Source organism: Sabethes cyaneus, chromosome 2 (genome assembly GCF_943734655.1).
Source record: "Sabethes cyaneus chromosome 2, idSabCyanKW18_F2, whole genome shotgun sequence".
Classification (NCBI taxonomy): domain Eukaryota; kingdom Metazoa; phylum Arthropoda; class Insecta; order Diptera; family Culicidae; genus Sabethes; species Sabethes cyaneus.
In genome coordinates, this window is record NC_071354.1 from 207,139,475 (window position 1) to 207,202,410 (window position 62,936).

Here is a 62,936-nt window from a genome sequence, read left to right on the forward strand (position 1 = left end):
CACTCTTCTCCTGTACGGCAGTGTTGCTCCTTCTTTCGTTTACGCAAAAGAAGGAGAGCAATAGTTTTGTTTACATTTCGCACATTTTTGCTCTCCTTCTTTGGCGTAAACGAAAGAAAGAGCACGGTAGTGTTGCAAGAGAAGAGTGCCAGATTTGATGTATGCAGAGTTGTCAAAAAGATTGTTCGCATATCACGAACACAATTTATAGCGGCCACCATTATAGCGCGTAAAAAGCTGGATAAAGTGGAAAATATACAAATGTCAGAATTCGGTTCGTGTCGGCTACTGCTCAAGAGTTGGCCGGTTTATAAGGTACCCGTCGGGGCCGGCACGGTTCTTTCCGTCTGGGACTCTTGAACGTAGAGAAGTGCGCGCGTGATCAAGTCTTCGTAATTTCGGAGGCACATGGAATTGAAAGTGGCAGACAGAAGTTAGAAACAGAAAGTGGTTAGTCGAAAGTCAAAGTTAATAGTCAAGTGTTCTAAATTTTAGATATTAACAGAGGAAGTAGCAGAGTGAACCCTTTTAAAAGGGAATATAATTATTTATTAACGTCGGCCAATCTGAAAAAGGTAAATTAGAAATATTGTATGGGGGCAATATAGTTAACTTAATCAATGGGGAGTGGTCTTGCATAACAACAAAATAGTGGTACTAATGCGGTCGGCAGGTCCAGTAGGGCCTTTTTCTTTGTTTCTGGACAAATACCAGAGAATTCTCTTCCGGCAGGCTTTGTTCTCAGCGACACAAAAGGCAGTGGACATGCGTACCCGCCATTGCGATACCCTGGCAGTCCGCCGTTGCATATACCTGGCAGGCCGCCATTGTATATTAGCGGCAAGGACTCGAACGTCGGCTAGTGGACCCACCGGAAGACGTCTATATACCTGGTGGCGTTGGTGTGATATCGGCCGGAGACATATTCACCGGCAACACTGACAACATCGACAGCTAATACAGTCGGTCATCTCAGACGAAAAACCTTCCCAGCCGACAGTTCAACCATCGAACAGTTTACGAGCCGCAGACCCAGTACAGGTTTCTGCCGTTTGGTTTTGTCCTTGCCCAGGGGGCTGGGATCGCTTCGTGTTACCATCGCTATTCGAATTCGTAGCCATCGACATCGTAGTCTCAACATCGCTATATTCGTCGGAGTTCGCCGGAGTTGCCATCGTCATCGTAGCTTTCATTATTGCCATTGTCATCGTAGTATTTATCATCGCCATGCTCATCGTAGTTACCATCGCTGTAATCGTCATCGTTGTGCATCGAAAACCAAAGGTCGCTAAACCGCAAGTACCACCCTCTTCCCCAATACACATTTGTTCATCATTGCTATACCCTTTAGAGTAGAGAATCAAAATGTACAGTTTAGGCAAGATGGTGTTTTGCTAGATAAAACAACCTTTTCCATTGGATGTGTTAAATAAGTATCGGTAAACGGATTCAAAAAGGAATCGCCAGTCTCCGTCGTTCGAAAGTCTACTTTGTTGACCGTTGTCCAATAGTGAGCAGTTTCCCCTATATGAACCAACGCGACAAACTATAAATCTGCGTTATAGCAACATCGTCGGTGCTACCATGCTTTACATTTTCCATGTTCCACGTTCCTACCAAAAGCATTTGAGTGTGCATCCTCAACTGACAGCATAAAACGATTCTAGGAGTGTCCGCGAGCAAGCGCGTGGTTACAAAGTCAAGAAATAAAAACAACGAGGTTGGTCTATTCCATAAAAACGGGGCCTTTCCTCGAACACCCGCGTTGAGAATCGCGGCTGACACGCTGACAGACGAACAGCGTAAGCCGCAAGCGCTTGCATAGTGTCGTCGTCCTGTCAGTAAAACGAATTAGATTAAACTTTTCGATCGGCGATTTCTACAGTAGACGGAGGAAGAGACACAATTTGTGTCTACAAATAACTCAACCTGCCAAGAATTGGACCTTAGATAGAGATGATTTCCGGCGACCGTTTGCTTCGAAACAATTTGCATTGTTGCCGAATTATATGAAAATTTTTCCAAGAACGGTACAGTTAAGGTACAGCATAAGGTGTTATGCATTTCTATCCGGGCTCTTAAAGGAGGGAGGGGTCATAGTTCCTTTGCTTAAGAGGGGATCTCAATTCACCATAGAAAATATTCTTACCTCCAAAAACCCCTACATGCCAAATTTAGTTCCATTTGCTTGATTAGTTTTCTAGTTATGCGGAAATTTGTGCTTCATTTGTATGGGAGCCTCTCCTCCTATTAGGGGGAGGGGTCTCTAACTATCATAAGAACCTTTCCTGACCCCAAAAACCCCTGCATGCAAATTTTCACACCGATCGGTTCAGTAGTTTCCGAGTCTATAAGGAACATATGAACAGACAGATAGACAAACAGACAGAAATCCATTTTTGTAGATATAGATATACACTAAAGTCGCTTTTTACGCGGTTTGTTTTTTACGCGACTACTTTTACGCGAATTTCGGAATTTACACGGTTTTTACGTGATTTTCGGAATTTACGCGGATGTGCTCAATTAGTTTATTTTCTAACGTAGTGTTGAGATCCACGAAGTTTGTTTTTACGCGAAATTTTGGTTTTGCTTACGTGATTTTACGCGAATTTACGCGGCATCTTTCGCGTAAAAAGCGAGTTGAGTGTAATCGAAGAAATAAAATGTTGGTTTTTAACTTCACTTTTTGCACTAACGTAAGAACTGACGACACTATTAACACAAGGCATAACACTTATCGTTCTTACAAACATAAAAAGTATATTTACCTTTTACCGACCGGTTTCGGGCAACTAGCCCATCGACGGGGTAATGCCCAACTGATTGCGTTGAAGAGAGAGTTATATTTTTAAGCATGTTAATTTGAAGAGAGGTGACACGATGGGAGCCTCATCTTCGTTCATCAATTGATCAGCTGTTGTGATGAACATCGACTCCCACGCATTTAGTTGTGAGGCCTTCCTAATTCCCTTAATCACTTTTGCGTTATCCCACTCGATTTCATGCTGAAAGTTTGCTGTATGTACTGCCACACTGGAATCGTTGGTTCGGTTGTTTTCCACTGCCTTTTTGTGCTCTTTTAAGCGTACCTTGAATTTTCGTCGAGTCTGCCCAATATATAGCGCCGGGCAGTCTTTGCATGGTATTTGATAGATTCCGGACATTTCGTTTGCAGGAATCTTATCTTTCGCGTTGCATAGAAGCTCACGTAGTGTGTGGTTGCTTTTGTGCACGATGTGAAAACCATGTCTACTAAGAGCATTTTTGATCGGATTTGTGATTTTGGGGCAGAACGGCATACTGAAAACAACAACCGAACCAATGATTCCAGTGTGGCAGTACATACAGCAAACTTTCAGCATGAAATCGACTGGGATAACGCAAAAGTGATTAAGGGAATCAGGAAGGCCTCACAACTAAATGCGTGGGAGTCGATGTTCATCACAACAGCTGATCAATTGATGAACGAAGATGAGGCTCCCATCGTGTCACCTCTCTTCAAATTAACATGCTTAAAAATATAACTCTTTCTTCAACGCAATCAGTTGGGCATTACCCCGTCGATGGGCTAGTTGCCCGAAACCGGTCGGTAAAAGGTAAATATACTTTTTATGTTTGTAAGAACGATAAGTGTTATGCCTTGTGTTAATAGTAAAATGTTGGTAATGTAATGGAAGCACATGGTGTACTACTTTCAACTTCAAGGTAACGGATATTACCGGTAAGGAGATGGATTTTTTCCCACAGCATCCATAATCGTACCATTATGTATTTCACGGTTAATCTTTAGAACTAGAGTCGGATTGAAAATAAAAGTTTTTCATCCGTTGGTTCGGAACCAGTAAAGCTGTAGTCCACACCCCCTTTCAATTTGAAACTTTTTCGGGCTAGCAAGCCTTAGTAAAATGGACTAGTTTACTTTATAAACAAAAGTCAAACTTCCTCATCGAAACGCTTCAAGCTGATTCATTATCGATGATAGAATTCATACAATCATAATATTGTTCTTCCAAATTTAGTTCATGCTTCATGTTCACCCAAACTAAAAATAATCGAATATTCCAGCACTGCTTCAGTTTCAGTGCTTTTCGCCCACAAACTAGACGGCTCCAGTAGGCTCCCAGGCTTTGGTTCCGATTTGTCTGGATGAGTGCGTATGGTGTTTGCTAGCTTCCGGTAGTTCACAACGGATACGACCATAAATAAAACATGATAATTCTAGTTAGTAAGATTCATTCGATCAGCACGCGCTACATGGCAGAATGGGACTATAAATATTTCCGTACCGTAAGGTACCTACTGGCTATATGGGTGTATGTCCATAGATGTCGATGATGCCCTCGCCATCAAGACGGTGAAAGATTTAGCTTGATACTTCAAGCTCCGGAACCAAATGTGAAGAGATGGCATTCTAGGTCCGAGACAGGACCCGTTCGCCCGTGAACGAGAACCGGGAAGAATAGCGAGAACTAAATTGGATTGTATGAGAGACAGATAAACTATTAGCCTGGCTGCCTGCTGTGATCCAGGTAGCTCCCGTTGTTGGCCTAGCCGTACGGCACTGAACTTCGACCGGAGATGTATGTACCGGAGACGTACAGCGAGTTCTCGGTGGATTTTCGTTCTCGCACATAGTTATCCCATTTCCGGAGCAAGAAAGCATAACTTTTCCCATTTAAGTGAGAGAAATGGATTTGGAGAAGTTAAACTTAAATATTGAATCATGGGATGAGCTGGATCGGAATTCGCTTTGCAGTTAAGACTCGGATAACTATGTATTGCCGTACCGGGAGCGGAAGATAGCGAACTGGACGAGTTTAATATTTTAACTTAATGCACTGTCGAACGGTATATTATGGTTGTCTGTGCAGTTTCGCAATGCGAAACGGAAGTTTGAAACAAATTGACTTGGAATTTCAGTCTTATCTGGCAGTGAAAAGTTGTTTGTTAACCGGTGGAAATTTGCGTGTTTTAACTCAATTGCTATGAGCTTCCCCTATCGCAGGGTAGTTATTTGGGTGATCACTTAATCGGTGAAAATACGGGTAAGATTATCTGCCTGCAACGTTCGAATGCCAGCGCGCTGGTTCAACGCTGGCAGAAAGCAAGCAATTTCGTAGTCAATCCGCAATCCATCAGCTCGTAACCACCCATATCAGTGACATCGTTGGCAGTTCCGTCCGGCTGTCAATCTGGCGGAGCGAACCTAACGACCGCCCATTCATTTATCCTTCTATGAGCTATTTAAATCGTTTTCAAACGCCGCCGGTCCGGTAACTGTGCCCATAAATCACCGCGCGGCTCCATTTAAACTGTCGCTCCGTTATCACGACTCTTGCATACTTTCAGGCATCAGCTAGCTAGTCCGCTGTGCGCAAAGTTCTAGCCTGAGACTTAATTATACCTCCCGAGCAGCTGCATTTGCCGCCTATATTTCACTTTTATCGCGTTCATAATCCTTACCACTATAAGCTGACACATGGGCTTGCGAGTCGAACCGTCGTCGTCGTTGTTTCTAGACTGTGCCCAACATAAAGTAAGTACCATCGCTGACACCATTTGCAATAAAGCAATTTACTAGTACAGGCACTGGAAAACCCTTTCTTTGAAGCTTAGACATGATTTCGTTATCTCCGATGCTGCTGCACTTAAACAACAGACATAACATACCCACTATTACTATTAATTTTATCCGCCCTAGGGGTTTTTGCTTGGAAGCACCCGATTCGAGCTGCCAGAAGATACGATAATTGATCAAACATTGCTTGCCGTCAGCAAGCAAGCCGATGCAAGTGCAATGGAAGCAATCGTTTTCTTTGTTTGTCGACTTTGATTGATTAGACCAGAATTAGGTTATGTTTTCAGCGTCTCTAGACTATACCTGCTTCATTGTTCTTAAACAGCGGTCCTTACATTGTTGAAAGTTAAGCCGGCTTGCAACAACCAGTAGCGACCGGGAAAATATGAGACACTTTTTAGCACCAACTAGAATGAATAATTAATCCCGCAAGGAAAACGCTAATTAATTCATTACTCAACTGAACATGCACTAATTAAATTTATATCACAATTATCATCTCATTAGATCTGAAATATAACTAATTCCTTTCGTCTGGCAAAGCGCGCGCGGCGGGAAAACAGGAAGCATGCAGATAGACCGTTACCATTGTCGGCAGTTCAGCAGTAGTCGAGTCGGGCAGCCAGTCAGTCAGTATCGGCGAGAGGAAAAGTTCCACTGATGATGCTGGGATGAATGCCGTCTACGTGCCACAGATATGGTTACAGCACACACAAATAGAGCGGCTGCCAAATTTAGCTCATATAATTGGAATGTTGCAGTCATTTGTTTCACTTTGCCGCACCGCGCGCACATACACACGCACACACACACACAAACTTACACTCATATTCAATGTGCTGTTCCGCACGTGCTGCACGCCCAACCGAACGGCGAACAGAAGCAGAAGCACAAGCAGAAGCAACGGGGTCCTTTCATATGTAGTCACTTCCGCCGACGTCGTCGTTGCCGTCATCGTGGGTTGACTTGTTGTGGCAGGCAGGACTGGCGCTGGCGCTGGCACGCTGGTTCACTGCGAAGGGAAACTTTCGAAAATGAGTTGCAGCACTCGAAGTTTGACTTTTGGGGGTAACTTTTCAAGTGATATATTGGGGTAAACAAGCTGCTACGGGTGTTACGCGGTTGTCAAAGTGGTTTCCCCTATCGTGGGAATGCTGATCCTGCTGTTGCTGCTGCAGTGCTGTGTGATGATCGTTGTTTGATTGTATAGCAGATAGTAACTAATTGTGGGATAAAAGTTCAATGAAAGCTGTATATATTTGCTTTCCCAGGGTAGATGAGTTTTGTGCTGGTGACAAATACTTCACACGATGTTTAAACACTATTCCGGAACTATGGAAAAGTGACGGGAGATGATTTGGAACGCAACAGTCAGCACGGTAATAAGGCAATTAGCTGCGGTTCTACATGTTACTCTACATTATTACTGCTGTATTTTTGTACAAATTTTGCGTAGGGAGTGTGGCACAGTCGAATCATAAGATATACAATGTTTATCCGAAGAGTAGTTTTAGCGATTGTTTCTGTAGAAAGAGAACGCAGCTGTAGAACAGGCGGTCGCTCAGTTATCTCGGACTATTCGGAGTCCAAGAACAGGTTATTCCGTGAAACTAATTTTCGTCTCCAGAGCATGATGTAATGCACCACTCGAAGCGACACGGTTCCTACCGACTCATGTATGCACCACATCTGATGCTTATGATAAGTGAACGCAGTGTTGGTCTTGTGTACTGGCTCGCTACCTGAAAAAGAAAGAACCCAAACGCGGTGCTTTGGTCTTCGGCTCGGCACCGATGAGCACGGTGTCAGCATACCTTGCATAATTTCGTTTTTCGCTATTTTCTATCTCAAACAATCATATTTTGTGTACGTGTACGTAAGAAATTTCGGATTTAGTACTCAGGCTTCACAATCTTGTTCGGTATCGTACGGTACGCTGGCACGGTGCTCGCTCATAAGCTTGGTGATTGATAGGATGCGGTAAAAATCTCTATATTTATTAACGACAGTGCAAAAATGCAAAAAACGTTTTGACGCTTTCGTCTTTCCAGGGTAGAGTCTCCCCTTAAAAAATCAGGTAGATTATAACGAACAAAGATGGGTTTACTGTCAAATTGACACTGACGGATTCGTTAACGCAGCCTTCTGTTTGGTCCTTAAGTTATATGGATACTAGATAAGATCAACAACGGCCAGTATAGATATCAGAGAAGATCCTCTAGCACCACCATGAATTCAATTTATGACAGCAAAAAGATGGAAGATATTTATTACTGAGATGTAGAAGAAATAGGTACGTCACGTTCTGCGGTAATTTCAACAAACAACAAATCCAATGGGAAATCCGTCATCATCATTCTTTCTTTTTCTTCTTTAACAATTGGAGTAGCTAGTGTCATATCAAGATCTTGTTTCCACTCCCTCTTGGCACCAAGTCGGCTTCTTGCTGAGCAATCCAACACGTTGGTCCCTTCTATTCCTTCTACAGGTGGGGGCCTTGCTGATTTTATTGATTGCACCAGCGCTTCCCATGAACCACCCGTGTGGGCACTACACTGCGGGGTACGTTATAACACTTCGTATGCTAGTTAGCTCTTTAAAATTGTAATAAGCGTTCGGTGTCCTGAAAGCTGGTGCTATGATTTGTTTATATCGATCGACTCCACAGCTGACGACGTAGAAAGACTTTGCATGCCCTCCCAAGTACCCAAAAATTCAGATAAAAGGGGATTTTTTAGCCTAATCAGCCAACGAAATATCATAAATCATGATCATAAATAGAACTCTATTCAGCTTAATTTTTAGGTCATTAACCGTACTTTCAAGTTCATATTTGATGATTAAACTTCGAAGGGAATACAAAGCAAGTTCTAACAGAACTAGAAAGTTCGCAAAAAGTCCACTTAAGTCGATATATAGAATACTGTTCAGCTCAAAAAGAAACTCCAATAAGCTTAAAAATAAAGACTGGGGGAATTTTCCGACTTCTTCCTGTTTTGTAGATTCACGACATTTCCCATTTAAACTACGGCATTTAATTTTGGTTAATAGTGATAATAAACCAATATAAATTATTTTATTTAATGAAAGATCATCAGTGGAATAATCGACTGTTTCTTTATAAATATTAATTAATTGTAACTTACCACACACCACCAACCAAAACCTCGGGGATTTGCACTCGAGTACTCCTTTTCGGTGACTTAGATGCATACCACTGCTCCGTTGCTGGAATATGCGATTTGCGTCGATTTTACTCGATGTGCTAATTTCTCATTTACCTCAGCCCCGAAACGAACTTAACACTCAAGAACAACTCATTGGCAAAATTCATGTCACAAGCGGCGTCAAAGATGGCGCAATGCATCAGGATAGGCCTGCAATGCGGAACGCTCGGGTTCAAATCCAGCAGCGGTAGGTGTTAGTTAGAGTTTTTTATATGGTCTATCTTAATCGCATGAAACGACTTTACAGAAGTTAGAAGGAGAGGTGAAGGTAGAAAATAGAAAAGTATAAAAATAGAACTCAAAGTGCTGTTTTATAAATTTTTCGGTGGATTTCTAAATGGGTGGTTTTATAAATTTTTCGGTGGCAGTTTCGGTGGATCTTGAATCACGTTCTTTTTCTGGAAAAATATAATGTTTTGTTTGTTTTCACCAGTTTTCTTTAGGATAATGAATATACTTCAGTCCTTTGAACTAGGCTGTAGTGATATCATCGCCCTATATTTTTGCCCCACTTTGTAACAGCATCTGCTAGAACTCATCGCCTTTCAGTCACATCAGTCATGGGCAGCGGCAGTAAATATGGTTACCGTATCACTCCAAAAGTAAAAGCTGTTTTACTTTGTGTCGCATTGACGAAATGCTTCTTCAATGGACAAGCTGGATTCCCAACCTCGTTCCCAATCTCAATCCCAATTCCAATCCCAATCCCAATCCCAATCCCAATCCCAATCTTAATCCCTATCGCTATCCCAATCCGAATCCGAATCCCAATCCCAATCCCAATCCCAATCCCAATCCCAATCCTAATCCCAATCCCAATCCCAATCCCAATCCCAATCCCAATCCCAATCCCAATCCCAATCCCAATCCCAATCCCAATCCCAATCCCAATCCCAATCCCAATCCCAATCCCAATCCCAATCCCAATCCCAATCCCAATCCCAATCCCAATCCCAATCCCAATCCCAATATCAATCCCAATCCCAACCCCAACCCCAATCCCAATCCCAATCCCAATCCCAATCCCAATCCCAATCCCAATCCCAATCCCAATCCCAATCCCAATCCCAATCCCAATCCCAATCCCAATCCCAATCCCAATCCCAATCCCAATCCCAATCCCAATCCCAATCCCAATCCCAATCCCAATCCCAATCCCAATCCCAATCCCAATCCCAATCCCAATCCCAATCCCAATCCCAATCCCAATCCCAATCCCAATCCCAATCCCAATCCCAATCCCAATCCCAATCCCAATCCCAATCCCAATCCCAATCCCAATCCCAATCCCAATCCCAATCCCAATCCCAATCCCAATCCCAATCCCAATCCCAATCCCAATCCCAATCCCAATCCCAATCCCAATCCCAATCCCAATCCCAATCCCAATCCCAATCCCAATCCCAATCCCAATCCCAATCCCAATCCCAATCCCAATCCCAATCCCAATCCCAATCCCAATCCCAATCCCAATCCCAATCCCAATCCCAATCCCAATCCCAATCCCAATCCCAATCCCAATCCCAATCCCAATCCCAATCCCAATCCCAATCCCAATCCCAATCCCAATCCCAATCCCAATCCCAATCCCAATCCCAATCCCAATCCCAATCCCAATCCCAATCCCAATCCCAATCCCAATCCCAATCCAAATCCAAATCCCAATCCCAATCGAAATCCTCATTCCATTCATTATCCCTGGGCATGGGTGGTCTCATTAGCAAAGAAAAAGTTGGAATTTCGTTTCAAAATTAAGAAAGAAGCTGAATTTATTAAAATTTTAGTTCAAATGAAAATTTTACCGAAATTTGTGTTTCTTTTGAAGGCTTGTTAGTATCGGGTATTTCTTAGTTTTGCTAAAAAGTGCAAATTAATTTCGTTGTGTACTAGTTTCTAATATACCACAGCTGTTTTTTACACGCATGAACCCCGTGTCATTCGGCCTAGATGTGACCACTTTTTTAGCATTTGTTATAATGAATTGTATTTGAAGGAAATCAATACTGTTTTAAATCAGGTCAGTTTATGTTACATTTGAGATTGGATCCAAATTATATGATTTGATTTTAAAATTATTCAAGAACGTGTACTCTATACTCTCTTTTTTCGTTTTTGAACTTTCATCATTCGTCTTTTGTCTTAGTTTTTCCGTCTTCTTTGAATTTTCGTCCTTTGGTTTTGCATCTTTTGTCTTCCATTTTTCGTTTGTTTTTTGTTTTTGTTTTTTGAAGAACAAATCTTCTCTGTTAGTCATTTTCATTCTTTTTGGCTATTTTTATGTCGTCTTTTTCTCGTTTTTCAGCGATTTGTCGTCTTTTTTGTTGTCTTTTGTGGCGTTTTTGATGGCGTCATTTTTTTGCATTTCTTATTGCTGTTTTGCAGTCTTTTCATCGTCTCTTTACCGCCTTTTCTTCATCTATTTATGGTTTTGTTGTCGTTCATTGGTATTTTTCTGCCGAAGTTTTGTTGTCATTTGTTTTTTACCTTTGTTATACTATATAACAAAGGTTTAGAAATTGGTCGAAAAACACGAAACTGATCTGAGGCCCGGAGGGCCGAATCACATATACCAATCGATAGAGCTCGACGAACTGAGCAATGTCTGTGTGTGTGTGTGTGTGTGTGTGTGTGTGTGTGTGTGTGTATGTATGTGTGTATGTGTGTATGTGTGTATGTGTGTTCGCTCCGAATTTTCTATCGCCTGTTACTCGGAGGTGGCTGAACCGATTCGACCGCTATTACTTTTGTTTGAAAGGTATTATTGCCTAGTATATCATTATTAAATGGTTTCGTGGTCTGACTTTTCGTTTGAAAGTTATAAGCAAAAATGTGAAAACTACGTGACACGGTTTTCTCCGGAACCACGTAACCAATTTTAACGATATTAGTACCAAACGAAAGCTCTTACTATTACTAAACATTTTGCTAAGTTTTATTGAAAACGGACAAGCAGTTTAAAAGTTAGCCTTGAAAAACTTGTTTTGACTAGGTACAAATGAACGCCTGTTTCTCAGAGATGGCCAAACCGATTTACACGCTATTAGTTTCATTTGGCAGGTAATATAGCCGGATAGATCACTATTGAATGGTTTTCTGATTGGGCGTTTAATTTGAAAGTTATGAGCAATCGAATACACCACACCAAAATTAACAATAATTTATAATGATTCTAACCAAGATAATTTACCTAATTTCAATTATTTTAATACCAAACGAGAGGTTTTCACACTACGAATTTGGAAGTTTCTTAAAATTGAAAGCTTTATCGTCTGGTAGAATTTGAATTTTGATTAATCCCCCTAAAAGTGAAATAAAAAAATTATTTTCCTTCAGTTTCAATAGAATACATTGATGTGTTCTGCAAACTTTTAGAGCATATTATTACAAGAAATTTTGCTGGAGACAGTAATCTTCTATCTCTTCAGTGAAGGTAGAAAAATCTTATTTATTGTACATGAATTTGTAAAATCAGTTTTTCTATTCTAACTCTTATTGTGATTGTTGTATGACTTTTTCATGTATTACAAAGTTATACAAATAATAAAAATACACAACTTTGCTGAACATAGTATACCTCTATGTTTGCTTGTATAAGAGCTGTAGAACTTCAATTGTAAAAAATAACCTGATTTTGACCCCGAATTACTCGATTACCAACAGACGGATACATCTTAAACATTTTACATTTGCTGGTAGAGAAAATTCCAGTTGGGGTCAATTGCGGTACACCTCGCATGCTACTTGCTTCGTTTCTGTGATGTCGGTTTATGCTAATCTTGTTTCCTAACAATTTAAAGTATTAATGCATTGAATAATTCTGACATTTTGCTCATAACAAGTTTACTGAAGAATATACGTTAGTATATACGTAATATACGATTTGTAACTTTATAACAATACGGCATTCAAAAACCTACACATGTTGTAACCCTACAGTACCTACAGTAACAACTTACTCAGCAATTTCATGAGAAAAGGAACTATCAAAATTTATAAGTGCTTCTATTTGGTTCAAATTTTGTAAACTTATTCAATTTCCAAAAATTTCATGTAAGCCAAACGTGTCGAGTTCTATCTCAAATAGCAAGTAAGATCGTATAACCACAGATAAACAGACATAACACTCGTTTTCCATTCATCGTACCGATAAAACCGTCATTTCAAATTTGGGCTTAGTTGGGAATATTTGACGAAAGAAGGGGATTTCCCCATAAAAAATACTTGCTACTTCGAGGGACACCCATACTGCTATTTGATATTTGGGAATGTCGATCATAGATGGTGTTAGTGTTCAGGCTAAATGTGAGGTACGATAATTTTTGTTGATTTTTCTTCCAAGAGTTATGTCTGTTTGTCTGTGGTATAACAAAGGTTCCTTTCACCACTAGGTGGATTAAATCAGGTTTTTCATCGTCTTATCGTCATATTAATGCCCTCTTCTCACGTCTTTGGTCATCCGTTTGCTGTCTTTTCTGCGTATTTATCGTCCTTTTGACGTCTCTCTGTTGTATTCATACCATCTTTTCATGGTCTTCTGGCCATCTTTTCATCGTCTTATCGTCATCTTGATCGTGGTTTTTGACGGCTGTTTTTGGCATTTTTTGTCGCTTTTTCCGGCAGCTTTTTGCTGTTTTTTTTTTGTTTTGACACATTTTCGTCAACAATTTCTGTTGTCGTCGTCAGTTTTTACATGCTTTTTCACCTTTTTTATGCTTTTTAAATATGTTTTTGAAATTTTTTGTCGTGTTTCTTATTTCGTTGTCTTTCTTTTTGTCATATTTTCGTTGTCGTATTGAAACAGAAGGCCAAGTTTCGATTACGGAATGTAGAACCTAGGCTTTGCTTTTTAGGTTCGGCTAGATAGGGTGTCTAGATCAAACCTCGTGTTTTTAGTCTTGACCAGGAAAGCAAATATTAATATTTTTTGAAACGCTGGTTCTACAATTGATGAAGGGACGGTAGGAGAAAGTAATGAAGAATTTTTGAGTGAATGGGTGGATGGGAAACAGTGGAAAATGTGGTACTTTCGGTAGCTTAAAGTGCAAAACGGTTTCCTCGGTTGGCAATGATGGATTTTCTCGATCTTTCTAGAAACAGCTATCATTCGATAAACCTCGTGGAGGTTTTTTGCCAATATTGGAATACAAATATGGTGGTCGCCCTCGACGTGCGATGAAGCGGTGAAGGGTAATGAAACAGGTTGGTGTCTAGGTGAAGGGAGTGGGGGGTTATTGGTAGCTATGCTTAACAAGTTGTCGTTGTGACTCCTACCTTTTATCCAATGCTGGAAGGTGCATGGGTCGAACCAAGCTATAATCTGAGATTATAACCGAATTCGAACCCACAACACCCGCCAGGGCATGTGGTTCGCTGGTACTTGTACCTTTGAACCATAGAGGCGCTGGACAAAAGGAGACTGCGTAACCCCCCTTATTAAGCTAGCGACATGGGTTGGATTATTTTTAAACACAAGTTGTGCCTCTTCCTCCGTCTACCGTAGAAACCACCGATCGAGAAGTTTAATCTAACCTTGTTTTTACTGGCAACACTCGACTGACGTTTACTGACGACGACACTCTACTAAACACGAGGTTTGGTCTATTTCATAAGAACGGAACCTATCCCCGAAAACCCGCGCTGAGAATCGCGGCTAACAAGCTGACAGACGAATAGCGTCACACGCAGTACCTTGTAAGTCGCAAAGGCCTGCATAGTGTCGTCGTCCCGCCAGTAAAAACAAGGTTAGATTAAACTTCTCGGTCGGTGGTTTCTACAGTAGACGGAGGAAGAGGCACAATTTGTGTCTTAAAATAAGACACAAATAAGATTTTTCATAGATTTTTGGACACACAATCGAGTGATGATATCAGTTTTTATGCTCTGCTATACTGCTATACTACCCCATTCACTTGACTACCAACCAGGAACCAGCAACATTGTAGGTTATGGCTAGCTCTACAAATTCCTCACATACAAGTTTTTCAAATTCTGCTTGGCTAGACGGTAAAGTCAAACGAATCAAACCTGAGTCAAAGTGATCGTGCCATGCCCGTTCACATCCTACCCTGGTGTGTCTATCGTAGGGATACGAGTATGCGTTCGCATACCTTCTGTGCACTATCAGATTGTCAGAGGATGACGGACTATAGTCGTTCAGCTGCAAATAGACGTACTTATATTCTCGGAAACGTAGCGTAGGAATAACATCGATGATAATGAAATTTAGTCTGACAGCGCTATTTTCCGTTGTAATTGTGAGGAATTGACGACTCAACGATTAAAATTGAACACAGAATGATACCGGTGGAAGTTTGATCATCCCAATTCAGAAAATTCTGCATCACTTCTATTAGTTTTACTAATTGATATAAATGTACAACAATTTCGTTAAAACCACAACACGAAGCCATTCAGCTGCTTTGAACTGCGCTGAAACTGAAAGCTATCAAAATTTATTCCCAATCAACTTGCGACCACTTTTGCTCGAGTCCTAACAATTGTTGGGAAAGTTTTCCGTGAAAGAAAAAAAAACACACTTGCCAACTGATTTCCGTGAAACAATATCAGGACAACTGGCTTTGTTTTCCGCTTCCAGCTGGAACGCACCGAACAATGCAAAGTGAAATTTCCATCCAAATGTATGGAAAACTATTTTCTCTCTTAATGATTACTTGTCTAGCGCTTGGTCGATCTGTCGTCGCACTGAAAATAAACACGCTTTCGTACTTACTGGAAACTTTGTCCGTACACTTTGGCACCTCCTTTCGCCGACCCGTTCCCCAGCTGATATCCCTCTTTGCGCTCTTGTTGCTGAAAAAAATATAAATTCGAGCAAAATTGCGCACTGTAAGACTGTTACTTTGAGTTTATATAATTCACAGTTTCACTCGGAATCGCATTTGCTACGTAAATCGGTACCTACTGCATCATTATGCGCTGTGATGCAAATCGAACTTAATTGAACAGCAGTGTCGGTGAAAAGGGTAACTTTTTCCATAAAAGACTGTTATTTTCTTTTTACTTTTCACTTTTTGCGTTTTTCTTTTCCTATACCGGTTGGTTGTCAGCTAGTTTGGGTGCGCTGCTGGATGTAGGTACGTACCTAGATGGCACCTCCACCGATTCGTTCGTACCAATTGAGCACGTTTTGCGAACAACTGTGCAATTTATATCTTCCAGTCGGTGACCTTTAATTGGCAGTTATGGGAAACGAATTTTAGTGGTTGGGTAGAAGACTTTTCTGCTAGGGGAGCGAAGCATTGTTCTACTCTTGGAGCCGATAGGAAAAAGTCTAACTTGGAGCGAGGAAAACCACAAGCAAGTGAGTGGTTTTATTACCGAGGTTGTTATTAGGTGTAATATTAATTCGAGTTAGTTTCTGTACTTATCAGTACAAGTGCTTCAACTTGAATTTTAGTGGTCTGTATCTGTTGGGTAGGGAGGGAAGATTATGTTTGGACAAAGGTTTTTGGATGTCTGGCGTCAAAACACCTCAACCTATTTACAGCGAACAAGGAATTGAGTTGAATTTTGTTTGCAAATAATGAAAGTAAATCTAACGTAGAGTGACACTCCTCAAAACCACTAACGAACAATGCAACAAAACCAAGTTCTACATCAGGTTGAAACGGAACAAAGATCAGTAACATTAGCTAAATTAAAAGTAATCATCCATCCAAAGTTGCCAGTTCCAACTGCCAGCCAGCGGCATCTTCGAGTGATCTGCACTGCACTTCGAGTGACTGCGGCGCTCAGTCAACCGAGCACAATGGAGCAAAGCGGTGGCACAGAATCACTTTTCAGCTTTAGTTTGTTGGTAGTTGCTAACATAAAAGTAGGTAATTCTGAGTGCAATTGTTTTCAAGAACGGGATAGGCCCAATTATCAAATTGTGGCACAAGACTTCACTTTGGATTCGAATATGGAACAACAGGGCAAAACAGGTCCCTTGAATAGAAAAAGTCCCAAGACACTGCCTTGAGGTACATCGAACTGAAACTGAAATAAAGTAGAAACACAACACAAATTATTTTGCGTTTTCAAATGAAATACAGGAAAAAGATTAGCTAAGATTCCGGTTGACTATATTTGAATTGCTGGGCCTTTTGTTTAACTCCTGCCATCAGATCTGTACAGGCATCTCGTCCATTTTGCTCGCCGCAAAACACAAGTCGGTATAGTTTGCTTCGAACTGCTTGTCATTTCCAACCATTCTTGAGTCTTCCTTACGTAAGAAAGACATTATGTTATGTGCCAAATCCGGCAAAAACAGTATGGAACACCCGTGTTGTTTCAAAAATGTCAGCACAGGTACAGATTACCTGCCAAATCCGACAAACGTTCCTCGAACATTTTTAGTGGGTTGGTGATAGTTGTTTTGGCCACTTTTTACAATTTGCAAAGTAGACATTGTTCCTCCTATTTAAACACTTTGGTAACTGAAGAGCAAATGTCAAAATAAAAATACAGGCGTTATTTAGTCCGCATACACCTACATACAGGCAACATTTTGGGGTGCTATGGGAGGTAACCGTGCAGTCTGCCAAATAACAATGATGTCGGTAGCTTGATTGACTTGACCGATGGACATCACATACTGCTGGACCGATCGATAATACAGATACAGATCGATGGACAGAACAGACCGATGGAATAAACAGTCCGATGAATATGACAGATCAATGGATAATGCGGACCGTTGGACAAGATAGATCAATGGACTAGATAGACTAATGAACAATACCCAAGTCGCACAGTTGTTACGAACCAGTTATGGCAACCAATTATGTGACCAATTTTAGTCATAAAAGTGTTGCTGCAACTAAAAGTGTCATATATATGCTGTTTGGGTACAGACCGATGAATAAGACAGGCCAATGGATAAGACAGACCGATGTACTAGATAGAGCGACAGGCTAGACAGACCGATGGACATGATAGATCGATGGACTAGACAGACCGATGGACAAGAGAGACCGACGGACTAGACAGTACGATGGACATGACAGATGGTTGGATAAATAATCCGAGGGACTACACAAGCTGACGGACAATATAAACCGGTGGACAAAACAGATCGATACATAAGACAAACCGATGGACTAGATAGACCGATGGACAAGGGAAACCGACAGACTAGACAGATCGATGCACAGTGGTCCAGAAACGAAAACTAAGTGGAAATTTACTTTTCCGACTTAACGAGTCATAAGAGCTCCCTGCAATGTTCAGCAAGTTTCTTCAACTCTAAAAGACAATTAATGTGAAATCAACGGCTAAGTTCCAGTTTGGCTTGTAAACACATAACACATAATAACTTTTTGTAGAAAAGAGATAGAAGGATAATTTCTTCGACAAAGTTGTAACTGAAGATTATATAAGTAACTTTGCCTAACAGATAGTAGGCGTATTTTTTATAGTTTCTATCTCACAGGGCGTTTTATATGAAAACCTCTCGAAAATCACTTTTTCCCTAATTACTTCAAATTTAATGGTTTTATTGTATCATAATGTTTTACATAGTAGTTTCTCTTATCAAAAGACGTATTTCTGTAGAACATTGTATGTTGAAAACTCATACGTATAACGAGTTATAACGTTTTTAACAACGAGTTCTAACAACTAAAATAATAGTTTGCAATATTACGTGTGGAATAACCAACAAAAACTTGTTTTGTTTTTATTATTGATTGAAAATTGTATCAAAAAGACATTATTGATGGTAGAGATTAACCACATTTGCAAAGTAATGAAAATTGAATGATTGATATTTATCCAAAACAGCTGGTGCAGATAGAAAACTGATGTTATATCCGAAATTCGAAGACTATTTTACGTGACAATCAATAGAAATTATGTCTTGGTACGACAAATTTATTTTTTACTATCGACTTGACTCTCATCGTCTTCAAGAATATATTAGAAAATACTGCATAGTGAAAAATGGCCAAACATGGAATAATTAAACTGAAATTATTCGAGTTAGAAAAAAACCAGTTTTTTATTTTCACTTAGTTTGAAATAAAATTTTATGCTTTCAGAAACGGCCAAGTTCGATTTTTTTCCGTTTGCCCCTTTTGGAGATATTCTATTCTAAAAAAGACTAAAAAAACACAGGAAAAATGCTAGAACTCGTTGTACGTATGAGTTTGCAACATACAATGTTCTACAAAAATATGTCTTTTGATAAGAGAAACAACTTTGTAAAACATTATGATGCAATAAAACCATTAAATTTGAAGTAAGTAGCGAAAAAGTGATTTTTGAGAGGTCTTTATATAAAACGCCTTGTGATATAGCAACTATAAAAGGCCTAGGGAAAGACGGGGTAAGACGGCCCCCCTAAGCAATTAAATTGCTAGCATAAAATGCGTTCGTAAGTTCATTTTTTCTTGTATCACACATGAATAAGCATTTATTTACATATCATTAGAAATTATACAATTATTTGTTTTGTGTATTTTTCCACGATTTTTCGTCAATTTTTGAACCGTCATATCACGCGTCAATTTTCAGGCGGGGTAAGAAGGACCACAGAGTTGACAGAGTTAGACGAATCGTGGCAGTTTTTAAGCGTTTTTAGAGTTGCAAAACTAACTTCAATAGTATTTACTCAACAGATACAAATTTTTTAAAGATTTTTCATAAAAGAGCATAAAACTAACTTGTAACTAAAATAAAATTAAGTTGTACCGCTTAGCCAATGCAAATGCAAGTTCTTCGATCATACTGAATCTATTGAACCGCTCCTCCAGTTCTAGCAAATGCTAACAAGTTCAAGATCCGAGCCTCATTGTTGGCGTATCGTTGCGTACTTTCTGCCGACGAAGAGTTGTCTTGGGAATTCCGAATGTGGTAAATGCTGTCCTGATGGACATACCTTTATCAATGGCCAATTTGGCCTGATTCATCTGATCCGCCGTCTACTGCATCCGCGATGTTTTTCTAATATACTTTCGAGGCATCTACTCAAACAAAAACGAACACGACCCAGGAAAATCTTCAAACATTATTAGCACTACAACGTATGGCCCTTTTACCCCGTGAAAAATGGCCCGTCTTACCCCTAGTTTACAATCTTCACCATTTTGCATTTTTCACTTAAGCCGAACTATTTTACATACCTATTTCGATACACACAAAACAGGAATCGTTTTACAAATGTCAGCGATACGGAGAGACCTCGAAATACTCCGTTATTTTGCAAAAATTACGGTAGCGTAATTGCAAAAAATTTAAGGATTTCTAATCGAAATCGATGTGGTCCGTCTTACCCTTTGGCAAAGTTACTTATATAACCTTTAGCCACAACTTTGTCGAAGAAATTATACTTGTAACTCTTTTCAATAAAACTTTATTATGTATTATGTATTTACAAGCCAAACTGGAACTTAGTCGTTGATTTCACATTAATTGCCATTTAGAGTTGAACTACTTTGCTGAACATTGTAGGGAGCTATTTTGAACCACAAAAAACTTTCCACTTAATTTTCGTTGCAGGACCACTGTGCAATGGAAAATGCGGACCGTTGGATAAGATAGAATGTTGGAGTAGACAGACCGATGGACAAGAGAGACCGACATTTTTCGCTTACGACTTGCCGGCTTCATCAGTGTCTGTTTTCGAACTTCGGCAAGTCGTAAGTGTAAAACGTATCTGCCATGAAAAAATTAAAATAGTAGAATTTAATTTGGAAAAAAGTTTTCTTTCATTTAATTTCAGGTTTCGTCTTATACAAAAACTTCGAGAAAATTTATCAATACTGCGCCAGTGATTAAATTATTTAGCACTTTATGCCACCGAATGCGCCACACTTTGGCGGGCTATGGGTGACAGCCATGAAAGTTGCCAAATCACAATCACATCGATAGCTCGGTAGCTCTCGTTTCGTCTAGCCTACGAGGATTTGGTAACAGTATTGGAGGCTGAATTGGAAGCTAAGATGAACTCAAGGCCACAGTAGTGAATGAGACAGATCGATGGACAAAACAGACCAACGGGGTAGACAGACTGTAGGACAAGACATTGCAATGGACTGATATTCACAATAGACCGATAGATAAGACATACCATTGGAAACGAGAAGCCAACGGACAAGACAGACGGAATTCAAACAGACAGAATTGAAAAGAACGGTATGGGAAAAAATAGAAGACTGTAGAGTAAATCAAGATAGACATGAAAGCACCATTAAAATTTAATCAAAATTACAATGAAGATTACGGTAAAATAAAATATGGCATATTGGAAACTAAATCATTCAAACTAAATTAGCATCTAATTTTGTCTCAACATTTTATCTATTACTTTGTTTATATTTTTCAATTTCTCCTAAGCTTTTTGTTAATGTTGTATACATTTTCTAAATTTTTCGTCTTAATTCCGATACAATTTGTAGTCGAGTTAAATTTGTATTGACGGAAACTTTCCTTGCTTTAAATATTTATTTTGAAACGATGATTCTACAATTGATGAAGGGACGGTAAGGGAAAGTAATGAAGAAGGAGTTTTTCGGGAATGAAGGGGAAGGGTGGAAAGGAAGGGGGGGGGGGGTAATAGGTAGCTATGGTTAACAAGTTGTCGCTGTGACTCCTATCTTTTGTCCAATGCTGGAAGGTGCATGGGTCGAACCAAGCTGTAATCAGAGATTATAACGGGATTATAACGGGTACCAGTGAGCGACACGCCCTGGCAGGTGTTGTGGGTTCAAATCCGGTTATAATCTCTGATTACAGCTTGGTTCGACCCATGCACCTTCCAGCATTGGACAAAAGATAGGAGTCACAGCGACAACTTGTTAACCATAGCTACCTATTACCCCCCCCCCCTTCCTTTCCACCCTTCCCCTTCATTCCCGAAAAACTCCTTCTTCATTACTTTCCCTTACCGTCCCTTCATCAATTGTAGAATCATCGTTTCAAAATAAATATTTATATATGCCTGACCGCATTTCAAGGTCATGACTAAAGTCACGAGTTTGGTCAATTTCCTTGCTTTGTTTTATTGATATTGATATGTGCAGCATTGTGAAACTTAACTATTGTAACTACAAAGGACGAGCCAATAGAATCGCCAACCCCGGTCGCGATGCTGTCGGTTTCTTTCTTCCTTCTTCGCGTATGTTTCCCCACAATAAAGCAACATAGAGTTTGCTTTTGTCAGATGCTGTTCCACAGCAAGCAAGAATCATGATTTGTTTGTTTTCGTGACGCGCTCTTTGGAGGTTGAATAAAGCAGCATCTCTTGTGCGATTGTGTGTGGTTTCCTTTTTTTCCTGTTTTGTTTGTTTCCTTTACACAATGGCCAACATGGCAGTGTGCAGTGTGACGCGGAAAATAAGGTTCTTCTTCTTGTTCGTCCTTTGTGATAGTGCTACAAATGGAAATCTCTTCGGCTTTCAAGTTGGACAGCATAATATAGTAGCTGCGAAAGAGAGCAGGAATAAAAAAAGAATCAGCCGACAGTGCTACTTTATCTGCCGAAAATGTTTTTGTGACCAAATGTTGAAACATGGCTGCTTGGGAAGTTTACTCGAACCCGGTTGACGGTTGAATTGAAGTGAAATTCCTACTGCTGTGCCGCTTACAAGTGGAATTCACATTTGCTCAAAGCTTCCGATAACATATTCTATATTTTACTTAGTCTAAAAATTCACGTCCACTGATTTTCAATATGTAATCAAAGTATAAAATGATCATCCGGTATCGATCATACTTTTGCCTCTAGCAAACGAAAACGACACGGAACTGTGGCATCGTTTACCGTCTGCCAGTGCAAAAACAGAACAGAACAGGACACAGACGGGATACTCTTATCATCGTCCTTCCGTAGTGATAGCAGTATAACCGGTTAATTGCATACGCCATACATAACGGGGAAACACGGAGATTCACTTCCCGATGGCGGTCGTTCAAACGGCTGGCAACGGTACCGAACGGACGGACTTTAATGTTGTCATTGCACTCTCGGTGCTCGGTGTTCTACGGTGTCGGTGGCGGAGCATTCAGTGGGGATTTCTTCCAGGACAGGACAGGATGCTACGGATGTTAGAGCGTAGTCACTTTGATTGCCAGGGCGCATGAGTAGCGCACTGACTGCACTTGTGTCGTCGGGATTTGAGATGAATTGCCTCGAGCAATTCGGCAGCAGGATAGAAATATATGGGTCAGGCTACCGTGCGTCCGCGTCATCCGGCAGTATTGATGTTGGGGGTAAAATGATCGCATGGTACGTGTAGGTTGTTTCGCCGTTTCGTCGCCAGCAGCCATCAATTTCGGATGTTAGCTTCTAAGCGATGACTCCGGAATCCCCCTCCCAGTTCGATCGATACGTGCTGCATTCTGCCTGTGCACGCAACCGTGTCCACAGAAGGATAGGTACTCTGTTGCTGCTACTGCCTCTGCTACTGTTTGAGTATAAATTGCTTATCGTGATGCTTCGTTGGAAATCGCACTTTGCATTAAATGGCCCGCTTATTGGGTGTAGCAGGCAAAATCTAAGCCGTATCCTGCTCAGCTATAATAGTGTCGTAAATGCTCGAAAAGTACGTACGTACGTACGTACGAACCGTACATCAGCTCATCCGATTTTACTTTCAGCTCTAACACCACTGACTGGGGTGCAGAAGGAACGCATGGTTCCTTTCGTGAGATTGAGGTATTAAGTGTTAGATTGATTTTTACTCTCTAATGGAGCACGTTTAAGGCGATTAAACCAGGAAAAATAAAATTCGCTTGATAGACCAGTAGTAAAGACGCCACTGAGGATTAAAATTTATAGTGCGATGGTTCCTCGTTTCATCGCTAATAGGTAGTTTTACTGCACAATACTTACGAGGCAATAGTACACGAAAAAACAGCACTGTAAAATGAGTGATTTTGGTTTAAACGTTTAGATATGTATTTGATTTACATAATTTACTTTTGTATTTAGATTTAGATGGTGAATGACCAATAGGACACAGCCTCTAGTTTCTGATAATAAATAACAGAAGTTGGCGCTAGTGTTTCATCATGCGCCATGCGTAAGAGTATGCTTGAAACTATCAACACAGAGAACAGATTAACAGGCTCGAAGGAAGTAATCGATTTTTTGTGTGTAAAATCTGTTAGCCTCTAACTGCTCAGTGGGGTGGGGGGGTTTGAGAGGAATTTATGTTGCTTACCGGTGCAGTCACAACAATGCTTATTATCACCACGTAACTCGCGCGAACACAGAAACGGATATCGAAACAATATGCAAAGTTTAACCAAGGGAAAAACTTACCAGTTCAATTGCTGCTGTTGAAAGGCTAAATAAAATAGAAAAAGCAAAATTCTCAAAAGAAACCAAAAGAAGAGGGCTTAATACTCCTTTCGAGTTCGGTAAGCGGAAATCAGGGAAGTTAGTGGCGGATAATATTGCTTAAACCCAAAGTTATAATCACTATTACAATTTTTATTGTTCCCTATCCCGAGAATTCTCACGGCCTTATTAAGTTTACTTGCGCGCATTCGTTTTGGTGTACTAGAGGGGCTAGCGGTTGCTCCTTCTTCTCTGCGGTCTTCCCTCACCGCCGGCAATGGTCAAGCCGGTTGGACTAGGCTGGACTAAGCAGCCGAAGCACACGAATCCACCAGGGTCTGTACTTCCCGGCCACCGATTTATTGACGTTCCGGTGATGAATGATTCTTTACCTTGAACGATGTTCGTAGCTTCGTGGTCGTAATTTTAGATGCGGTTGCGGTGTTCTTGTGTTGCACTTTTGGTGACTGTCGAAGAAACGGTCCAAATTTCTGGAACCAAAACACAAAAGGCCCCTCAAGGACCTACGAGCGCATTAGATATCTCCCCGTACTAGCCCTACACCTATTTCCCCGTACACCAGCATTTTTATTTAAAAATGTTTACCTTTTGTTTTTTGCTACTAACAATCACTTGTCTTCTCGGATATTGGATTACATTGTACTATCACAATAGCTATACTTAACAAACATACTTTTACAATAATATTCTTTTAAGATTGCACAATTAACTTTGACTTACTTTTGAATTTGAACAAAACAACATTATCTTCCGTCACAATTTAATTTTAAAAACTGTACAACTTTAAAAAAATCACCGTCGCGCACCTGTGTTTTCTTTTGGATTGCAAGAAAGAATAAAGCTTCATTTTACGGATTGGCCTTTTTAAAGCTTTTCAAGTTTAAAAGCGGGATATCCGAAGCTTCCCGATTTTAAACAACCTATTGAATTGGCAACAATCCTCTTGGTTAGCACCCTGTGGTATTGAACACCGTGTTCGTATTTATCGACGTATCTGTGGGCGTATTAGTGTCTGAGTGGTCCGTCCATCCATGGACTTGGAGGGTTACCACCCTTACAGTTGCAAATCGGGGTGGTGATAGTAAGCAAAGTTTTCCTACTGAGTGACTGTTCCGCCTAGAAGACTTGGAATATTATCACCCATATAGGTGACTGTATGCCGTCTCGGTAAAGTTATCCCGCCTGAGTGACCCTTCCATCTAGAAGATTTGGAGTGTTATCACCCACACAGTTGATAGCTTATCCGAGGCTGGTTGTTAGCAATGAGAGACATTCGCATCAGAGAAAACTTTCCCCTGTAAACCATCCCTCCGCCCAGAAGACTTGGAGGGCTATCGTTCACACAGCCGACACCTTACTCAGATGTGGACTTAGGGCTTTAGGATTAAGGAAATTCGAGCAGGTTGAGATCTTAAATTGGCAAAGCTAATTATTTAAAATTTGTAACCGAAAGGTTACAAATCTGTCGGTAGCGCCCTCCAGAAATAGTTTGCCAAACGCATCAAAAAATATCCATGTACCTTTATCAATATTTCTTTGTGCTGGAGTTACATAGCAGCGATGGCAGCGACATCAAGATTTAGTTTGCCACTTACTGCTCGAGGGGTGCTCTATTGAAGGATTACTCGTAGATTACATGAAAAGTTTTTACACACTTTTTGTCAATTACCTGTTAGTCTGTTCTCTGTGCTATCAATGTTTCCCTGTTGAATAACAACAGATGTCGTTACTTTGTAACGCATATTGTACATTTCGGAAAAAGCTAAATTTTGCGCGACAATAAATTTACTCAACACAGTAACATTGCTCTCTCATGCATCTCAGTTTCTTTTGTATTTATAGCTAATCGCAATATAACAATATAATATTTGACACCTAAACCAATAAATAGTTGGTAAACATTGGTTTTATTTACTGCGTTCATGTTGCGAAATTTAATTTTTTCGTATTGAAATGCCGCAAACATATTCAGCTCCTGGCTCTTGTACGGTATCAAATCACTTTGCCGGGCTATCGGATGAATGGTAGTAAGATGCTATGGAAAGGTATAGGAAATTTTGTTAGTCTTCAAAACTAGGCAGAAGTAATGAAAATTAAGTATAACAGAGTAACTGTACCACAAATAAAATATGACTAGTGATTGTTTTTCAAGTAGGTAAACATAGAAGTGAGAAATTTCGATTTTACTACCACTAAAAAGCACCATTTCTTGAAAAGTAACGGTTCGTATGGTGTCCTATTTGTTGTAACCATTAATAATACAGTAGTCCCCCGAATAATGTGGTTTCGAATAAGAACGTTTCCAATAAGGACGGCCTCGAGTGATTCCATTAACGCGGTCGAGCGTCCTTATTGGAGTCTTCGTAGCATATGGGAATTGACTTGACTTAATTGGTTCCAACATGGAATAACTTGTTATCCGGACCGTATAGAAGGTTGGTGTCTTCGACAGAGTTGTTTAGTACATCAATGGGTTTTCATTGGATTTTATTATTGCGGAATTGTCTCACTACGTGGCGCTAGCGTATATGTAATACTCTTACTATATCTATACTATATATTGCGCTGTTGACTATCTAGAAAGTTACGGTCTTCGGGAAGATTGCTCAAATGACTGCCACCTTCAAGGTGGTATGGAAAATAGCGCAGAACTCACTCGCGGCGCGTATAAGCAGTATTCTTATACAGGCTGTATCTTGCGATGCTGAACGCTCAACGCTCAATTTTATTCTCAAGCAACATTTTCTACCTACAAAAAATCTATCGTGGTAATCTTCCAACTATTATTGCTACTTCCTAAATGGCCAGAGAAATCCCACCAACTAACTTATTCATTGAGTCTCAGTCACGTTAACACATTTCCAGCTACTTTCTAAACATTTTTAATGATTCATGAACAATTATATTTGCATTTTATCACTATATATTTTTTAAATTGAAACTTGCATAGACCAAACTCGTGTTTTTAGTCTTTAACCTTGAAATGCGGCCAGCCATTAATATTAATATTTTTTGAAACGGTGGTTCTACATTTAATGGGAGAGACGGTAGGAGAAAGCAATGAAATTTTTTTTGGAGTGGTGGGGAAAGAGCGGGAAGGTGAGGGGGGGGGAGGTTATTGGTAGCTACACTTAACAAGTTGTCGTTGTGACTCCTACCTTTTCTCCAATGCTGGAAGGTGCATGATCTCAGATTATAGCTTCGTTCGACCTTCCCCCCCCCTTTAGTTGCCCAAAACCGGAAGGACAAAAACTTTATAAAATATTTGCCTTGTGTCAGCCTGTGTGTTATTTTTAAGTCTGTTTGGAATTGTCTTTGCGTCTTTTCGTTTAGTTTTTTTTGGTTTCATTAGGCCATTACAAATATTTTAAAAAGTTTTTGTCCCTCCGGTGTTGTGCCACAAAAGGGGGGGGGGGAGGTTTAGACAAAAAACAAAGAGAATTTCTTGATCGTGCAAAAAAATATGGATTTCAGGTATTTTTACTTAAAGTTTAAACGTGAAACGTGCCTCCCAGTTGGCTCCGAGGTGTGACGCTAGCCTAATAAGCCAGTCGTCGTATGTTCGAATCTCGACTGGAAGAGGCTGTTAGGGTCAATAGGATCGTACGACTGGCCCTGCAATTGTCCTGCACTCTAACAGCTGGCTGCGAAGTCTCTCGAATAAAAACAGAAGGTCAAGTCTCGATAACGGAATGTAGCAGCTAGGCTTTGCTTTGCTTTAAACGAGAAACCCAAATCAATTCTTTCTGTTTATATACACGTTTCCATGCAAAAATTGACTAAAAGAAAAACAAATATAAAAGAAAATTTGTTTTACCGATTTTCGGAAATTCTAATGTTCGAATTTCCATTTCTGTTTAGTTTTAGAAGCGTTAACTCCACTCTTTTTTCGAGTTTTTTTAGGTTGTGGAGAACACAGGTCCCCGATTTTTCAAGCCAATTTAGAAGCGAGGGGGAGCGGGGGATGACAAAAACTTTAAAAATAATTTGTAATAGCCTTATTTATTTATTTATTTATTTATTTATTTGTTTGTGTCACCTTTCTTTTTTGCGTGTTGACATTTAGTGTCATTTTCGTAGTATTTTTGTGTAATTTTAAGTGGTTATTTTTTCAACATACCGTGAATTCGGCTGAAATTGATCACTTTTTCGAGTATATTTTAAATATCTTTGAATCGAAACATATTTAAGAAGATGATTGAGTTTTAAAATAAGTACTGTAGTGCTGGCTACACGACAGTATCATGTACAACGTATATAAATAGTTTTATTTTAGATAAAACTTAATGTAATCGTGAAATTGAACAATCACAAATAACGGGTGAAATTGATCACGTAGAAATCAAGATGATATTGCTATCAAACCACATGCTCTGACAGCAATAAGCTAGCGTGCAGTATAAAATCTGGCGTAATCGAGATAGGCAACATAACATCCTGCATGTAGGCAACAATGTCGCGTATAGCAACTAGCACCAAAATCAGACAGACAGCTCTCCATTAGCATGGATGATGCGGCTGCTAAATGAATATGAACGATAAAAAAGATATTTAGCAAATTTTAGCACCGTATTCGCGATTTTTTGTTTAAACGTAACTGCATATATGTGTAAATGCACGATTTAAGTATACAATCTTCACCTATCTAGTGAAACAAATAATTTAATTCTCCTCATATACAGGAGCTTGACTGTCTCTTTGAATGTGTAGTTGCATTTCGCTATGTATGCACAAACCGATCTCTTGCACTCTCATGCAACTGCCATATGGATCGTTTGTAACATTTGTGCGAAGTATTGTCTGTCTTTTGCACTCTTTTATAAATCTCCATTCTGCTTCACAGAAAGAATAAACTTTCGCAGGTGGCAGCTCCATTTCGCAGCCATAGCGAAATCTATGTTAACTCAGTTCATGATGTTATCAATCGTTTTATTTCGTAGAAGGTCAAATTAACAATTTCTATTGCATTATTTTTTTCATGGAAACTATCAAAGCACAGCCAGATAATTAGAGAACCAAATTAGTTCCATTAAAACTTCCATCTGCAACGAAATTTGTGTTAACGGCAAAGAGTTTTATCGGGCATGTTGAAAATTGTGATTCGATCAAAATAGTAAATTTTAAAAAATCAAGCCATTTACAAAATCAATCTTGCTAAAATCCAAGTGACTGTAACTCCATCTTTATATGAATGGGTGCATATACAGCTTTATTATGAATCACTATAAACGTAGAATAATGAGTTTTTTACTCGTTGGTCCGCAGTGATCAATTTCACCCGACTGTTCAATTTCGCCCGAATCGACGGTACTTTTTTGTAACATATTTGTATATTTTTTTGTGTAATTTCTAAGTCATTTTGCTGTTATGGTTTGTGTTATTTTAATATCATTTTAGTACCCTTTCTGTATTATTTTGGCATAGAAATTACAAGGTGCCTTACAATTTTTTAAAATAATTTGAGACATGTAGCCAAAACAACTAAACTGAACTCGACTAAACTAATTTTTGTATCAATGTTCTGTCATTTTTGGAAAAATGTCAGTGTTTGTATTAGTTTTGTGCCTTTATTTCGACGTTCATTCTGAGATTTTTTTACATTTTGACGTAGGACTACGTCTTTCAGGAAGGTAGCTGGTATAGGGGGTAATTCCAATAAATCTTTCTCGAAAAGTGGTCAGGTTTTGAACGCTAATAGCTTAGTGGTTTCCCGATCGATTTTCAATATTCTTACACCAATCGGTTGGAAAATCTTCTAAGAATTGTATGAAAGTATAGATTCTTGATGTTGAACTATTGAAAAATTGAAAATAATGAACTTATGTTTTACCAGAATTCTCGCTTCGTGATTGGTTGTTGGAAATGACGTCATCAAAGTGGAAATGCGTTTTCACGCTTCCGCTTATAATTCAGTCAATTTTCAATGGATTTCCAAGCTATTTAGACCAATTGGTTGAAAAATCGATTTGGAAAATATTAAAAATATAGAAAACTGTTGATTTTCAATGCGCGTCATTGAAAAATTGAATTATTTTCATATTTTTGCCTTCCCTCGTCAGTGCTTCCCTAGCACGGATGACAGAAATATATACGATATGAGCTATGGGTTATGCTTCCTTATCTTCTTCTTCAGCAGCATAGAGCCGGGGTGGCTCGTGCTGTTTCAAGCACTCCATTCAACTCGGTCTTGGGCCACTCGTTGCCAATTTCCTAGTCGTCTCAGAAGTCGCAAATCGCTTTCGACCTGGTCGAGCCATCGTGCACGTTGGGCCCCCTGTTCCTGGTGCCGGTGGGGTTGTTGAAGAGGACTATTTTCGTCGCACTGCCGTCCGGCATCCTTACGACGTGTCCGGCCCACCGTAGCCTGCTAACTTTCGCTAGATGTACGATGGGAGTCTCCCCAAGCAGTGCCTGTAGCTCGTGATTCATACACCTCCGCCACTCTCCGCTTTCAGTTTGTACTCCGCCAAATATCGTCCGCAGCACTTTCCGCGCAAACACGGCAAGGGCGCGTATGTCCTCCGTAAGCAGCGTCACGGCTTCGAGTCCATAAAGAACTAGCGGTCCAATAATGGTTTTGTACATTGTTAGCTTCGTGCGGTGGCGTATGCTTCCTGATCGTAGCGTTCTACGAAGGGCAAAGTAGGCCCGATTTCCCGCTTGGATGCGCCGCTGGATCTCTTTACTAGTGTTGTTGTCCGCGGTCACCAGCGATCCCAAATACACGAACTCCTCTACCACTTCTAGTTCGTCGCCGTCAACGGTTACCGTCCGTGGGAGGCGCGCATTTGTTTCCTTTGAGCCTCTTCCTGTCATGTATTTGATCTTCGACGCATTTATTTTTAGCCCAATTCTCCTAGACTCCGCTTTCAGTCTGGCGGAGATTGCCTCCGCAGTCGCAAAGTTCCTGGCAATGATATGGAAGTCATCTGCAAAGCTTAGAAGTTGGCTACTTTTGATAAAAATCGTGCGTCTCGTTTCGATGCCCGCTCGTCGGATCACCCCCTCCAGAGCGACGTTGAACAGCATTCAGGATAAACCGCCACCTTGTATTAACCCTCGAAGTGACTCGAGAGTGTCCCAGAGATGAGTACGAAACACATCACTCGATCCAATGTAGCTCTGATCAGTCGCGTCAGTTTGTCCGGAAAACCGTATTCGTGCATTATCTGCCATAGCTTGATCGACTGTATCGTATGCTGCTTTGAAATCAATAAAGATGTGATGCGTGGGCACGTTGTACTCCTGACATTTCTGCAAGATCTGTCGGATAGTAAAAATTTGGTCCGTAGTTGCACGAGCCCCCATGAAACCCGCCTGATAATTCCCTACGAAACCTTGTGCTATCGGTGACAGCCGGCGTGACAGGATCTGGGAGAGTACCTTGTAGGCGGCGTTTACCAGCGTAATACCACGATAGTTACAGCAGTCTAGCCGATCACCCTTTTTGTAGATGGGACAAACCACTCCTTCCACCCATTCTTCCTGTAGCTTTTCCTCCTCCCAAATCATATGCTTGAATGTTGTTAGTTTTTGAATTTAGGTGTGTAGCCGTACTTGGGCAACACTACCGAGTCTCGCGAATGGGGCTGCCATCTTATAGTGCCGAGACTCCCAATACCTCCTTTCCGGTTAGTATACGACCTTTGTTTCCACCGGGGTTGGTTACCCGAGCTTCGCTAAGGTTGCTCGTATTCCGGCTGATACCACGAGGAGGTCGGGATCGGAGATGCTTCCTAATGATTGTATTTAATTTACGCCCTATAGAATCCGACCGAAAATTGTTGAGCTTCAGCTGTTGCTGTTTCCCGGATAAGGCAACGAAGCCATCCAAATTCACCAAGCGAGACGCCAACAAACCGAAGAATCCATCGATTCATCCGCCAGTGAACGATATGGTTTTGGCTGCTATGCCTTTTACTGCGCATCGTCAGTCGGTCAGTGGCTTTCGTTGGCGACATATCGGCAAGCAGCTAGCTTGCGACACAACGGACAGGCAGTTTTCGAGTCACATCCGTGGCATAATTTTAAAGGTTGTATTTGAAACATTGTTTGCCTTACGGTGTACATCGTCGCAGTTGGTCGTGTTCATCGGCTGCTGAGGAAAGGAAAGTATGCTGAGCATATTGTAGCTGGAGCACTCGTCTCGCTGCCGTGACGAAATATCTAGCTGCTGTAGATCTGGAATTGCCAGGAAATATGCTGCTCGCGACAACAAAACGACCACAATTATGCCATGTCACTTGCAGTTGACCACCTCGCCTGGACTGGTATTTCATCGTGACTCATGACCATACACGAACGGCTTCGTCGATCGCATAGCTGCTGAGGCTTTCTGGCTGGTCCGTTGCAATAAGCCCTGCCTGGTTAGCGGTTATCGGTTCTTCAATCTGCCGAAAAGAGAATTATGTTTGGTGCGTTAGTGCAAGTTTATTGCAAGTTAGAGTTATGATAATCAAACAATCGGTCCTTTTAAGGATCGCACAACGATCGAAAAGTTTATAATATTTTCTTGCCCGGTTAATACCATATAACACAGGCAACAAGGCAAAAGTTGAACTTTTCGCCGTTGCGGACGACCAGCAAATGGCAATTTTTCTGTTCACGGGCGACATTTTCTGTCACTTACAAAACGTCTGCAGCTTGTAAATGCTTTATAATCAGTGTTCTTCTTTTGTAAACTGCAGAAAAGTTTTGCGCAAATTTTTCAGCTTTTTGAAACTCACGGGTGTCGTCTACCGATTACCAGAGGAAAAGCACTATTCGACGTAGAAACAGATCATGATCTATTTACTCCTTGGTTTACACCCCTATTCTGTATTTCGAACGGGTTTATATTTCGTTCGAAACTGGCATTTCGTTCGAAATAACAGCGGTTCGAACGAAAGATCTTCTTATGAAAAAACAACTCGAACGAAATATTTGCCAAGTCGATCGAAATATTTCAACTCGTTCGAAATGCAGTATATGTGTGACTTCGATTCGTTTTAATAAAATAGATTCAATCAATTCATGGATATTACTCCAAAATCGGTTGAGGATTGAACGTATACAATGTTACTACTTTGATAAACGTTGCGTATGTAGGCTGTATACATGAAAAATCGTATCATTACATACATGGATACATACTACTATCGCTACAAAGAGACTTACGTAGTCCTACGTCACCTATGCGGTTGTGTCTTGTGCACAACCCCTCAGATTTGTTGTTAATTTTCCTGTATTGTATTGTGTCATATTTGTATAATTTTTATATCCTTTATTTTAAAAATATTAGTAACGCCAAATTTTTTACTCTCTGAAAGTTTATCAATATTTTTTTAATGTTCAGAGATCTATTTTGTATTTTCATAAAAGAAAGTTGGTTTTACGATGGCAGTGGGGATCGAGAAAACCGACAGAAAATAATTGTGTTCTCAATTTTTTGTTATGTAGGACTACGTCGCAAGGTTTAGGATAGGGTGTCATTCCAAAAAATCGAAGAATGCGAGCGTCACGAAAAAATGAAAGATTTTGAGCGTTAATAGCTTAGTGGTTTTCAGGTCGATTTTAAATATTTTTACGCCAATCGGTCGGTAAAGCTTCTACGCATCCACACCAATAATAAAGCCTATTAATTTCAAAGTACGTGCCGTGACCGTTCCTAATTCTGCGCATTTTTCTTTATATAAGTATTTTTTAACATAGTGCATAACCATGATCATTGCGTTATTTTTTTATAAATGTCTGTTGAATATTACGCCATTATTCACAAACGGACCATAATATTTGAGAGCGAAATAATTTAACGTGAAACTGAAAGTATTTTATATGGCAGAAAACATCGTCGTTAGCACCATCGCTAAGATTGTCCTTCTAGAAAATTAAAAACTTATGATCGAAATTCTTTGCAATGATCAAATTACCCAGCATAATTAGAAAGAATAATTAGTTTTAGCCATGTTTCAGACAAAAATAGTGATTGCATGCATTGCTTTCCTTAGAAAAATGCGATGCAATAATGCGCAGATTTAGGCACAGATTTATTATTCATGTTCCAAATTCTGCGCAGTAGGAGCGAATAGCAAAATAATATCCAAATGTGTTATTGGAAATCGAATAACTCATATTAAAATTTGGTCTTGTTTTGGCTGACATAGTTGGTAAAATAACAAAAAATAATATCAAAATTTTACTCCTTTAAGGCTAAAAGAATAACTACTTGTGTTATTTGAATAACAAAGCAATAACATGACTATATTCAGAGTTTAAGATAACATATTTGAGTATTATTAAGGTATTGACTAACAAATGCAGTAGTATATGAGATATTAAAAAATCATTTTATAAAATAGTTATAATCTAAAATTTTTTTAATCAATAAAAAAAATGTATGAAATATATCGAATGTCATTTTAAGGCCAAAATAGGATGTGATAACAAAATCAGTTATTAAACTCATCTTACAACCACTGTTTTAAATATCTACTCAATAATAAAATGTGTTATCAATGTATCTCCAAATCTACTCAATAACAAAATATACCATTATAACACAGTTTGATATTGTTTTTGTATTATTTTGCTCTTCGCTCCTGCTCGGGAATGTATCCTACGAAGATATCGCGAAAGAATACGCAGCCTCACCCAAATGGCTGAGATATAGAGGCATGAAAATTCAAGTAGAATCTTTAACTTGCATTGATTCTGTGCTGTGTCTCGAGGTCCGAATCTACGAGCACCAATTCATGAAACCATGTCTTCTATTTTTTTTAATGTCCAACCTCACGGGGCTGTCAGAGAGTGGGGAAGTGGTTTCTATTTGAAAACACAATTTTTAGTATTAGTCTATAGTGTAATGTTCAGTAGGCAGAAAACCCGAATCAATCCGTTATCGATTATAAAATATTTAAAATGAGTCAATCAAAATGATAAGAATATTCCTTCGCCACCCGGACAGTACAAGAAGGCCGGATTGGTGTGCTTTCAGCGTATAAAGCCATAAATAGCATGGCAGGAGTATTTATTTTCACTTTTTGGGTGCGCAGAATTAGGAGCAAACATGCGTAGAATTAGGAACATGGGCAAGAAAGTATGCAGAATTAGGCACCGTGGATAAGTTTACAAAACGAAAAATATACTCAATTGTTGGTCGACTAATAATTCCCATATTATTAACCAGTTATTATAGACCATAGCACTACACGTTGCTGCTATCCACGTTGTTAATTAAAATCTAGAATACTTATAATAGCGGAAGAATCATAAAAATGTCTTAACTGCGCAGAATATGGTACGTTCACGGTACTATTGAAAAATTAAAAATAATGAAGCATTGTCCAACTGGAAATCGTCGCTTCGTGATTGGTTGGAAGATTCTCTACGATGATCTAAACCTCTACCAATTTGATATCTGCGCTTGGAAAGTAAGCCAAAACAAGTGACAGAGCTTCCTTGTCTCAACAAGATTTCTTATCATCGCGATTAAACCTCCACCATATTGAAGTCCTTACTTGGGAAGTACGCCAGAAAGAGTGACAAAGCCTCTTCGTGCCAACAAATTTCTTACGAACGCGATTAAACCTAGACCAATTTGATGTCTGTTTTAGGGAAGTGTATCAGAAAAAATGACTTAAGTCCATTGTTCCAATAGATTGGAAATTTTTAACGGCGAGACGACCAAACCTAGGCGAATTTGTTATCTGTTGGAAAAGTACGCTACAGCTATAGTGTTCGATTATAATATAATTTTGTATGAAGATGCATGTTTGCCGTTTTATTGGAAGTGTAATGAAAAGATGTGCTATTAATAAAATTGGATTGAGTTGGTAGAATCTCTTCAACGTGGGGAAACCATTGCACTATGGTCCAGAAAGCGATTTTAGACGGACAAAAATGATTGCGCCTAAACGGGATATTCTAGTTTAATGAAGTCTTCGGCAACTTTTTGAATGAAAACATGATGCACCATTTGAAAGGGTCATTCAATGTTCTGCTGATACCGTCAAATTCAAGTAATAATTTTTTAAATAAGTTTGTTTTCAATTTTTTAGTTCCAAAACATTAAAGATAGATTAATTTCATATAACTTTTCTAAACATTCCAAATTTCTAACTCTTACGTATTTTCAGCAGTGGACCTTTGTTTACGAAAAAAAAAAGAAGAAAAGATGCCTGAAAAAATAAAATTTGGTCTTCTTTTTCTTTTTTCTCTGGCTGTGTTTCGTTTACAAACCTCAAAAGTTATAAAAGTGTTTGCCAAGTTACTACCAACAAAACAAAAAAAGTTTGTTTCAATATATTGTGCAGTTTCTGAGAAAAAGGTAGGTACATAAAATTTTAAAATCGTGGTTTTCCAGGAGCGTCGTTTTATTCCGCCGAAGTTGTTCCACGCCGCACTGGAATGCTTATGTGTATGATCGTTTTTTGGCCACTTCCCGTGGTCGGATCGTTACAAAGTATCAAAATAAGCGGAAAAGACTGCAGAATCAAAATATGAAATAAAAAAAAAATTATAATTTTTTCAAAATTTTTCGTCGTTCATGTCCCCCTAAATAGAAATAATTTTGTATAACATCCATTTTTAAACGTAAGGTGGAGCACATGCCACAGTGCGCCATATCCTGACCTTAAGCCAGAGTGGTTAAGGGTTCGTATACGCGTAAACGTCCATTGATGGACTTGCACCTGCTTGTATGATTTTTTTGTAATAAAAGACTATAAAAGCAATACTAAACTCTCTACTTGAAGAAGGTAATCGATAGCCAGCAATTAATAATCAATTCGAGGCAAAGTATTACTCACGGAAAGAAATCCGATTTCGATACCATGAATCATGAAATCATGAAGTTTGAATTGATGTCAAATCATGACTGGACTGCCATATCCTAGTTCATGATCTCCATGGTGTATTTTCATGAATCATAAGCAAGAAATCTGAAATCATGCGTCATTTTGCTCATTTTGGAGAATAAATTTCTATTCGTGCTTTAATGATTCTGATAATCATGATGATATCAGATTCTGTCTAATAATAAACTGATACGATGATACGGCAGTATCAACCGAAGGCACACCTTTTTCATTGACAGCTAAATACCTTTAGAAGAAAAAAAAAATATGCTAAAAAAGCACCTTTCTCTACTTTCAAAATTTAACCACTGCACCTTATCGGATTTGTTAAACGAGTGTGGTGCACAAGAACTTATCCTCAGTCAGTGGCATCCCGGTCGGTCGAACTTGTTCGCCCAGTTTTCATTTCATTTTTGCACATGCCGGCGGCATGTAGGGCTGTGCCATATTTTTCCGCCTGGCTGTACGCTGCAAGTGCTTGCTCTGGATGCGGTTAGCATTTCGTGGTGATAATATCCATACACTACCAACTATATACACTACACACGAACTGCCACTGCTGAACCGCATTTCGACTAATGACGCTTGCGTACCCCGCAGGAGGAAAAACTCAGCACGATAGAATGGTCTACAAAGTTAGCGGACGGAAATGCAAAAAAAAAACAAACATTCCAGAAATTAATTTTAATTTCTGGCAAAGCTGCGAATTCCGATCGTTAAGCGTTCGCATCTTTTCCCGGTGCCCCATTAAGCGGTCGTCGAAAATGTTACGAGTTTTCCTTTCACAAGTAGGTATAATTATTTTTTCGAACGAAAAAATAAACGGTTTGCTCGAGAAACGAAAACCCATACCGTTAATGTCGTGCAGGGAAGATTCACAGAAAATCTAATTTCCCTGGAATAGTTTGCTTGCATCGGACTATCGTTCCATTATCCCTGCATACACTCAAGCACACACACACACACACAAAGAGAGAGACACCCGAGCAGCTGCGTTTTGTTAATAGGCTCGTTGCAAATAGTGCACGGCGCTGCCAGTCAGTTCGGAATAGGTGTTATGCAATAATAATGGCATATTATTTGGCCCCAAGCAATGTGCAACGAGCAGCTGAAATGAAGGCTGCGGCAGCGGCGAAGGCCCAACTGGTGCGCAACATCAGCTGCATCATTAGAGTTTCGCTTGTTCACTAATTTCACTGAGAAGGGTACAGACAACGTTTAGTGTGTGTGGGGTAATGGGAGGGGGGTGGGGAGCATTTGTTGTGCCACAAAAATGGTGGACAGGAAGTTGAAATTCTCGACACTTGGGTTTTGTGCAGCTTTCATTGCCATCGCAATTAGTTGGAATGGAGCTGGAGAGTTTGAAATAATCTATACCTATAAAGAAGGATTTCTGTCTGTCTGTCTGTCTGTCTGTCTGTCTGTCTGTCTGTCTGTCTGTCTGTCTGTCTGTCTGTCTGTCTGTCTGTCCTGTGTTCCTTATAGAATCAAAAACTACTGAACCAATCGGCGTGAAAATTTGCATGTAGAGGTTTTCGGGGCCAGGAAAGGTTTTAGTGATGGTTAGAGACCCCTCCCCCCACTAAGAGGGGGGGCTCCCATACAAATGAAACACAAATTTCTGCATAACTCGAGAACTAATCAAGCAAATAGAACCAAATTTGGCATGTGTGTGTTTTTGAAGACAAAATTTTTTTCTATGATGAATTGGGACCCCTTCCCACTTTAAGAGGAGGGGGGCTCCTATACAAACGAAATACAAATTTCCTTATAACTCGAGAGCTAATCCAGCAAATGGAACCAAATTTGGCATGTAGGTGTTTTTGGAGGCAAGAATGATGAATAAGAACCTCTCCCCACTTTAGGAGGGGGGGCTCCTATACAAATGAAATACAAATTTCCTCATAACTCGAGAACTAATCAAGCAAATAGAACCAAATTTGGCATGTGGGTGTTTTCGGTGACAAGAATTTATTCTATGGTAAATTGAGACCCCTCCCTCTTTATAAGGGGAATTGTAACTCCTCTCCCCTTTAAGAGGGGGGGGCTTCCATACAAATTTCCTCATAACTCGAGAACTAATCAAGCAAATGGAACCAACTTTGGCATGTGAAGGTTTTCGAGGGCAAGAAAATTTTCTACGGTGAATTAGGACACCTCCCCACTCTAAGAGGGGGGGCTCCTGTACAAATGAAATACAAATTTCCTCCTAACTCGAGAACTAATCAAGCAAATAGAACAACATTTGGCATGTGGGTGTTTTTTTTTGGTGACAAGAATTTATTCTATGGTGAATTGAGACCCCTCCCCTCTTTATAAGAGGAATTATAACTCCTCTCCCCTTTAAGAGGGGGGACTTCCATACAAATTTCCTCATAACTCGAGAACTAATCAAGCAAATGCAACCAAATTTGGCATGTGAAGGTTTTCGAGAGCAAGAAAATTTTCTATGGTGAATTAGTACCCCTCCCCACTTTAAGAGGAGGGGCTCCTGTACAAATGAAATACAAATTTCCTCATAACTCGAGAACTAATCAAGCGAATTGAACCAAATTTGGCGTGTAGGTGTTTTTGGAGGCAAGAATTTTTTCTGTGATGAATTAGGACCTCTTCCCACATTAGGAGGGGGGGCTCCAATACAAATGAAATACAAATTTCCCCATAACTCGAGAACTAATCAAGCAAATAGAACCAAATTCGGCATGTGGAGGTTTTTGGAGGCAAAAATATTTTCTACGGTGAATTAGGATCCTTCCACACTTCAAGAGGGGGGGGGGCTTCTACACAAATGAAATACAAATTTCCTCATAATTCGAGAACTAATCAAGCAAATGGAACCATATTTGGCATGTGGGTGTTTTTGGAGGCAACCATTTTTCCCATGATGAATTAGGACTTCTTACCTTTTTAGGAGGGGGGGACTCCCATTCAAACGAAATACAAATTTGCTCATAACTTTAGAACTAATCAAGCAAATGGAACCAAATTTGGCATATGAGAGTTTTAGATGGCAGAATTTTTTTTCTGTGGTGTATTACGACCCGTTTCCCTTTTAAGAGGGTGGGCTCCCATACAAATGAAATACAAATTTCCTTATAATTTGAGTACTAATCAAGCAAATGGAACCAAATTTAGCATGTAGGAGATTTTTGAGTCTTGAATTTATTTTATGATAGTTAGAGACCTCTCACCCCTGTGGTAGAGGGATATGGACTCTCATACAAATAAAACAGAAATTTTTGCGAAACTCAAAAACTAATCCAACTCGAGAAATTCGAGACTCTTCCATAAAACATTAATCAATAACAAGACCACAAAAACTATCTATAGTAACACTAGATCATTCAGGACGAGCCGGTCGCGAGTGTTGCCGGTGACCCGCCGTCGGAAGCGCCGCCCACTGGGGGGCTTGCAAAACTCGAGAAGTGACAAAGATCATCCGAGATTCATGATTTATGTACAACACAGGTTAATTTGTGGCAATACGAAGTTTGTCGGGTCAGCTAGTTTTAAATATAAATAGAAATTGTTCTTTTCGAAACGCTACTGGCTGTGTTTACGTTATTGCAGATGACAATTACGCCTTAAAATATTTATATTTTCGCATGCATATTATTGTTATAATATGAACACCACCTTTAGTACAACTCTAACCTTCGCCAAAGTAAGGACTAAGAAAAGAAAAAAAATACTTGCTAAGCTTTTTCTCATTTTTCCTTAGTTAGTAATCAAAGCATGATCCTGTGATAATCACTGCATAATTTGTAAGTCTATTCTAAAATAGAATGGCATGCAAATCATTCAAATGCTTTCAGCATCGTGACCCTAGCCAAAATTCTCCAGTCAGACGTGGTCCAACATCAAAAAACTGTGCCCTACTTGAACTGCCAAAACAATCGGAATGCCACGATGCCACTCAGAAAAATCAAATTGCTAAACTAGATGAAAGATCACTTAATCAAATATGGTTCGGTGTTTTCATCGCGTTCAATGGAACGCTATGCTAAATCTACGTTCTGCCTTCACAAGTGCCTAAGCTGGAAACAATTCACTTGCTTCCCCATTTCCAAATATATAGGATGCGACTAGCACTAGTGCAGTGCATCGAAACACGTTCTATGCCTCTGCCTCTGGCGTGGAACAACTTATCTCGTTTCCTCTACAGTCCCGGTTTTGAGCCCGCATGACAGTTGCCACACTTCCGAAAAACGAGTCGAGTGTTCCCCCTTTCCGAGTTAGATTTGTAAAACTGCACAGTTTTGATGTTCTCCCTCCTCGCATACACGGCATAAAAGGAGGACTAACACTATCTTCTATAGTCGCTGTTCGGTCGTGGTGTAGCGGTTCGGCTTTGACGGCCAGAGATTCACTTCCCGTTGATCGAACGGCGTATTTTTGCCTTTATGTCCAAGCTATATAATTTACACCTTTCTGTTCACTTCTATCGTACAGCAGAACCCCAAAAAAGTTTCACTTTTACGCGTGAAATTGAGTTTTTTGATCTTTGACGTTCCAACCGTCAGGTTCCTTGGAATGCAGCGACGGCAGAGGATTAGAATTTTCCCGATTTTCACGATTCTTTGAAGTTTAGTGCGGAATAATTGAGCTCTGAGGAAAACATTGATGACTCACATTTCCACCAAAAAAGATATGACAGAAGGATAAACTGCACGAAACACACAAAGCTTTAAAATAATTCAAGCCCATTTCCTCTATCCAAATGATTTAAGCTCTCCAATTTTTCAAAACTACCGCAGGAAAAAAAATCCAATCTCAACTGTGTCAATAGTTTACACAAAGCCGACAGTGACAAAACAGACCTATTTCGCACCCGCACTCGTTTTGGTGCAATTTACCCACCCCACTACCACACCGCACCAGTCGCACGTACTCGAACTTCGTCGCTCCTCGTCGTCCTCGTCGCTGCCGGCATGCTCGATTTACCGGGAAGGATGACTCCCCCGTAATAAACCTCAAGTAATAATATGTGGCGTGACATTCATTTGGCGTACCCATTTTTTTCACCTCTTCCATACCGCCACCCATACCACCCACCAACGCAATTTCCCTTTCGACCGACCTCATTCCATCCGTAAAACGACACCAACCAACAACCCGATTGTGTGCGCATATTAGACACGGGGAGCGACAGCAGTGAACCCACAGAAAGGATGATGCAAGTGCAGTAGCAGCAGCAGCAGCAGCAGTGCTGTGCATGAAAAATGCATTGTTTCTCCTAGCAATGAGGAAAAATGCAAATAAGTATGCACTGTGTACACAGATACTCGCGTGACAAAGTGTATGAAAAGTGTGAGTCTGTGGATGGTAAGCCAAAGCATTTTGTTCTTTAAACGCTGCATAGCCGCCGCTCCACCACTGCACCGCACCGATCCGTTACCGTTCTGCTTTGCTTTGCCCAATGTGTGTGTGTGCGCTTTTCCAAGTGACAGTAAACTCAATGAGCAACGTTTGCGGAGTTCTGCATCATCAGCAGCAGTGCACTGAGAAGAAATGTACATACCCACTGCCAGCATCATCGGTTGGGTTCAAACGGAATGTGAAAACGGAATATCACTCGAATGTAAATGATATTAATATTTTTCTTCCTTTAATAGAGAGAGCATAATATTACTTCGTACACTTCTTTTGCGGATCGGTAACAGTCGATCGACTGTTACAGTGATTAGATGAGCCTGTTTTCACACCGTTTTTGTACATTCTGTATGATTACCATTTTAAAATTGTAGTCACTCTAGCTTTACAATACCAAGTGTTGTTAATTTTTCTATAAAATTTTAAATTCGGTCGAATAGTTAGGTATAGTCCAGAACCAAATGAAAATGAAGAAAATAACAAAAATACGATGCGCCTCCATCGAATGTCAAGTAATGGAGGTGCATGATCATCGTTAATAACAACAATAATTTTTATTAAAAATCAGAGGGGTTGTGTACAAGACACGACTGCATATATAGGTAACGCAGGACTACGTAAGTCTCTTTGTAGTGATAGTAGCATGTATTCATGTTTGTAATCATTCGATTCTTCATGTATATATACTATATGCAATATATATACATGCTACATGCGTTGTATGTAACATTTATCAAAGTAGTAACATTGCATACGTTCAATTCTCAAAAGATTGTGCACTTGAAAACAATTTAACAAAATCAAGAACACAAACTATTGCTTTCGTGCTACCTTACTGAAATTAAAGATTGTTTTTATTATCCATGGTTTTCCACGTGGAAGAGATTTTACCAATTCAATCCTATTTTATCAACAGCACATCTTTTCGCTACACTTCTAATGAAACTGCAAGCATGCGTATTCATACAGAGTCGTATTGTAACCGAACACTACAGCTGTAGCACATTTTTCCAACACAGATATCAAATTCGCCGCGGTTTAATCGTCTCGCAGTAAAGAATTTGCGATCTGTTGGGACAACGAACTTGTGTCATTTTTTCTGGCACACTTCCCTAACACAGACATCAGATTGGACTAGGCTTAATCGCGTTCGTAAGAAATCTGTTGGCACGAGGGGGCTTTGTCATTCTCTCTGGCGTACTTCCCAAGCAAGGATATCAAAATGGTCTAGGTTGAACCGCGGTGTTAAGAAATCTTGTTGAAATGAGGAAGCTTTGTCACTTGTTTTGGTTTAATTCCCAAGCACAGATATCAAATTGGTATAGGTTTAGATCATCGTAAAGAATCTTCCAACCAATCACGAAGCGAGAATTCTGGTAAAACACAGGTTCATTATTTTCAATTTTTCAATAGTTCAACATCAAGAATCCATACTTTTCTTCATTTGGGTCAATTCTTAGAATATTTTCCGATTGACTGGTGTAAGAATATTGAAAATCGATCGGGAAGCCGCTGAGCTATTAGCGCTCAAACTCTATCATTTTTCGTGACGCTCGCATTTTTTGATTTTTTGGAATGACACCCCATCTCAAAACTTACCGTCAGACGTAGTCCTACGTCAAAAGTTATTCACTGGAACTACTATCTATTAGCTTTATAATATTTGCTTACTTCTTATTTCTAGCCGGGTGGCTCTTGCTATATCAAGAACTCCGCTCTACTGTACTCGGTCTTGGGCTACTCGTTGCCAATTCGATGAATTTCTCGACTCACGCAAGTCAGCTCCAACCTGGTTGGATCTCTCTATTGCTAGTGCTGGTGGGGTCAATGCATATACGAATGGAGTCCTTGTGACGTGACCGGGGGTTCGCTCTGTTGCGCTTGGTTTGGAGCGCTGTAATCCAGGCTGGTCCGCCATACCGCAGTATCGACGAAGATACACTGGCTAAGAGGCGCCACTTTCTACTGCTTGGTCCAAAGTTATTCGGCATGATCCTGGACAGTGCACTGTTGGCTTTCGCAGCCTTTTCGCATGCCAATTCAATCCTATTTTATTAGTGAACGTGACCGTTGAATTTTAGCCGATTGTCGATCATCACACCTAGGTGCTTAACCTCGCGTTTTGAGGTTATGGTATGTTCTCCGACGGTAATCCCCATGTGCTGGACTGCTCTCGGATTACTCACCAGTAGTAGCTCCGTTTTATGGTGCGCTATTTGCAGTTTCGCGTTCTACATCCAACTCTCCACCCTGCAGATTGGCTCCGTCGCCAACGCCTCCACTTCCTTTAGTGATTCGCATGTAACCGTCATCACGATGTCGTCCGCGAAGCCGACGATTTCCACTCCCGTTGGTAGCTCTAGGGTTAGCACGCCTTCGTACATACTGTTCCAGAGAGTATTGACCGAGTATTGACCCTTGTGGAACGCCCGCCGTGATCACGGTCGTTTCCTGTCCGAGGTTCGTCCGGTATACTAGCACCCGATTCGTGAAGTAGCTCTTCAGAACGCGACACAGATAGTCGGGGACTCTCATTCTATGGAGCGCTGCCGCGATGGTTTCCCAGCTGGCGCTGTTGAATGCATTCTTAACATCGATAGTGACCACTGCGCAGTTGAGGTTTCCTCTACGTTTCTACTTGGACACCTTCTGTGCTGTCTCGACAACAGTCCGGATCGCATCTAGTGTGGACCTTCCCTTCTGGAACCCAAACTGCCTTTGTGTCAGTCCGTGCTCGCCCTCCGTATATATGGATAGCCTGTTCAGGATAATCCTTTCTAGCAGCTTTCCCACTGTGTCCAGCAGGCAGATTGGTCGATATGATGCTGGATCCCCTGGCGGTTTTCCTGGTTTTGGCAACAGTACCAACTTCTGGATTTTCCACTTGTCTGGAAAGTGCGCCTCGTTTAGGCAGTTTTGCATCACCGTGCGGAACATGTCTGGAAATGCATGGATTGCCTCCTTAAGAGCTGCATTGGGGATCCCATCTGGGCCCGGCGTCTTTTTCATCTTCAGGTCTTTCGCGATTCTAACAAGTTCGCCATTGGAGACTCTTCTCTCATCAGCGCTCTTATCCTCTAGCGCCCGGTAAGGGGTAGGAGGCCGGGACGTTGGCTCGTGTTCCGGGAAGAGTCCTTTAATTATCATTTTTAGTTCATCTGGGCATCCTTCGGCCCCTGATCCTTGCCATCACTATTCGGTATGCATCGCCTCAGGGGTTGGAATCGAATTCTCTACAAAGCTCCTTAAAGGAGTTTCTTTTGCTCTGCTTAATCGCGTATTTCAGTGCGGCCTTGGCAACGCGGAGGTCACTTCTTCTTTCCTCTCTAGCCTCGGTACTTCTTGCTCTCTGGAAGCACCTTCTAGCTCTGTTGCAGTTAGCTCGTAATGCGTTGAGTGACTCCTTTCACCAGTAGACCGGACACCGTCGGTTTCTAGGCTCCACCTTCCTCGGCATGGTTGTGTCGCATGCTCTAATTAGCGCCTCGGTCAGCATCACAATTCTGGGCTTCGCTGTGTGGTCGTAGTACCTCGACAAAAAGGTTTTTGTCGAATGCCTCCATTTTCCACTGCCGGTCTTGAATTCTTCCTGTTTGTGCTACCACGGGGTTCCGTTGGCCAATAGTGTACCGTATAGCTTGGTGATCACTGTACGTGAACTCTTCGCACACTCTCCAGTTAATGTCGGTTCTTAGCGACGGGCTGCAGAAGGTGACGTCGATGATAGCTTTTCGGCCATCTCTGCGGAAGGTGTTGGTGGTTCCAACGTTGCTCAGCTCTACTTCGAGCGTTGCCAGTGCTTCAAGTAGGCTAGCTCCTCTGGTGTTCGTACATCTACTTCCCTATTCGGTTGCCCAGGCGTTGAAGTCACCTCCTATGACGATCGGTCTCCGTCCAATGAGCTCACCAGTTAGTTCGTCCAGCATGCGGCAGAACTGTTCCAACGTCCACCTTGAGGGAGCATAGCAGCTGCACAAGAAGATTCCGAAGATAATTGTGGCAACCACGAAACCCTCGTATCGGTTTGTAACCACCTCCTGGATGGGATATCTGCCCATCACCAATATCGCGGCCATTCCTGCTCTGTCTGCTATCCAGTTGCCGTTATCGGAGGAAATTCGATACGGCTCCGCTATAATTGCAACGTCGCACTTCGTTTCTGTTGTCGACTGCCACAACAGCTGCCTTGCAGTATCGCAGTGATTGAGGTTGATTTGAATCACCTCCATTATTGTAGGGCTGCTTTTGCCTTTTGGTACACCGGACATTTAAAGCCTCCCGTCACGTGGTCGTTGTCTTCCTTGCACAACATACACCTCGGTTGCTTATTGCAGTCCTTCGCAACATGCCTCTCATTGCCGCATTTCCGACATAGCTTCGATCTGCCAGGTCCCGGACAATTCCTCGCCTAGTGACCAAAGTCCATGCATTTAAAGCATCTCGCCATTTGTTTGGGTTCACGTGGGATGGTTCTAAAGCTAACCAACGCCCATCCGATCCTGACTCTATCTATCTTCAGAAGCCGGTTTGCCGCGGCAATAGACAAACGAATCGACGCCGTCTGCGTACTGCCGTATGCCTTCCGCAGCCGAATAGACATTGAAACGTCGCCCAGGTATTCCGCTCTTGTCAGCACCGCTTCCCACCTCACTCTCTGTTGTGACCTCGTCCAGGTTTTTCGCTTCAACGATCGTCTCCTGAGACAAAGCTTTTACTAGAGCTTCGCTACCGAGCGCTGTATCGACTAGCACCTTGAAGGTCGCGCTCTTCACCTCCGGGTCTCTCTTGAGCTCGAAGAGCAACTGGCCGCTCGGGGTTCTCCGGGTTTTCACGACCTTTTCCCCTAGCTCTTTCAGCGTGGGGTCGTCCCTCATTCTCTCATTCGGCATACGTCGTCTTCTCGCCCTTCACGCCAACAATCAGAGCGTCGCCTCTGCTCCGGATCCGGCGAGGTTGGAGTCTCTCCCTATTCTTCGCGTTCTGCCGGTATTTCACTCTGCATCTGCTTCTGCCGATCTTCTTTGTTCCTTTTCTTTTTCTCACTCTCCTCCTTCTGTTTAGGAATGTTTCGCCAGCCGCTAGCCTCACCCTGCTCCGTGTCGCACTGCTCCTTCACTCGGTTTTCATTTTGCTCTTCATAGTCGCCGTTCAGCTCATCCTTCCGCTTTTTTGAGTTTACCTTATCTCCTGGCGATTCCCGATCCCGCTTTTCTGTGCGCGGGCTCTCGACGCCGTCTGTTCCAGGGTCGTCGCTGCCAGGGCCTCCTCTGCGATTACAGCCCTCCTTATTAAGGCCGCATGCTCCACTTCCTTCTTTGCCAGGGCCTCCTCGGCCACTACAGCCCTCTTAATCAAGGCCTCCTGCTTCACTTCTGCCTCTATCACTGCCGTTAAGGTCCGTGCCGCTTGCTTCTTGATCTCACCATGGATGTTACTTCTCTCCTTCATGAACTCAATCAGCTTAAGAAGCTTTTCTTTGGCAGCTCACAGCTTGTTCGTCTGTTGGCTGTCCTCCTTTGACTTCGGGATGGGCGTAGTGAAGCTTAGCATCGCGCTTTGCCCTTTTGGGGTTATCTGCTGCTGTGTGTTGTCGCTAAACATTTGTGCGACTACCTCCTTCAATATTGGCGATCTACACAGCTTCTCCTTCCTATCGAACACGTTGGCATCGCTGGTCTGCGTATCCATCGCGCAATGGCTATCTTCTCCTGTATTTGATTTTGTATTTAATTCTTGAAAACTCATTTTGGATTCCACGAGTAACTAGGGAAATATGTAGTCCGCTGCGCCAGTGCCCTGCCGTTACGCAGTAAGGGCTTCGAACTGGTCGGATGCGCTCCAGTCTCCGCCAGCCTCCCGTTCACGGTGCGGTAATTTTGATTTTGACCCCCCTCACCATGCATCCCTCGACACGGGTCGCGTCACATCTTGGATTCGGGGTCCGTGGTGATGTTCGTGTATCGTCCTCATCAAGACCGTGGGTGGCTATACCGGTTAGCGCCGAAGCGGGGGATGAAGGGTCCCATTCTTCTACCCCTTGTGTGTGTGTGTGTGTGTGTGTGTGTGTGTGTGTGTGTGTGTGTGTGTGTGTGTGTGTGTGTGTGTGTGTGTGTGTGTGTGTGTGTGTGTGTGTGTGTGTGTGTGTGTGTGTGTGTGTGTGTGTGTGTGTGTGTGTGTGTGTGTGTGTGTGTGTGTGTGTGTGTGTGTGTGTGTGTGTGTGTGTGTGTGTGTGTGTGTGTGTGTGTGTGTGTGTGTGTGTGTGTGTGTGTGTGTGTGTGTGTGTGTGTGTGTGTGTGTGTGTGTGTGTGTGTGTGTGTGTGTGTGTGTGTGTGTGTGTGTGTGTGTGTGTGTGTGTGTGTGTGTGTGTGTGTGTGTGTGTGTGTGTGTGTGTGTGTGTGTGTGTGTGTGTGTGTGTGTGTGTGTGTGTGTGTGTGTGTGTGTGTGTGTGTGTGTGTGTGTGTGTGTGTGTGTGTGTGTGTGTGTGTGTGTGTGTGTGTGTGTGTGTGTGTATGTGTATATGTGAGTGAGAGATAGAGAGAGACGGAGAGAGAGAGAGAGAGAAAGAAGAGAAAGAGTAAAATGATGATGAACTGAATAGTTTTCGATATATTTACCAAAAAATACTAAGTTAAGGCAGATAAAACTCGAAGCTATCCCGTGATGGTAAAAACTCAAAATCTCAAAACTTATTAAAAATCAAAATCAATTGTGAATCATGTTGTTTCCCGCTTGATCACATTTTGCTTTGCTTCAACTGCTACCCAGAGCTATGCATCTTCTATATATATAAAAATGAAATGCTGTTCGTGTGTCCGGTATAGACTCGCAAACTGCTCGACGGATTTTGATGAAACTTGGCATACAAATTGCGTTTGATGTGAGGAATGTTGTTAGCATAGTTAGAGACCCCTCCTCCATCTAGAAGGGGGGGCTCCCATACAAATGGAACACAAATTTCTTCATAACTCGAGAACTAATCAAGCAAATGGAACCAAATCTGGCATGTGAAGGTTTTCGGAGTCAGATATTTTTTCTATGGTAAATTAAAACATCTCTTTCCTTTAAGAGGGGGGGCTTCCATACAAATAAAACAAAAATTTCCTCATAACTTGACTATTAATCAAGCAAATGGAACCAAATTTGGCATGTGAAGATTTTTGGAGGCAGAATTTTTTTCTATAGTAGATTGAGAACCCTCCTTCCTCTAAGAGGGGGGGCTCCCATACAAATAAAACCAAAATTTACTCATAACTTGACTATTAATCAAGCAAATGGAACCAAATTTGACATATGGGGGTTTTTAGAGACAGGATTTTTTTCTTTGGTTGTTTGAGACCCCTCCCCCTCTAGAAGGGGGGGCTCCCATACAAATGAAACGCAAATTTCTCTATAACTCGGAAACTAATTAAGCAAATGGAACCAAATTTGGTATGCGAAGGTTTTTGGAGGTAGATTTTTTTTCTATGATAGATTGAGAAACCTCCTTCTTCTAAGAGAGGGGTTCCCATACAAATAAAACACAAATTTCCCCATAACTCGACTATTAATCAAGCAAATGAATTAGAAACAGAATTTTTTGCAATATTCAAGAAATAATCGAACACGCGAGTGTTGCCATTCATACACAAATATAAGATAAATTTGGAACAAAATTGTTAAGAATAAATAGGTGCCTAGATAATGGGTTAAATTAAATAAAAGTAAGATAATATAATACTTATTTTAAAAACAAAATTGAAGAAAAAATACATTGTTGAAATGAAAATATGACGAAAATAATGTTGAGATTACACTAAGTTTATGGTTTCTGACCAGTTTTTAACGGATTTCAATCTAACTTTACTTGACAAGCGAGTGGTCGTGGGTTCGAATCTTAGTAGAATCAAGCCATTCTCGATGTCAAGTGACTTTAGCATGGGTTTATTCTCAGGCCCCTCCATTTACCCTTCCTTCGTGCTGAATTCTATATTTACCCTCTGAAGCCTCTTAACAGTGCAAATGTCCCTCCTATAGTTAAGTGTACTGGTCAGAGGTACAAATGAGTCCTCGCCAGGGACGGCTATAATATGGGATAGTGCTGGCATCGAGGAATAAGTGGGTAAAGTAGATTAAGCTTTGAAGGAAGGGTAAACCCCAATACACGCAAGCACGCATAAAATTTAATAAGCATATCGCTCACTCAATAGCGATTATAGCAAAAAGAAATGCAGTGCAGGTCATACAGCAAACACCCGGGCGATATTACAATAGATCAACTATACTGGTCGCAGTAATGAGTCCACACATGGAAAAAAAAAACTTTGCTGATATTTTATTACGATTTTGCCAACATTACCATTTAGGGGTTGGTAATAAAACCCAAGTCGTTACGTTTGACTTGCTGCTCGAGAAACAAATGCTGATGCGTTGGATTAGAAACTTGCGGCATGATTTAGGAATATCTTGGGTTGTCAAAAAGAAAGCTCTTGGTTGCAAGATTACAATTAATCAACACTTCAGGATTATGCATGTATCCCCTTTTTAGAATGGCGTAGCAATGCGCGCCGGGTCCTCTAGTATATACATACAAATTCGTTATTGAATAGTATAGGCATTCTCTCGTACAAAACGTAGGTGTGAGTGACCGTGAGAGAATGAATCTCTAAATAAAACGCAAAGTTAAAATCAATCACACATTTAAATTACATGATTATCTAACTCTTATTAGGCTTTTTATTTTCTAGTTAAGATAATGTCGACTCCCTCGAAGAAAAAATGTAAATTCCGCCAACATATTTGCCATGTTAATTCATGAATGTGTGCGGCATTTTTTGCTGCTGATGTTTTCTCTAACAGAGGATTCTCTTTCACTCTCTGGTACGTTGTATGAAATACCAGCTGTGGAAGAATTAAGCAAAATGCTCACAGCTGTATTTGGTTTACATCGCATAGCAACAGAGACATTGCGTATAATAGCGAGAGAAATTCATATGTGAGTTTGGTGCTTGTGATCAAGGTTGAAATTTCATGTGCTTGAAATCACATTGAGTTTTTTTGCTGCTATGAATTTCTCAACTCTGCCTATAACTCTTGAATGCCTTTTTACTTGTAGAAAAGGTATAAAAGCGTTTGAAAATGTTCAACTATATAATATGCCGTACTAGCGTATAGTAAATTTGACTTTTCACTAGCTTTTCCAAAAGTTGACAATATAGGTCATAATCTATATTATGAAAATATATTATTTTAAATTACGTAATAACGGCAAACTAATAACGTGAATTAGCATATGTGGTAATAATGACCAATTGTGAAAAGGTTAAGCTGAATCGAAGAAGATCGATTTGAAAACGACGAAATGATTCCACAATCACTTCGAATTTTTAATCTAGATCTTGAAGTGCAATACAATATCACAAGCTAGCGAAAATACGGAACCACAACAGAAAGACCGAATGCTATCTAAATTGGCAATCTTGTAATCTGGTTCGAACATAATTTTGAAACCGAAACCGCACTATTGTGTTGTGTACTGTCATCATTCAACACAGTTGACGGTAGACGCGGCATCAGAGCAAGTTCAATCAGAATCTCCACTGCCACCCCAAGCAACTGCAGGTGCCGGTCGGAACGGACGGAATGCACCGCAGATAAAAATTCCGCCAAATTCTGCAGCGCTACTGATCCTGATAGCGCCGCACAGCGGTACGGGAGGTTAGATTGTCTGCAGATTACATCCGAAAGCAATTTTCTGCATTAAGGTTTTACCCAGCTGAAAACGATATCGTTCCCTCGGCCATGACTAGCAGGAAACCCGATGGGTTCGGTTGTAAAAGCTTTTCAAATCTTGAATTGTTTTTATCATTTTTATCAATTAATTTCTATTTGCACGTGTGATGTTTTTTTTTTAATTTTTCTATGGACTTTTGAATGAATTGCGAAATCAATTTTTATTTATAGTCGAAACTAGGGAAGTAAATATTCCGACTTCCTCTGCTTTCAGCAACGCGAAACGCGTTCTTATTCATCGCATTCGCGAAGAAATCCAACGGCTTCTGAATGGTGGAAAATCACAAAAGGAATACTACCTAAAACCATATATCTTCAGCTCGTTTTCATCAGCAATATTTATGTAGACAGCACTGGCAAGGTCGGTCAGATATGCTCCAAGACGGCAAATCAAGACCGGGCTTCCCGCTCGCGCTCTGCGCTGTGAAGACGGATTCTGGAGCAGCACTTTCGGGTGCGACGCTTTCCCCCGCCCGACCGACCGGGTTGCTGCGGGAGAGGAATACGCCGCCGGGAGAAACGACGATGCTGTCCTAATGCTATTTTTTTCGTATTTGCCTTGGAGGACCACCAGTAGCAACATCATTACCATCAGCGCATTGTCTTTACTCAGATGCTGGGTATGATGATCCTTGCTCGGTTGCACGCTTAAGAGAACTAGCTTCGGTCTCGCAAACGCAAACCGAGAACGATGTTGGCTTTTAAGTTGATGGGGAAAAATATTACCTGAAGGATAGCGGAAAAATAAATCTGCTTAAAAGCGATGCACAATCCGTCAGAAATAAATTTCCCGCCGACAAACAAAGTGTGATACATTACGTTCACTCTGTGGCCAATTTGAAAGCTTATTTTCGAATTGAATATGCTAGTCTTCTCGGTTGTTATGATTTCATTTGAAATCTGATTAAATTTCACAAACTGTATTCGAATTCAAATCATTCATTTAGTATCCTATTGTGACTGTAAATAAGTCGAACAACAATGCATTTATTCGGAAAAGCAGATGCAATTTATCATCGACCAAAATCAGGCTGAGTATCACTTTACATCATGACAACCAACCGGAGGAGGTATCCGAATACCACAATCACATGATTGAAAAGAGTTACAGTTTCAGTCGTAATAATTTCCCTTCCAACAAGTGCATCAATTATGTTATCCCGCAGCAATCATATATGAAATTGATGTTGAAATTTTATCTCCCCACAAGTGAACCACTTTGTGTCGGACTGTTGCGCGCCTGATCGATGGAATGGCGGCGACAGGATTAACAACGGCGAAAAAAAGTCCGTATTCATATTTAACGTTTAATTTTGCCACCCGACGACCCGCTATCAGCGCGCTCTCCTGGGCGTGTGTGGCCATGCGGTAAGAGCCGTACTTCATTATAATTAATTATGCGATAACACTTGACAATTTGCGAGAGTGTTGATGATTAAGTGGTCGTTGTTAGCCGAATGAATCTGCAGAATGTTTGAATTTTATTTTATTTTATTTTTTCACAATATTCAGCACTCGGACCTTCGGCGCCAGCACAGAGCACGCCATAATCCGCTTAATTATGTACAACAGATGGAGGGATGAGGGGCGAGCCGCGTTAAAAAAAAATTAACCCGGTGACAATTGAAAGTGCCTACCTGCCGACAATTGAGCACCGTGCGCTGTCCAGGTGTACGTTTGTTCGATTCATTAGCGAATTAAATCTCATCATTATCGCACCTGTTTGTGCCACGCAGGTGAGTATTGGCGAAAGAATCCTACAAATTTTGTCATATTAAAATAATTGAATGAAGGTAAAATTTATGTTTATGTATGCATGGGAAATATTCCTTATAAAATTGGATAGATGGTTGTTGTTATACCGTAATGCTAGAATGTTTGAAGCAAGAAAGTTATAAATCAACGCTTTGAAATGTTTATTTAATATTGACATTTAATATTTGACAGTCATTCCTGTATTCATAAAATAGGTCATGCCTTACTGCTGTTGGGTTGAGTTATTATAAAGGTCAGTGATTACAACTGAGCGATCATTCTTTATTACGTGGTCCTATATTACCATACTTGCAGCACCGTAGCGTGTAATTAACCAGACCGACCCCCGCTGGTCTAAGGGGCACCAAGTAAGGCACTCTCGAGTATAGCGATTTACTGAATATATTCCTAATCCTAAAAAATAATAAGCCTTGAAGTAACACTGATCTAAGAAACGAGGGGGTGCCAAATAAGGTCTCCATTAAGGCCGTTTCAATGTCACACTACAGCGGTGGAACCAGGTCTGGAATCTGGGTCCATAGTCTGATTAAAAATGTCTAAAGCATCTTGTCCGAATCTTGCACAAAATTTGATAAAAATGCGATCCAGGATACTGTCCAGGTGCAAAATATGGTCCAGATCCAGAATTTGGTTCAAAATTTGATCCTGTTTTAAAATTTGAAATTTGAAAACTGTGGCCCAACATCTGCACTAGGTCCAAAATCTGATCAAAAGTGTGATCCAGAATTCGTCCAGGCCCAGAATGTGGCTTAAAATCTGGTCCCACATTTGATCTGTAGTCTGATCAAAAACGTGGTGCAAAATATTGTTCCAAGTTTGATAAAAATATGGTCCAAAGTCTGACTCAGAATCTGATGGATGTTCAACATATGGTTGATATCCAGAATCTGGTCCAAAATATGGCCGACATCGAATAATAAATATAGTTCAAAATCTGGTCCAGAATCTAGTTCAAATATGTCCCAAAATTTGTTACAAAATCAGTAACAAAAGTTAATAAAAAAAGATCCACGATGTAGTCCAGGTAAAAAATCTGGTTAATGGTTTAAAAACTGATCAAAAATCTGTGGCAAAAAATTTGCTCCATGTCCAAGATCTGACCAAAAAAAATTCATAAAAAATGTGATCTGTTCCAAAATCTGCTTTATAACTTGGTCCAGTTCCAGAATCTAGACCAAAATTTGATACAAAATCTGTTCCGAAATTTGATTGAAAAATGTAGACCAAAATGTGGTCTAGGTCCAGAACTTAATCCTGGACCTACACCTTACTTAACCGCCCAGCCTAGCTTCGAGGTACGATGCTGGTCTAACAAGCCAGTCGTCGTATGTTCGAATCTCGGCTAGGCGGTGCTTGCTAGTTAGTGTCAGTAGGATTGTTGCACTGGCCCCGTAATTTTCCTGTACTCTAACAGCCGGCTGCGAAGTCTGTCGATAAAGAAGGGTAATGTCTAAAGACGGTATAAACCCATGGCTTTGCTTTTTTTACACCGTACTTGGTCCAGAACGTGGTCTAAAATCTGATCCAAATCTGATCTACAATCTGACTCAAAATGTGGCCCAAGATCAGAATCCAGTTTAAAGCTGTTCCAAAATGTGTTACAAAATCTGAAACAAAAGTTGATAAAAAAAGTAGTCCACGATGTAGTCCAGGTCCTGAATCTGTTTCTAAATGTGATCGACAATCTGCTTTCTGTTCTTTTAAAATCTGATTATAATTGTGGCCCAAAATCTATTCCAAGTCCAAAATCTGATCAAAAATGTATTCTAGAATCTAGTCAAAAGTTCAGAATCTGGCTCAGACCCAAAATTTGGTTCCATATCTGATACGAAATCTGATAAAAAATGTGTCTCAAAAACTATCCAAAATCTGATCCACATTTGATAAAAATGTGGCCAAGAATCTGATGGAGCTCAACATCTGATTCAGGACCAGAATGTGGCCCGAAATATAGTCGAAATCTAACAAAAACTGTAATCCAAAATCTAGTCCAGAATCTATTTCAAAGCTATTCCACAATTTGTTACAAAATCTGAAACAAAAGTTGATAAAAAATGTAATCCACGTTGTAGTCCAGGTCCGGAATCTGGTTTAAAACCGGATCCAAAATCTGGTTAGTGGTTTTAAAACTGATGAAAAACTGTGGCCCAAAATTTGCCCCAGGTTCAAAAAAGTAAAAAAAATCATCAAAACTGTGGTTTAAAATATGGTTTATAACCCGGTCCAGTTCGAAAATCTGGTCCAAAATTTGATCCAAAATCTCAACCGAAGTTTGCTTTAAAAAAATTGGACGAAAATATGGTCCAGGTCTAGAATTTTGTCTAGGTCTTACATCTGGGTTTGGTACACAATGTTGTCCTAAATTTGATCCAAACATGATGTAAAATATGACTCAAAATATGGTCCACAATCTGGTCCAGAATTTAGTCCAAGTCTGTTCCAAAATTTGTTACAAACAAAAGTTGTCTGAAACAAAAGTTGCGATATAAAGTGGTAAAGATATAAAGTGGTCCACGATGTAGTTTAGGTCAAAAATATGGTCCAGTTCAAAAATATGGTCCAGGTCCTGAATCTAATCCAAAATCTGGTTGCTGTTGTTTTAAAACCTGATTACAAATGTCGTCCTAAATCAGCCCTGGGTCCAAAATCTTATCAAAAAAGATGTCCAGAATCTGGTACAGACCCGAAATCTGATCTTGGTCCAGAATGTGGTTCAATATCTGCTTCCAAATCTCATCCAAAATTTGATCAAAAATGTGGCCCAAAAATTATCCAAAACTTGGTCTAAATTTGATAAAAATAAGATCTAAATTACGACCCTAAATCTGATGGAGCTCAACATTTGAGTCAGGACCAGATCCTGGCCCAAAATATAGACGAAATCTAATAAAAAGAGTTGTCAAAAATCTGGTCCAGAATCTATTTCACAGCTGTTCCACAATTTGTTACTTACTTACTTACTTACTTACTTACTTACTTACTTACTTACTTACTTACTTACTTACTTACTTACTTACTTACTTACTTACTTACTTACTTACTTACTTACTTACTTACTTACTTACTTACTTACTTACTTACTTACTTACTTACTTACTTACTTACTTACTTACTTACTTACTTACTTACTTACTTACTTACTTACTTACTTACTTACTTACTTACTTACTTACTCTTACTTATTCAGTATCAAGAATTCTTCTCCATTGTACTCGGTCCAGGGCTACTCGTCGCCAATTCGTTGCGCGTCTCGACACACGCAAGTCGGCTTTAACCTGGTCGCGCCATCGTGCACGTTGAGCCCCTCTATTCCTGGTGCCAGTGGGGTTCTTGAAGAGAACGGATTTCACTACACAGTCATCCGGCATCCTCGGCGACGTGGCCGGCCCACCGTAGTCTACCAACTTTCGCCAGGTGTACGATGGGAATCTCTCCAAGCAGTGCCTGTAGCTCGTGATTCATACGTCTCCGCCACTCTCCGCTTTCCGTTTGAACTCCGCCAAAAATAGTCCGCAACACCTTTCGTTCAAATACGGCAAGTGCACGTATGTCTTCCGTAAGCAAAGTTACTGTCTCAAGTCCGTAGAGGACCGGTCTTATTAGCGTTTTGTACATCGTCAGCTTTATGCGGTGGCGTATGCTCCTAAATCGGAACATCTTGCGGAGGGAAAGGTTGGCTCGATTTCCAGCTTGAATGCGTCGTTGGATCTCCTCACTCGTATTATTGTCGGCGGTGACAAGAGATCCCAAATATACGAACTCATCAACCACTTGCAGTTCATCGCCGTCTTTAGTCTGGCGTAGATTGCCTCCGCCGTCCCACGGTTTCTAGTAATGATGTCGAGGTCGTCTGCAAAGGCTATGAGTTGGCTACTCTTGCTGAAGATCGTTCCTCTCGTTTCGATGCTCACTCGCCGGATCACACCTTCAATTATGATATTATGATATTGAATAACATACAGGACAGTCCATCCCCTTGCCGTAACCCTCTGCTTGAAAGACTTGAGAGTTTCCCCGAAACGCGCACGTAGCACATCACTCGTACTCCAGAGTAGCTTTGATCAGCCGCGCCAGTTTGTCCGGAAAACCGTACTCGTGCATTATCTGCCATAGCTGTTCGCGTTCAACGGTATCGTATGCTGCTCTGAAATCTACGGAAATATGATTCGTGGGCACGTTGTACTCTCGACATTTCTGGAGGATTTGTCGGAGAGTAAAAATTTGATCCGTAGTCCACAGTTTGTTACAAAATCTGGAACAAAAGTTGACAAAAATATGGTCCACGATGAAGTTCAGGTCCAAAATACGGTCTAGTCTGGTATCTGGTTCAAAACCAGATCTAAAATCTGGTTAGTGGTTTAAAAACTGCGGCCCAAAATTTGCTCCAGAACCAAAATCTGGCCCAAAATATCCCATCAAAAATGTGGTCCAAAATCTGGTTCACAAGCTTTTGGCTTTACGAAGAACACTACATCGCGTATCCGAATCAGTTTCACCTTCATGACTTTTCACTTTTATGTTGATTGGGAATGTTGATTAACGGTTGTTCGTAAGCGTACTTTTAACAATTTCATCAATTGGAAGTTTTCTCCGTTTCAATTTATCCAGATTTATTTGACGATCCGAATCAGACGTTCCCAGATGCCGCCCCAATGCGGTGAAACCGATGAGATGAAAGTCCATTCTGTATCGGGTGTCGTGAAGTCTCGAACGAGCTGTTCTTGGGTGACAATTTTCCCGAAGCTTTTTGCTATTTCCCTGGAGGTTGGAGTATCGGTAGTTGTAGATAACGGATGGCTTGTCTCTCTTAGCCATGATATTATGTATTACTAGCATGTACGTATCGGTCGTTAGTGTGTCGGTGTTAGAGTTGAGCTTATTCTATGCGGATAGCACGAATAGTGACGCGTATTAATAAGACTTCGCACCGTGTTCTGGGACGTCTTCCTACAGTTGCTGTCATTGGCATTTTCACCAAAATTGTCCTCCTCCTCTTACGTGTACGGTCGTGTGAACGCAAATAGCCGTTCCAGTGGAGGATTGAAGGGGACTGAGGGTATGCGCGATTATTCGTACAATCTTAGCACTCTTTGTGGATATCGTTGAAAGTGGCTTTTAGTCCAGAAATAAAGCGCGGCTGTTGCACTTATGTTTCATGGTCCTGGCGGTTGAACGATTTGTGGAAGTCAAAGAGAAGAAGCAGGGAAATTGGGCGCTTGCAAAAAAAAAATTATTGGTACACTTCTCAAAAAAAAAATTAGAGTCTATAATAAAAAAAATATTGGGTTTAAATTCTGACAAAATAATGGAAAAATTCATGACTAAACGAGAAAGGAATTTCTTCAAACTATTGGTGTTAAGGAAGACGCATTTTGTCCGGGGTTTTCGAGTGTTCGGTCCTGAGCAACTCGTCGCAAGCACATTGAGCATCTCGACCCACGCAAGACAGCCGTCAACCTAGTCGAGCCTTTTAGCACTTGGTCTTTCTATTCTTGGTGCCATTGAGTGGGGCTCTAGAAAAGGACGGATTTCACACATTCGTCCAGCATCCTTGCGATGTGACCGGCCCACCATAGTCTTCGAACTTTCGCCAGACCGTTTGTATTCCGCCAAACATCCGCCAAACACCCGTTTGGATAGCCGCATGTTCGTAGGGAACTTCCGGTCTGATTAGCGTTTTGTACATTGTCAGCGTTGTGCGACGCTTGCGTATGCTCTTTGATCGAAGCGTCTTGCGGAGGGAGAAGTAAGCTCGACTTCCAGCTTGAATGCGTCGTTGAATCTTCTTACTCGTATTATTATCGGTGGTGACCAGAAATCCCAAATATCTGAACTCATCAACCACTTGCAGTTCATCGCCGTCAATGATCACAGTCCGTGGAGCGAACGTTGTTTTCTTTTAAACCTCTTTCTACCATAAATTTGGTTTTCGACGAATTGATTTGCCACCCAATCCTTCTAACCTTAGTCTAAAGTATGACGTAGGTTGCTTCCGCCATCCCAAGGTTTCTAGTAATGATGTCAAGGTCATCTGCGAAGGCTAGGTGTTAACTACTTTTGCTGAAGATCGTTGCCCTCGTTTTGATGCCCGCTCGCCGGATCACACCTTTTCAATAACGATGCTGAATAGCATATAGAACAGCCCATGCCTTTGCCGCAAGCCTTTGCTCCAGGGTAACTTTGGTTAGCCGCGTCAGTTTGTCCGGAAAAGCGTTCTCGTGCATAATCTGCTATAGTGGTTCGCACTCGACTGTATCGTATGCCGCATTGAAATCCACGAAAATATGTTTCGTGGGCACGTTGTACTCCCGATATTTCTGGAGGTTAGTTTGGGTATGTGATTTTCATTTTTCGTTTTGTTTTATTATGTGTGTTCTGTCGCTTTTTGATGTCGTCTTCTTGCTGTTTTTTGATGTATTTTTAACGTTTTTCGTTCATTGTAGGATCCGTTTTTCGGGCATTTTTTTTATAGTTTTTTTGTCTTGTTTCAGCGATTTGTCATTTTTTATCGTCTTTTGTGACGTTTTTGCTTTCCTACTAGCACGGTAGTTGTAAAGTTGTCGTGGTAACCGAAATATGACTAATTTCAGTCGTAACTCGGTTGCTTCAACTAAATGGACCCAGTGATGTTAAAAACTCAAACTGCTATGAACTTTTCAACACTGAATGGACCTATAGTATGCTACTTGGGTTGTTCTCGTTGGCGTATTTTTGTCGTCATTTGTAGTCTTCGTGGGCAGTTTTTGAAGGTAGGTGAGGCATAAATCTTCCGCACGATTGTGAGCAACGTGCTGCTCGAGCCACAGATGGTGAAACATGGTAGACAAAGCATTTTTCAGCGAATACTTCGTTTGAGTAGTTTTTTCGTCTTTCGTATTTTTTTTTTATCATCTTTCCGCCTACTATTCATCACTTCTTCTTCGTCTTTCGTCCTGTCCTTTCGTCACTTTTCAGTCGCCTTTTTGTCATCTGTTTGCTGTTTTTTCATCATTCTTTTGTTGTTTTCCGCAATCTTTTGGCGGTCTTTTCAACGCCTTTTGCCATCTTTTGTCATATCTCTGTTGTCTTTTCTGCGTATATGACGTCTTTTCGTGATTTTTTGTAATTTTTTCATCGTATTTCAGTTGTCTATTCGTCGTTTTTCGACCTCTGGCCTTTGAAACATTTTGTCATTTTGTGTTTTTCAGTGTTTTTTTGCCATTGATGTGGTATTGTTTGTTGCTGTTTAGAGTCTTTTTCGTTTTCGCTTTGGCGTCATGTCTTACCGTTACCACGTTATTTTTATCATCTTGCCATCGTCTTTTGTCGTCGTTTCGCCGTTCTTTTTTGTCTTTTCATCACTTTTTACCATTTTTCGTCCTGTTTGTTATTGAGACAATAAAAATTCTATCTCTTTACTGACTTTTCGTTGTTTTTTCGTCATATTTCTGTCGTATATTCGTCAGCTTTTCGTTGTTTTATTTTAAATGTATGTCACTTTTTAGACGTCTTTTCTCGGGTACTTTTTCTAAAGGACTTAAGTGACGTTGGGAGACTTTCTTTCGCAGTCCTCTCTTCCGATTATTACCATCAGGCCAAGCTGATGTGCGGATTGGCTTCGTCGTGATAAGCGAAAGAGAGGAGACGCGAAAAGAATATCTCTTTGTCACTTTCGTCTGTTTGAAAATGTACCCGGGTTTGGCCGTAATTTTTATCGTGTTTTTTCATCGTATTCCTTGTTATTTCCGGTGTATATTTGGTACTTTTCGTCGCCTTTTGGTCAAATTTTCATCGTATTTTCACCATCTTTTCATTAATTTTGCGTCATCTTTTTGTATTTCTTCGTCGTATGTTCAAATCTCGGCAAGGAGGTGCTGCTAGATAGAGTCAGCAAGATTTTTGCACTAGCCCCGTAACTGTCCTGTACTCTGTCGATGAAGAAGGGTCAAGTCTTAGAAAGACGTTCAAACTCTCAGCTTTGGTTTTTTTGCGTCATCTTTTCGTCTTCGATTATTATCATTCCGAGTTGAACCTCCATCAACACAACGAATGCTTGGTATCTGATCAATCGTTGCTCGCGTCAGTCCTAATGTGTTTCAAGGTCATCACATCACTGTAATTCTAGCGATACTTTGCTACTGTGAGAAGAGTTACCGTTATCCTGTGATTTGTGCTGTTACGAGCGCGAATCTGGTGTTCAATTTGCTGTACAACAAAGCACACTAAAGAAACGAGGTAGATAAAACACTTTTCAGTGAATGCTTCAATTAAGTACCGTTGTGGTTCAAACTTCAAACAGTCTCAAACTTCGAACACTTAGAATAAAATACTCATTTTAGCATCGCTAATATGATAAAATATTATACTTATTGTATACCAGCGGATAGAACACATTCTAACGAACACCACCACAATAAGCATAACTGCTCAAAGCGAAGGTAACTTCCCGCTTTGATTGAAAATTTAGCGGTTTTTGAGTGCCTTGTCACTTCTGTAATCTATAGTCTCTGTACGGTGGAGTTAGCAATTCTAGTCTGACCGTCAAGGACTTTCTGGACTTTAAAATTGGTCGTCTCAGGGTTGTTACTGGTCAGTCGGTACCGATATTGGATTGCTAGCAATTGCTTAAGCTATAAAATAAAGCTTCATGAATCTGAAATGTTATATGTAATGCGTGTACTGGTATTGAACCATAATTATTACCTGAAAAGTACTATTCCTGATAATGTTTTCATTGCATTGCACAATGTTAACAACATTCCAGAAAAACAAAGCTATTACGATTGCCTTTCAGATTAAATTTTTCAGTGCCCTTCCATTCGTTTGCGGAATGTTTATCATCGAATTGTCATATTAATTTAACCAACATCTGCATTTCGAGAGAACTTCTGGGCTTCCAACACAAACACCTGCTCGTGCGATATGAAACTCAAGCGCTTTTATCTTTTCCATTTCGACGGAATTTCCAGCTGAAAAAACAACAGAAACGAGAGCGTTCGCTATCGAACGATTCTAATTGAATTGTCGCTAGCACACTAACTAAATGCACCTAACCGAAATGCCTACCGTGGTAAGCCCAATATGTGCCATGGAGG

At 40.7% G+C, this 62,936-nt stretch overlaps 1 long non-coding RNA gene across 1 annotated transcript; it reads right to left on the reverse strand.

Annotated features, from left to right (window-relative positions):
• Positions 1 to 24,689: 24,689 nt before the first annotated feature.
• Positions 24,690 to 25,341, reverse strand: LOC128737865 (uncharacterized). Its single transcript, XR_008412054.1, has 2 exons — positions 24,833 to 25,341; positions 24,690 to 24,766 (listed from the first exon to the last, which is right to left on the reverse strand). It is a non-coding gene; the product is annotated as an uncharacterized LOC128737865 (long non-coding RNA).
• Between the last annotated feature and the right edge of the window lie 37,595 nt (positions 25,342 to 62,936).